Genomic DNA, 72,089 nt, shown 5'->3' with positions numbered 1-72,089 from the left:
ATGACAGAAGGATGCTTTAGTGACTGGAAGCCAATGTCCAGTGGCGTACCACAGGGATCTGTGCTTGGTCCGCTATTATTTGTCATTTATATAAACGATATAATTGATTATGTAGGGGGTAGGATTAGTAAGTTTGCGGATGACACAAAGATTGGCCAGGTCATTAACAGTGAGGTTGAGTGTCTTGGGCTACAGGAAGATATAGACGGGATGCTCAAAAATAAGTGGCAAATGGAATTTAACCCTGAAAAGTGTGAGGTGATACACTTTGGAAGGAGTAATTTGACAAGGAAGTATTCAATGAACGGCATGGCACTAGGAAGTTCTGAGGAACAAAGGGACCTTGGCGTGTGTGTCCATAGATCTCTGAAGGCAGAGGGGCACGTTAGTGGGGTGGTGAAAAAGGCATATGGAATACTTGCCTTTATCAATCGAGGCATAGATTACAAAAGTAGGGAGGTCATGTTGGAGTTGTATAGAACATTGGTGAGGCCACAGCTGGAGTACTGTGTGCAGTTCTGGTCACCACATTATAGGAAGGATGTGACTGCACTGAAGGGAGTGCAGAGGAGATTCACCAGGATGTTGCCTGGGATGAAACATTTAAGAATTAAGAACATTTAACATGAAGAGAGGTTGGATAGACTTAGGTTGTTTTCGTTGGAGCAGAGAAGACTGAGGGGTGAACTGATCGAGGTGTACAAGATTATAAGAGGCATGGACAGGGTGGATAGGGAGCAGCTGTTCCCCTTAGTTGAAGGGTCAGTCACAAGGGGACATAAGTTCAAGGTGAGGGGCAGGAGGTTTAGGGGGGATGTGAGGAAAAATGTTTTTACCCAGAGGGTGGTGACGGCCTGGAATGTACTGCCTGGGAGGGTGGTGGAGGCGGGTTGCCTCACATCCTTTAAAAAGTACCTGGATGAGCACTTAGCATGCCATAACATTCAAGGCTATGGGCCAAGTGCTGGTAAACGGGATTAAGTAGGTAGGTCAGGTGTTTCTCACATGTCAGTGCAGACTCGATGGGCCGAAGGGCACTGTGATTCTGTGATACCCTTGCACATTGTTTCTATTTAAATAATCATCCAATGCCCTCTTGAATGCCTCAATTGAACCTGCCTCCACCAAACTTCCATGCAGTGCATTCCAGACTCGAACCACTCGCTGTGTGAAAAAGTTTTTCTCACATCACACTTGCTTCTTTTGCGAATCACTTTAAATCTGTGCTCTCTTGTTTTCAATCCTTTTACGAGCAGGGACAGTTTCTCTATATCTACTCTATCCAGCCCATGTAAGTGGTGCATTTAGCATAGCAATATATAAGGAGCGTTAAAGGACACAAACTTAACACTAACTCACATAAGCAGATATTAGGACAGGTGACAAAATGCTTGGTCAAAGAGTTAGGTTTCGGGGAGTGTCTTAAAGGAGGAGAGAGGGATGGAGAAGTTTAGGGAGGGAATTCTAGAGTTTAGGACCTAGTCAGCTGAAGGCACAGCCACCATTAACAGAATTATGTAAATCAGAGTTGTGCAAGAGACCAGAAGAGGAGGAGAGAAAAGATCTCAGAGCGTTGTAGTACTGAAGGGGCTACAAAGATAGGGAGGGGTGAGACCATGGAAAGATTTGAAAACAAGGATGGAAACATTAAAATCCAGGAATTGCCAGACTCTGAACCAGTGTAGGTCAGCAAGCACATTGTTAATGGGTGAGTGGGACTTGGTACAAGTAATATTTTCTTATCAACAATGGAGGAAAATTCTTGAAAAGAAAACTCCTGAATTTATGTATTTAATTATTGATTTCAATTATTGATATTTGGTGACACTACTATTGGACAGATATTTGGCAAAGAAGGAAATTCATTTAGATTTTATTTTGATTTTCCTATCTTTTGCTGCAAATATCCGTACTCAAGTCACTGAAAGCTAACATGCAGGTGCAGCAGGCAATTAGGAAGGCGAATGGAATGTTAGCCTTTATCGCAAGAGGATTTGAGTACAGGAGTAGTGAAGACTTGCTTCAATTGTATAGAAGCTTGGTTAGACCGCATCTGGAGTACTGTGTACAGTGTCAGTCCCCTTACCTCAGAAAGGATATTATTGCCATAGAGGGAGTGCAACGAAGGTTCACCAGACTTGTTCCGGGGATGGCAGGTCTGTCCTATGAAGAGAGATTGGGGAAACCGGGCCTGTATTCTCTAGAGTTTTGAAGAATGAGAGGTGATCTCATTGAAACCTAACAAAATACTTAAAGGAATAGACAGGGTAGGTGCAGGTAAGATGTTACCCCTGGTTGGGGAGTCTAGAACCAGGGGACACAATTTCAAAATAAGGAGGAAGCCACTTAGGACCGAGATGAGGAGAAATTTCTTTACTCAGAGGGGTGTGAATCTCTGGAATTCTCTACCCCAGTGGGCCGTGGGAGCTCAGTCATTGAGTACGTTTAAGGTAGAGATTGATAGATTTCTGATTAACAATAACGTAAAGAGTTATAGGGATAGTGTGGGTAAAAGGCTTTGAAGTGTTTGATCAGCCATGATCGTATTGAATGGCGGAGCAGGCTCGATGGGCTTATTGGCTTTCTCCCGTTCCCATGTTCCTATGAGTAGAAACAACCCTATTTTTTTTTTCTAGAAGCCAAACACAAGATTCTTACGGCATGCCTCCAGGGAGATCTTTTACACAACTTCTTTCTAAATTATTACAATGGAGATAATCACCCTCCTTCCCTTACTTCCATATCCTAGCTGCTACCAGCATAACCTCTGGCTAACTATGAGGGGGTCAATTCATAACTATGGGGGCAGTTCGTAACATCTTTAAAAATCACTGTTTTCTGTACTTTTTAAGAAACCAATTGTTCAAATTATTTGCAAATGTTTTAGCTGTATTTTTTAACACATTGACAAGAAATAGAAGGGATGGGAGATATAAAGTTTTTTCAGACCAGAATACTCGGGGTTGCATAACATTTTAGTTTGCAGGGGTACGATTACATTATTTAATTTACATTTTTTTTAGCATTTTGTAGCTCTCCGTGCTATTTGTTGTCTTGATGCTTGGTCAACACTGATAGTATTACTTTATGTCAGCATAGTTGATATGATTTTTAGTTCACGCCTCTATTGATGTTGTAGGGATTTGAACTCTATACCAAGCCACAGAGTAAGGAAATTCTTGTCAAAGAATAACCATATTGGCAAAAAGGACAATCACTATTTTACGTTGCAAGCTAACAAGGTTTATTGAACAATAAAGATTGATACTTAACATTTGAGGCATGGCACAATACACAAGTTCAACATGAGTCGGTCTGTCTTTCCCGTGGATCCTGGGACTTCTGGGGTCTCCACTTCCTGGTTCCTTGAAGGCGATCTCTTGACTCATGTTGTTTTTTGAGATTTTAGCTTAGCCAACTTAACTCATACATACAAATCCTTTTGCAGCTTTAAGACTTCAATGCTAGTGGATCCTTTTCCAACCTACAACTTCCCAGTTTGCCTTAACTGCTGGAGCTTCCTTAAATGCTGAAGCTACGCGCTTCACAGCTGCCTGCTGAGTGTTCTCTCTCTCTCTCCCTCTCTCTCTCTGGTGGAAACAGCTTTCTCACAAAGACTGTGGCTTTCCCAAAATGACTAAGACTATACTATACTATTGATTCTCCCAAGCCAAACTTAAACTGAATGAACAATTCCTCAGCAGCTAAGTGGTTATATATTTTCTATTCACACTCTCTTAAGGCAATTACTTTACCCCTGGCAATCCTATCCGTACTGGATCCACTGATCTCTAGTACTGAATTCTTATGCAATCCTCAACCCTGTGACAGTTACTTTAGCCCTAACTAAGCCTAATAGTGGGTTCTTAAGGAACCTCTCAGCCTATGACAAATGCTTGTCGAATGGCAATGTCCTATGCAAATGCTAACTTCTTAGCAAGTGCCCAACTCCTGGCAAGTGCTCTCCCGGCAAGTGGCCTCCTCCTAACTCTCTGTCCTGACAAATGCTCCCAGCAAGTGTCCTGTGACAAATGAAAACCTTGGCAAGTACAAAGGGAGGCACCTCTATTTTTATTTTCTTTTTGCAGGTAGCTTTGCAACATTTAGCCCAAGTAAGTGCACCTGGATCAACAAAACTAATGACTTCTAATCCAATATTTGCAACTCTTGAGCCCCCACAACAATCTAACCTTAATTTGTATCTGTAATCAGAGGTCCCCGGAACATTCTATACCGAAGACCATTTCTTCTAGCCAATCAGCTTTGCAGCCTTAGAAGGCATCCCTTCTAACTGCTAAACTATAACTTGTATCTTTGACCGGAGGCCCTGGAACATCTAGTCCTCAAGCCACATTCCTAGCCAATCAGCATTGTAGCTTTGGCTTCTCTTTACTGCTAAGGTAGGCTTAGTCACCGGAGCCCAAATATGCAAAAGTATCCTAGCTATAACTTCAGTTCACTCCCAAAGGACCCACGTGTTCTTTCTTAAAGCTACATCACAGTATTTGGCACTTAATGAGATGCCAACTTAAGACTTTCTTAACATACCCCAAAATTCACGAATCATCTCAATACATACAAATTAAGACTTTTCATCACTGAGCTTATGTAGAGTATAATTTGATAATTTAACCCTTATTAATTACACAAATGTGCCAACAAGGTGAAACCTAACAATGTCTTGCCTCAAGGACATTTACAGCAAAATGCATGAGTCTGGTATATTAATAGGGTTGGCCTGCCCTGCTTGGCTCTTGGTGTCTCTCTCTCTCTCCAGGCCTTGGGCTCCTGCCCATGGCAGCTCCACTGAATCTTGAAGCCTAGCCCCTACTATGAACCCAGCAGCGATGCCTCCACTGCTGAGTTGTGGCCTGTCTTAGCTCAACCCTGTCACCCTGACAATATGCAACAACCTGGGCTCTCACATCAGGCACCCCAAGACTCTCAACCTGTGCTTCTTGGCCAAAGTCCATGAGCTAGTGCAGCTCAGATGTAATAACGGACTGGTGAGTACATAAAATAATAACATTTTTACAAAGTATTTTGAAAGCACAGACTTTCATATTTATATGATGTATTACATGTTGATCGATAATACACAAACTTTAGTAATTATACATGTTACTATGCTGCTTTATGCTGTTTTGTTTTTATTGATGTCTGGGGTCCCATTAATTTTCAAGTGTTAAAGTTGGGTCATATTAGAAAATAATTGGGAAGCACTAATCTAGGAAGACTGCCAAGTTTGATTCCCAGTCTAGGATGTTAGTTAATCCTGGCCTGAGGGGTGATGATTGAGGGGCTAGAATTGGTCCCTGGATTGAAAGAGTCAGGAGAAATTGGTCAAGAATCATCCAACATTTGGCCTTCATCCACCCAAAAGGCAGTACCTCTGACAGTTCAGTAGTCCCTCAATACTGCAGTGCATGTGTCAGCCTAGATTTTGTGCTCAAGTTTCTGTGGTGGGACTCGAACCCACAGCCTTCCGACTGAGCTTTGGAGAGTTTTGCTTTCTTTCCCTACATGCTATTTGTGGATCCACCAGTATTGAGAAAACATCATTGTAAATACCCCATCAGTAATATCCTTTTAGAATGGTTTTCAAAGTTAATGATCGAAAGAGTATATATTATGAAATGGGAAAATAAGCTTACTGAAGTTGATATGCGATTTAAAATCCAGTTAATGTTGAAAAAAATCCTTCTACTATAAAAAGGATCTTATATCTGAGGCTGTGAAGAATTTGTGTACATGTTTATGTGACTCTAGAACCATTACTACAATCTGGCAATAATCCACCTTAGCTTTCGGTTTACGTCACTTGAAGGGAAAATTGTGAATTTGTATAACATGTATGTGAGTCTCTACTTATTACAGTGTACATCTGTGTTTCTTTATGCCTGTAATCAAGCTAGTATTTCAGCATGAAGTTCTAATCCCTATGGGAATAACACAATCATCTGTATTTATATAGTCTGGCATTTGGAACTCAATACTGGATTGTGATATTAAGACCTAGAGTGGTTGAGACTTCTCAAACTGTCAGTAAGGCATCATGTGAACAAACTAGTGATTGATAAAACATTCCAATTTTTTTAACTTGAGAAAACAAGTGATGAGATAGGGTCCATAGTGCAGCACACTAGAAAGGTTGAATGGATTAAAATGATGACTTTAAACTGGAAACAGTGAGTGGGCAATGTCAAACTTGGGTTTTAAAAGCCTAGAGAATATTGGCAATCGGAGGTTGGAGGGAAGCGATTTAGAACCATGTGTTTGAGGATCCTCAGAAGGAGTGAACTAGAGTAGTAGACCGCAGAAAATAACAATGAGAAGGGGGTAAAAGCAAAATACTGCAGATGCTGGAAATCCAAAACAAAAACAAAAAATGCTGGAAAAACTCAGCAGATCTGACAGCATCTGTGGAGAGAAAGACAGAGTTAATGTTTCGAGTCCGTATGACTCATCTTCAGAGCTAAAGGGAAGTAGAAATGTGATGAAATATATACTGTTTAAGTGGGGGCCGGGGGTGGGGGGGGGGGGGGGGGTGGAGGGGTGGAATAGGTGAAGCTGGATAGAAGGCCAGCGATAGATGGAGGCAAAGGAGAGATTGCGAAAGATGTCATAAACAAAAGGTCAAAGGGTTGTTAATAGTGGTGGTGCTGGCTAAAGGAGGTGATGATGGTGACGTTAAAAGTGGGAAGCAGAATGCGATGATGGCAGGACCAGGGTAAGCAGTCTGGAAAGCGACAGATGGCCCTCGTGGGGGTGGAGTGGGGGGAGGGGACAGTGGTGGGAAAAAAGATCGAAAAGGTTAAAAGCTGGGGATAAAACAATGAATAAAATGGAAATAAATTTTAAAAGTAATGATAATGAAAATGTAGAGGAGACCACATTGGGAGCAGCGAATGCAATAGACCAAATTGAAGGAGGTGCAAGTGAAGCGCTGCTTCACCTGAAAGGAGTGTTTATGCGGTCTCCTCTACATTGGAGAGACCAAACGCAGACTGGGTGACCGCTTTGCGGAACACCTCGGTCTGTCCGCAAGCATGACCCAGACCTTCCCGTCACTTGCCATTTCAACACACCATCCTGCTCTCACGCCCACATGTCCATCCTTGGCCTGCTGCAATGTTCCAGTGAAGCTCAACGCAAACTGGAGGAACAGCACCTCATCTTCCAATTAAGCACTTTACAGCTTTCCGGACTTAACATTGAGTTCAACAACTTCAGACCATGAACTCTCTCCTCCATCCCCACCCTTTTTTGATCCGCCCCTCTTTCTTATTCATTTTTATTTTTTATTTATTTATTTATTTATTTATTCCCCCCCCTTACTTATTTTCGTTATTATTATTTTTAAAATGTATTTCCATTTTATTCATCATTTTATCCCCAGCTTTTAGCCTTTTCGATCTTTTTTCCCACCACCATCCCCTCTCTCCACCGCACCCCCACTAGGGCCATCTGTCACTTTCCAGACTGCTTACCCTGGTCCTGCCATCATCATACTCTGCTTTCCACTCTTAATGTCACCATCAGCACCTCCTTTAGCCAGCACCACCGCTATTAACAACCCTTTGATCTTTTGTTTATGGCATCTTTCTCAATCTCTCCTTTGCCTCCACCTATCGCTGGCCTTCTTTCCAGCTTCACTTGTTCCACCCCCCTTAAATAGTATATATTTCACCACATTTCTACTTCGCTTTAGCTCTGAAGAAAAGTCATACAGACTTGAAATGAGAAACGGTATATGGGATAGCCTATTGGAGCTTAGGAGAGAAGAGCAGCAAAAACCACAGAGAAACAAACTAAAAAACTGGTTCCTTTTAAGATTAGAAGATTGCACATGTCACTTCGGTATTTGAAAAAATGAGAGGGAAACCAGGGAATTTTAGACCTGTTAGCCTAAAATCTATTGTCAGGAAGATGCTAGAGTATAACAATAAAGACAGGGTGCATAAAAACCTTAAGTTTTCAGCTGACCAAAGAGAGCCAGAATGGATTTGTAAAGGGTAAATCATGCCTGACGAATCTGATTGAATTTTTTTGAAGAGATGACTCAAGTAGTGAACAGGGGAGTGGGCAAAGTTCTGGCAAATGGAATTTAAGGTGGGAAAATATGAAGTTGTTCACTTTGGTAGGAAGAACAAAATAAAAATAGTACTAATTAAATGGAGAACGGCTGCATAATTCTGAGGTGCAGAGAGATCTAGGTGTTCTAGTACATGAGTCACAAAAAGTTAGTATGCAGGTACAGCAAGTAATTAAGAAGGCTAATGAAATGTTAGCCTTTATTACGAGAGGGATTGAACATAAAAGTAAAGATATTATGCTTCAGTTATACAGGGTATTGATGAGACCACACCTCAAACACTGTGTGCAGTTTTGGTCTCCTTATTTAAGGAAGGATGTAAATGCATTGGAGTTGGTTCAAAGGAGGCTTGCTAGATTGATACCTGGAATTAGTGGCCTGTCTTATGAGGAAAGGTTGGACAGACTGGGCTTGTTTCCATTGGAGTTCAGAAGAGTGAGGGGTGATTTGATTGAAGTATACAAGATCCTGAATGCCTTGACAAGGTAGACGTCAAAATGATGTTTCCTCTTGTGGGTGAATCCAGAACAAGGGGGCACTGTTTTAAAGTTAGGGGTCACCCTTTAAGGACAGAGATGAGAAGAAATTTTTTTCTCTCAGAGGGTTGTGCAACTTTGGAACTCTCTGCCTCAGAAGGTGGTGGAGGCAGGGTCATTGAATATTTTTAAGGCAGAGGTAAATGGATTCTTGTTAGACAAGGAAATCAAAGGTTCTCAGGGTTAGATGGGAATGTGGAAATCGAAAACAAGAAGATCAGCCATGATCTTATTGAATGGCGGAGCAGGCTCAAGGGGCTGAATGGCCTGCTCCTGTTCCTATTTCTTTTGTTCTTATGAGTGTCTAAGGCTTCCAGTTTTGTTTTTGCTTCCAGTTCTTCTGTTCTCACTGAACTGTCACTCAAGATCTATAATAGATGATCAGTGCAGCTAATCTTTTAAATTATTAGTTGGATTTCAACCCATCTGGTGCCTTACCTAGTAAGCTGAGCATTTTTTTTTTCTCTGCAGTAACTCTTCATAAAACCCAAATATATGCAAAACTTAAATACAGTTCCCTTATCTGGGTTGGCTCCTCCAACATCTTCCTCACTCTCCTGGACAAAATACAATAACAAAGGCACAATAAAAGCTTGTCTGTCTCTCACCTCTAGCATCCAACCTCTCTCACTGTCAAAACTTTTCCTGTCTTAAGATGAACATAGGAACAGGGAAAGGCCATTTAGCCGCAAGAACTGGTTCTGCCATCCAGTGAGGCTGATCTGTGACCTAACTCCATAAAGCTGCCTTTGCCCCTTTTCCTTTAATATCTTTGGTTAACAGAAACCTATCAATCTGGTATCAATTGCCATTTGAAGAAGACAGTGCCAAACTTCTGCAACCATCTTAAATTCCCAGAAAGCAAAGCAAAATGCAGAATCGCTTGTGGAAAACTTTAACTTCTTAACATTTGTAAAGGAGATACGAGTCAATCATCAGGAATCAGCATCTATTTGCATCACACAGCTTCTCATAGCTTATAAATAGATGTTAAAGTAAGGTTGCCAAATAGAAAAGAACCAAACTCTATTACTTTTTGGAGTATTGCATCCAGTTCTGGGCACACTTTAGAAAGGATCTGAAGGCAAAAAAGAGGGTGCAGAAAAGATTCACAAAAATGGTTCCAAGCATGAGGAACTTTATTTACGAAGATGACTGTTCTCCTTAGAGAAGAAAGGGTTGAGAGGAGATTTAATAGAGATGTTCAAACTCATGAGGGGTCTAGACAGAGTTGATAGAGAGAAACTGTTCCCATCGGCAGAAGGATCAAGAACCAGAGGGAACCAATTTCAGGTGACTGGCAAAAGAAGCAATCACGACATAAGGAAAAAGTTTCTTATGCAGTCAGTGGTTAAGACCTGGAATGCACTGCCTGGGAGCACAGTGGAGGCAGATTCAACCATAGCTTTCAAAACAGAAGTAGATCATAATCTGAAGAGGAAGAATTGGCAGGGCCACAGGGAAAAGGTGGGGAATGGCACTAGCTGCATTGTTCTTGCAGAGAGTCAGCGCAGACATGATTGGATGAATGTCCTCCTTCTGTGCTGTAAGCATTCTAGGATTCTATGAAATCATTAACAACACCACCATTAACTTTTACCATTCTGTGAAACAATTCTGTGACACAATCCAAAGACAAAATGTCTCTAGGTTGTAATCAAGATTGGAGTGATTACTTGCGAGGCATACGAGCCATCCTGTGGGACATGCGTACTGGTAGTAGGACAAGACTCAAGATCATCCCACCCACCTCACCTCCACCCCTCCCCACCCCTCCACCCCTTCTGGAGCCGTGCATGCACACATAGTTCACAGCTGACCAATACTAGCTGGGGGCTGTGACCTAAAACTCATTTCCTCTCTTGCCTGAAGAAGGTTAGGAGCTCGGGGGTTAGATAAAGAAAGTCAGGAGCTTTTGTGGGTCGGGTTGCAGGGCATGGTGGAGGGGAAGAAGGTCAAAAACTTTATCCAGCTCCATCTATCCCACCCCCCTTAAACAGCTTATACTTCACCTCATTTCTATTTCTCTTTAGTTCTGTTGAAGAGTCATTCGGACTCGAAACGTTAACTCTGTCTTCCTCTCCACAGATGCTGTCAGACCTGCTGAGTTTTTCCAGCTATTTTTGTTTTTGTTTCAGATTTCCAGCATCCGTAGTATTTTGCTTTTATTTTATAGAAACTTTAGGGTGGTTGTGGGGAAGAAAGTCAGGAACACTTGAGAAGGGGTGGTTTTGTGAAGGTCAGGAATTCCAGATAGGTGAATGAAGAAGTAAGAAGAATGAGGAGAAGCAATATAAACTAAATGATATAATTTTAAAAAGGGGTGCAGGAACTGAGGGAGCTGTCAGTGTACACCTCTGAAGCAGAGAAGGCTGTCCCAAAGATTGCAGAGTCCTTGGCTTTACTAATTGAAGCATAGAGTACAAAAGCAAGGAAATTAGGCTAAACCTTTACAAACTATAGGCTTCAGCTGGGGTATTCTGGACATAACACATAAGGAAGGATGTCAAGGCCTTAGAGAAAGTGCAGACGACATTTACTGGAATGGTACCAGGGAAGAAAGACTTTAGTTAATGTGGAGAAGGTAGGGCTTTTCTCCTAATAAAATTGAGAGAGTAGTGTGTTTCTACCAACATGCATTACATTACTTTAATGGAACCTGTCAAACAATGACTGAATCAGATTACACAGAGACATTGAATTGCAGCATTCTGCGGCAGGCAGGATCAAATTACACAATGCAGATAAACTATTGAGGTGGGGTGGGGTGGGATGTTTTGTCTTCCAAGGGGGATATCTAGTCAAATCCATGGCATAAATAAACACAATCCATAGAGAAAGCAGTCAATAATTTGTTTCCTCATTTTTCCCTTTCTTGTTTTTTTTAATTTCCTGTTGCTTTGTTCTGACCAATTACAAAATCAGAAGGTGCTGCCAATGTATGAACAGCCATCACATTCTAGTTCGTCTGGAGCACTAGATCAGACAGAAAGGAAAGTACGAATCTTTGCATGCCACTCAACATAACATCAATAATTTCTTCAGTTCAGATATAAGGATAAAGGGGAGGTCATCAGTTGCACAAGAGATTAGGAGGGAGGATTTCCCATTTATCTGATTTAAAAGGCTATATGTTGCTGGGTCTCATGCTTTTCACCAGCCTGTAATTTTCTTGTATTTACTGACTGTGTGTCGACTGTGTTGAGATCATTGTAAGATTTAAGCTTTTTTTTAAAATTCTTTCTTGAGATATGGGTGTTGCTGGCTAGGCCAGCATTTATTGTCCATCCCTAATTGCCCCTTGAGAAGGTTGTGGTGAGCTGCCGCCTTGAACCGCTGCAGTCCATGTGGTGTAGGTACACCCACAGTGCTGTTAGGAAGGGAGTTCCTAGATTTTGACCCAGTGACAATAAGGGAACAACGATATGTTTCCAAGACAGAGTGGTGTGTGTCTTGAAGGGAATTTGCAGGTGGTGGTGTTCCTATGTGACTGCTACCCTGGTCCTTCTAGGTGATAGAAGTTGCGGGTTTGGAAGGTGCTGTTGAAGGAGCCTTGGTGAGTTGCTGCATTGCACCTTGTAGATGGTGCACACTGCTGCCACTGTGCTTTGGTGGTGGAGGGAGCATCAATCAAGTGGGCCGCTTTGTCCTAGAAAGTGTCAAGCTTGATGAGTGTTGTTGGAGCTGCACTCACCCAGCCAAGTGAGGATTATTTCATCACATTCCTGATTGTACCTTGTGTAATTAAATTATTTAAATTGGAGTATATTATGTTGCATTATATTGCATTATGTTGTATTACATTGTGTTACATTATATTATCTTCATGGTTCGTATCCTTGTGGAGATTAAATTATGCTGAATTAAGGATAGCATAGGTGGTATATGGATTTCTGCTGGGAATAGTAAGAGGGGCTGAATGGTCTTTCCAATCCATACTTTTTATGCATGATGTGCGCAATAGAATATGATACATCACTTATTGCGCATGCTGCTAAAAAGAAAATAATAAAAGCAAAATAAAATGATATTATTAACATGAAATTGATGCCTAAACTTTGCCAAATGCCAATGCTAGTGTTTAACTGGAATTTTCACAGTAAGCGGTTTCTCACTCAGAGGCAAGCCTTGCCGGAATAACTCCCAGGTCGTATATATATATTATATATCACTTGGATGTTACAATATGCAAGCATGTTTCTAAACTACATAGTGTCTTCCTTTGTATTATTTGACTTCAATAATCCATGTTCATAGATGTAAACAGTGAAGCATTTTTCATCTAGTGCGTGTCCAGATCATTACTCCAGGAAGTGCGGCCTCAGATGTGTCACACCTCTAAAGCCTTATGTAAGTCATTTCTTTCTAAACAATCTACTCAAATGACCATGAAGCTGTCAGATTTTTTCAATAAGTGCTTAACTGGTTTTCCAGATCGGTATGTTACTGATCCAACAAGGCAGGAGGCATTGCTGGATCTGGTTCTGGGGAGTGAGATGAATCAAGTATCAGCAGGGGAACATTTGGGGGGTAGTAATCATATATCTTAAGGTTTAGATTAGTTATGGAAAAGGATGAGGAGAAATCCAGAGTAAAAATAATTAATTGGGTGAGGGCCAACTTAAGTGTGATGAGAATGGATCTTCCCCTCCAGAGGACACCTGCCAAGGTCATCACAGACAGGGTGTAGCAGTCAGCAGGCTGCCTCCACTTCCACTGTGGATGTCCGGGGAGCACCAAACCGTAGCAGCAGGGTTAGGAAGGTTAAGAAGGTGTAGTTGCACAGCCTCGGCATTGATGTCAATCACTTGACAATAATGTTCACTTTGTTAATAAACTCATAAGAATGTCTCCCTGCCTATGGCTCCTTCTGATGTTCTGATGAGCAGTGTTCATGTCACTCAGATGTGAAACCTTTCTGCACAAGATAAAGGCAGATGTCTCAGTCCAGGGCCCCTTCCCTGTGTTTTGTGCAACCTTCCCAGCACACTGGATACATCAGTCATGCCTGCACCTTTATTGGGGCTTATCAGTGCTGCCGGCGGCATAGAGTTCCATCATTCTCTCTGTGTGCTCCCAGCACCTTTGAACTGTGGCTGCCCCCGCCCCCCCCCCCCCCTCCCCCATCTCATCAGCATCTGTGCCTGGTGACAGTGTGATCCTGAAGGATTCAGCTCATGAAGGATGCTGTAAGATCAGAAGTTAAAGTTTTCCCACTGCATCTTCATGATATGACCCTGTTCAGAGAGCATAAGCAAGGTGCCATCAGCCAGGCATTCACATAAGCTATATGAGGACCTATGGAGTGTCCCCACTGCATGTCATCATCATCCTCCCGGAATGGATAAACTATCAGGGCCTCTGCTGAGTCTCCATGACAGGAGATTTATCACAGAGGGTATGTGCTCTTCCATCAGCCAGACAGGAGTTAAATGTTCACAGATGCAACCGGAGGAACTATGAGGTCACCTCACTGCGTGTCTTCATCATCCTCCACAAATCTAGCAGCTATGAGGGCACCCCAAGCGCGCCTGCCTCGCCTGGCCAATGCGATGGCCTCATTGCCTTCATCGTCGCCTTCGAGGACCTCCTTGCCCGCATCACCATCAATGTCCTCCTTGTCGGAGGAGACTTCTAGCTTCTGCATCTCCTCCTCAACCAGCTCCTCTCCCTGTTGCAGCACCAGGTTGTAAAGGGTGCAGCAGGCGACGATGATGTGTGACACCCTCTGCGGATTATATTGCAGGGCTCCACCAGACTGCTCCAGGCACTGGAGCCTCATTTTCAGCATCCTGATGGTTTACTCCACCAAGGTGCGAGTTGCAGCATGAGTCTCGTTATACCTTCGCTCTGCTGCAGTCTGAGGCCGCTGCACGGGTGTCATCAGCCACGTCCTCTGTGGGTAGCCCTTGTCCCCGAGAAGCCATCCCTGCAGTCTCTCTGGACCCTGGAAGATGTCAGGGATCTGTGACCTTCTGAGAATGTAGGAGTCGTGGACACTCCCTGGGAACTGTGCACAGATCTGTAGGTGGTTTGTGGTGGTTGCACACCAGCTGAACATTCAGCGAGTGAAGCCCTTGCGGTTGATGTAGTTGACCACTTGTTGCCACGGAGATCTGAGTGCCACAGGAGTGCAGTTGATGTCACCCTGCACCTGTGGAAAACCTGAGATCTAGGAAAATCCCAGTGCTCTTGCTTCTTGGCTTTCCTGATCCTGGGCAAAACGCAAAGTTGTATGCCTTCGCGAAGATGGGTCTGTGAACTCATGGATGCTTTTGAGCATGGAGGCTTGCGATATTCCACAGAGGTCATTTGTGGAGCCCGGAAAGGAGCCACAGGCGAAAAAATTGAGAGCCACAGTCACTTTCATGGCCACAGGCAGTGGATGCCCTCCATGTTCCCCGGCGCCAAATCCTGCAGCAGGTGGCAGACGTGACTGACCAGTTCCCTGGACATCCACAGTCTTCAGCGACATTGGTCTCGGTGATCTATTGGAATGACAAGCGCCATCTATAGATCCTGGGTCTAGCTAGGTGCTAACCAGCGACAGCTCGCTGTGGCTCTTCAATGGCGTGCATGGGAGCCCCAGCCACCCCTTCTTCCTGAGGGTGCTGCTCCTCCCTCTGCCCAGCCAGGCACCTCTGTTGCCCTCTTCTCTTTCGTCTCCACTCTCAGTATGCCACGAGCCATACAGCTAGGTCACCAGGCTCCATGATCACGATATACTCCTCTTGCAGGATGAAAGGGAGAGAGATGCATAGGTTAGTATGGGTGTACTAAGAACCTCTCTGGTTAAGTCTGAAAGCACCTTAACGCATTCCAGAGAGTGCTGGCCACCACTTGGATGGCCAGAGTTTAGTGCTCTGCATGGCTGCCCGAAACCCCACCCACCTCCGCCCCACTCCACCTGACTGATTGGCAAATGCTTTCCCCACTGGACTGCATGCTGTGCTCTCAGCTGAGGCACAGGCATTCTCCTAACCCGCACTGCAAGGCTGCACTGTTAGCTTGAACCATTGGGGAGACTGGTCCAAAACGGGATGATGACATTGCAAGGGGCTGTGAGCACCTCCACCAGCGGCTGCCCAATGGCCAGCTTTAACGAGGAAATTGTACAACATGTCCAGTTATCCAACTGTTCTTCAGTCCACTAAAACGCTCATTAGTTTGCAGTCTGTGCCCGAGGGGTGAAAAGCTCTGGAGCATTTCGTGGCACTTTCAGATCTCTGCTTGAGTAGGCAGATAAGCTAGAGACCTGATTCCACACATGTCATTGTGGCTGTGCCTGAACTGTCTCAGCTGTGGAGGAATGGTCACTTTATACAAGGTTTCCCGAATGCATGACTGCTTCCCTCCCCAATCCCCGGCACGTGCTTGTGCAGTACCATTAACCACAGGGCAGCCCTTGCCCCAGCACAGTACTGACAGTCAGCAGGAAAAAGTGACTTGCTTGTGCCCTCACCTGAATGCACGGGGCCTCAACCTTGAAGTCGAATGTGTGACCCTCATGAGCGCTGCACAAGGTAATTGTGCACTCACCTCCAAGTTCTCCTCGAAGTGCAGCCTGCCAAGTGCACGCCTTATGAATGCTGTCATGGGCGCTGACGTGCATGGATAATCCAGCTTTGGAGGATAAATCCGACGAGCTGGGCTGGTAGTTATATGCAGATGTAATAAAATGATGTAAGACGATACATGACCTGCACTTCGGGGTCAGTCTAGTGGTGGATAAAGCCGTGTGTACAAGCAAGCATGGAGACAGCTTCTGTCTTGAAGTCTTTACTGTTTATATGTACATAGCTCTTGTAGTTAATAAATACATACAATTAACATACTTCAGACTTGGCAGACTTCAAAAAGACTACTGAATTGTATCCAACACCCTGCATAATTAAGACTCCAAACTGTCTGCAGGCCTTAGACATGTTAATTGTAGTTCAGGATGTAGCTATTGATAGTGTCTTCATGGTCTACCGAGGTAACTGTGAATGGTGTAGTGATGGTCTAAATATTTAACTGTGAATGGTGTATCGATGGTCTAAGTGATGTAACTGTGATTGGTGTATTGATGGTCTAATTTATGTATCTGTGAATAGTGTATCGATGGTCTAATTGATGCAACTGTGAATGGTGCATTGTTGATCTAATTACTGTAACGGTGAATGAGGTATCGATGATTTATTAGTCTAACTGTGAATGGTGTACTCATGGTCTATTGATGTAACTGTGAATAGTGTATCGATGATCTGATTGGTGTAACTGTGAATGGTGTATTGATGATCCATTGATGTAACTGTGAATGGTGCATTGATGGTCTAATTGATGTATCTATGAATGGTGTATTGATGGTCTAATTGATATAACTGTGAATGGTGTATTGATGGCCTAATTGATATAACTGTGAATGGTGCATTGATGGCCTAACTGATGTAACCCTGACTGGTGTATTGATGGTCTAATTGATATAACTGTGAATGGTGTATTGATGATCCATTGATGTAACTGTGAATGGTGTATCGATGGTCTAATTGATGCAACTGTGAATGGTGCATTGTTGATCTAATTACTGTAACGGTGAATGAGGTATCGATGATTTATTAGTCTAACTGTGAATGGTGTATTCATGGTCTATTGATGTAACTGTGAATAGTGTATCGATGATCTGATTGGTGTAACTGTGAATGGTGTATTGATGATCCATTGATGTAACTGTGAATGGTGCATTGATGGTCTAATTGATGTATCTATGGTCTAATTTATGTATCTGTGAATAGTGTATCGATGGTCTAATTGATGCAACTGTGAATGGTGCATTGTTGATCTAATTACTGTAACGGTGAATGAGGTATCGATGATTTATTAGTCTAACTGTGAATGGTGTATTCATGGTCTATTGATGTAACTGTGAATAGTGTATCGATGATCTGATTGGTGTATCATTGATATAACTGTGAATGGTGCATCAATGGCCTAATTGATGTAACCCTGACTGGTGTATTGATGGTCTATTGATGTAACTGTGAAAGATGTATTGATGGCCTAATTGATGTCACTGCGAGTGGTGCATCGATGGCCTAATTGATGTAACTGTGAATGGTGTATTGGTGGGCTTATTGATGAAACTGGGAATGGTGTATTGGTGGTCTAATTGATGAAACTGGGAATGGTGTCTTGATGGTCTAATCGAAGTCACTGTGAATGGTGTATTGATGGTCTAATTGATATAACTGTGGATGGTGCATTGATGGTCTAATTGCTGTAAAGGTGAATGGTGTATTGATGGCCTAATTGATGTAATTATGAATGGTGCATCGATGGTTTAATTGATGTCACTGTGAATGGTGTATTGATGGTCTAATTGATATAACTGTGGATGGTGCATTGATGATCTAATTGATGTAACTGTGAATGGGGTATCGATGGTATATTGATGGTCTAATTGATGTAACTGTGAATGGCATATTGTTGATCTAATTGATGTCACTGTGAATGGGGTATTGATGGTCTAATTGATGTAACAGTGAATGGTGCATTAATGGTCTAATTGCTGTAACTGTGAATGGTGTATTGATGGCCTAATTGATGTAACTGTGAATGGTTTATTGATGGTCTAATTGATGTAACTGTGAAAGGTGTGGTGATGATCTTATTGATGTAATGCTGAATGATGTATCATGGTCTAAATGATGGAAATGTGAATGGTGCATTGATGGTCTTATTGATATAACTGTGAATTGTGTATTTATGGTCCATTGATGTAACTGTCAATGCTGTATTCATGTTCTAATTGATGTAACTATGAACGGTTTATTGACAGTCTATTGATGTAATTGTGAATGATATATCGATGATCTATTGATGTAACTGTAAATGGTGTAATGATGATCTATTGCTGTAACTGTGAATGATGTATTGATGTAACTGTGAATGATGTATTGATATAATTGTAAATGCCTTATTGATGATCCATTGATGTTAACTGTGAATGCTATATGAATGTTCTAATTGATCTAACTATGAATGGTTTATTGATGGTGTGTTGATGTAACTGTGAATGCTGTATTGATGGTTTAATTGATGTAACTGTGAATGGTCTATTGATGTAACTGTGAATGGTGTATCAATGGTGTAATTGCTGCAACTGTGTATGGTGGATTGATGTTCGAATTGATGTAACTGTGAATGGTGTATTGATGATCTACTTGATGTATCTGGGAATGGTGTATTGATGGTCTATTGATGTCACTATGAATGGTGTATTGATGGTCTAATTGATGTATCTATGAATGGTGTATCGATGGTCTAATTGATGTCACTGTGGATGGTGTATTGATGGTCTAATTGATGTAACTATGAATGGTTTATTGACGATCTAATTGATATAACTGTGAATGGTAATTGATGGTCTAATTGATATAACTGTGAACGCTGTATTGATGGTCTAATTGATATAACTGTGAATGGTGTATTGATGGTCTAATTGCTGTAACTGTGACTGGTGTATTAATGGTCTAAATGATGTAATTGTGAATGGTGCATCGATGGTCTATTAATATAATTATGAATGGTGTATTGATGGTCTAATTGATGTATCTGTGAATGGTATATTGATGGTTTAAGTGATGTAACTGAGAATGGTGTATCCATGGTGTAATTGCAGCAACTGTGAATGGTGTATTGATGATCTAATTGAAGTAACAGTGAAGGCTGTATTGATGAACCATTGATGGAACTATGACTAGTGTATTCATGGTCTAATTGATGTAACTGTGAATGGTGTATTGATGGTCTTTTGATGTAACTGCGAATGGTGTATTGATGGTCTAATTGATGTAACTATGAATGGTGTATTGATTGTCTAATTGATGTATCTGGGAATGGTGTATTTATGGTCTATTGATGGAACTGTGAATGGTGAATTCATGGTCTAATTGATGTAACTGTGAATGGTGTATTGATGATCTAATTGATGTAACTATGAATGGTGTATTGATGGTGTAATTGATGTATCTGGGAATGGTGTATTGATGGTCTAATTGATGTACATGTGAATACTGTATTAATGATCCATTGATTTAACTGTGACTGGTGTATTCATGGTCTAATTGATGTAAGTGTGAATGGTGTATCGATGATCTAATTGATGTAACTGTGAATGGTGGATTGATGTTCAAATTGATGTAACTGTGAATGCTGTATTGATGATTGATTGATGTAACTGTGACTGGTGTATTCATGGTCTAATTGATGTAACTGTGAATGATGTATTGATGGTTTAATTGACGTAACTCCGAATGATGTATCGATGGTGTAATTGCTACAACTGTGACTGGTGGATTGATGATCCATTGATGTAACTGTGACTGGCGTATTCTTGGTCTACTTGAAGTAAATATGAATGGGATATCAATGGTCTATTGATGTAACTGTGAATGGTGTTTCGATGGTTTAATTGACGTAACTGTGAATGGTGTATTGATGGTCTAATTGATGTAACTATGAATCGTGCATTTATGATCTAATTTATGTCACTCCAAATGGTGTATTGATGGTCGAATTGCGGTAACTGTGAATGGTGTTTTGATGGTTTATTGATGCAACTGTGAATGGTGTATTGATGATCTAATTGATGTAGCTGTGGATGGTGTATTGATGGTCTATTGATGTAACTGTGAATGGTGTATCAATGATTTATTGATGCATCTGTGAACGGTGTATTAAAGGTCTATTGATGTAACTATGAATGGTGTATTGATGATCTAATTGATGTATCTGGGAATGGTGTATTGGTGATCTAATTGATGTCATTGTGAGTAGTGTATTGATGGTCTATTGATGTAACTGTGAATGGTGTATCGATGATCTATTTATGCAACTGTGAATGGTGTATCAATGGTCTAATTGTTGAAAATGTGAATTCCGCATTCATAGCCTTATTGATATAACTGAATTGTGTATTCATGATCAATTGATATAGTTGTGAATGCTGTATTCATGTTCTAATTGACGTAACTATGAACTGTTTATTGACGGTCTATTGATGTAATTGTGAACGATATATCGATGATCTATTGATGTAACTGTGAATGGTGTATTGATGATCCATTGATATAACTGTGATTGGTGTATTGATGGTCTAATTGGTGTAACTGTGACTGGTGTATTCATGGTCTAATTGGTGTAACTGTGAATGGTGTATCAATGCTGTAATTGCTGCAACTGTATATGGTGGATTGATGTTCGAATTGATGTAACTGTGAATGGTGTATTGATGGTCTAATTGATGTAACTGAGAATGGTGTATCCATGGTGTAATTGCTGCAACTGTGAATGGTGTATTGATGATCTAATTGATGTAACAGTGAAGGCTGTATTGATGATCCATTGATGTAACTGTGACTGGTGTATTCATGGTCTAATTGATGTAACTGTGAATGCTGTATTGATGATCTATTGATGTAACTGTGACTGGTGTATTCATGGTCTAATTGATGTAACTGTGAATGCTGTAATAATGATCCATTGATATAACTGTGACTGGTGTATTCATGGTCTAATTGATGTAACTGTGAATGGGGTATCAATGATCTAATTGATGTAATTGTGAAAGTGTATTGATGGTCTAATTGATGTACCTGGGAATGGTGTATTGATGGTCTATTGATGTAACTGTGAATGTTGCATTGATGGTCTATTGATGTAACTGTGAATGGTGTATTGATGGTCTAATTGATGTAACTGTGAATGGTGTATTGATGGTCTAATTGATGTATCTGAGAATGGTGTATTGATGGTCTATTGACATAACCGTGAATGGTGTATTTTTGAAGTATTGATCTAACTGAATGGTATATTGATGCCCTATTGATGTAACTGTGAATAGTGAATCGCTGGTCCGATTGATATAACTGTGAATTGTGTATCGATGATCTAATTGATGTAACTCTGAATGGTGTATCAATGGTCAAATGAATGCAACTTTGTATGATGCATTGATGGTCTAATTATGTTAGTGTGTATGGTGCATTGATGACCTTTTGCTGTAACTGTGAATGGTATATTGATGGTCTCTTGATGTAACTGTGAATGGTGTATTGATGTAACTGTGAACGGTGTATTGATGGTCTGTTGATGTAACTGTGAATGGTGTATTGATGGTCTATTAATGTAATGTTAATGGTGTATCAATGGTCTATTGATATCATTGTTTTTTTTTATTTATTCACGGGGCGTGGGTTTCCTTTGCTGGGCCAGCTTTTATTCCCCTTCCCTAGTTGCCCTTGAGAAGGTAGTGGTGAGCTGTAAATGGTGTTTTGATGGTCTATTGATGTCACTGTGAATGGTGTATTGACTATATTGATTGTGTTATGAATGGTGAGAGTCAATTACTGGTACCAAATATGGTAGGAGAAATCCTGGAAAGCAGAGCTTGAAAGTGATAAAAATGGCTTTCCGAAAGGGTCCAGTGCACAGTTGTACATGTTCATTGAAGAAAGGAGATTGTAGACAGAAGGAAATAAACAGAAGAAAGAATTCAGACGAGACCAGAACTAGTTCCAACGAAGACTCAAATTGGTCTCAAAACGTTAACTCTGTTTTTCTCTTTCCACAGGTGCTGCCAGACCTGCTGAATTTTTCCAGCACTTTCTGTTTTTATTCCTGAACTAGCGTTGACTTGTGTGCGAGCAGCTCCACACAGTAAAGGCTGCATGCGACTCATAAACTATCGCCTCGTTGTTAAGTATGGCTTCATTACTTAACAAATCCTCTTGATTTTTTAGACTGAATCTACCATCTGCCAACTTTGGTCCTGACAAGAACCCAAATAAAGGTTTACGTAATTTTAAAGAACCTTAAAAGTGGCATAAAGTTTGTAAAACCCTTCACCATTGACCAGAAACTAAACTGGGTTAGCCATATAAATACTGCAGCTACAAGAGCAGGCTGGGAATTCTGTGGTGAGTAACTCACCTCCTGACTCCCTAAAGCCTGTCCACCATTTACAAGGCACAAGTCAGGAGTGTGATGTAACACTCTGTACTTGTCTGGATGAGTGCAGTTCCAACAACACTCAAGAAGCTCAACACCATCCAAGACAAAGCAACCTGCTTGACTGACACCCTATCCACCACATTAAACATTCATTCCCTCCAGGGCAATTAGGATTGGGCAGTAAATGCTGGCCTTCCCAGTGGTGCCTACACCCCTTAAGTGAATAAATAATAAAAATCATAAATTTATCATGTAATGTAATATAATAATTAATATAATTACAAACATCAGGCAAAATATGTGATTTGTCATCTCTTTATTGCTCATTCCTCAATTAATGCATATTAAAAAGCATGGAATAAGAATAACCATTCAGATTACCCAGTTTGCTAGATATGACACTTCACCTATTATGTTCATTACTAATATAGGAAGATATCCAAGGAAGGACAATGCAAAGACTTCCCACTGTTCCCTAAAACGAATCAAGCAAAAACTTCATGCCAATCAAACACTCCAATCAATATTTCTCTACCCAGCTTCTTTTATGTATTTTGCAGGTCCCTGCAAGGCTGAAGCGCATATTGTATTTGCTCATCCAGACCTGCTGCTGTACAAGCCATTATGATTTTATCGTGCAACTAATTCTGTAGCAGCTGTATAAGTTGGGAAATTGTGAAAGGCGATATGTAAATGCTGGTCTTTTTAAAAAAATAATCATGCCATTAAGTTCCTGATTAATGTTTCTATTATATTACCTCTGACTAATGTGAGACTAGAGACTTTTGAATATGGGTGCCAGATTAGCTCTGACTGACATTGGCACATCTATAACATTAAATGAGGTGGTCCACTGGCCACTGGAGGTGTAGGACATCATTTGACATTTCCTTGATCTGGAAGTTTATCACCACCTACATTATCACTCACTGCCAATGTAGTTGGCCTTCACCACAGTACTGGATGCCAAGCTTTGTTCTGGCTGTGGGTGGCTTGAGCTCTCAATGATCATGACTCTTGATTAAATGCATATGCACCAGTTCTTCTATGCCCTCAACACATTGCAGAACTTCCACCATTTAAATGGTGCCTTAGTTTTGTCTTACACACCTAACAGCACAGAAACAGGTCATTTGGTCTGTGCCTGTGTTGATGCTCCACATTAGCCTCCTTTCACTCCTCTTCATCTAACCCCATTCCTTTCTCTATTGTGGATTTGTCCAGCATCTCCTTAAATGCACCTATTCTATTCACCTCAAATACTCCTTGTGGTAGCAGGTTTCACATTCTCACCACTCTCTGGTAAAGTTTTTTTTAACTGCTCTTTGGATTTGTTCATTAATATCTTAAACTTATGGCTCTTAGTTTTGGAGGACAAGTGGAAACATTTTCTCGATGGCTACCCTACCAAGCCACTTCATAATCTTAAAGACCTCTTTCAAGTCACCCTTTCAGTTTTCTAGAGGGAAAGATCCCCAACCTGTTCAGCCTTTCCTGATAGGTACAGCCTCCCAATTCTGGCATTATTCTTTTAAAGCATAGTATGGTGCTGTTTTTATTTTGATTTCCATCACAAAGCAGACATTGGTGATTTTTGCTTTGCCTTATTGTGGCTGCGTGGGAGACAAATTTGGTCATATAAAGTCATAAAGGGAATGATAATATAATGATTATGTTACTGGTCTAATGATCCAGAGGCATGAGCTCAAATCTCACCACAACAGCTGAGGAATTTAAATTCAGTTAATTAAATACCATAGATTGTGGTATATAAGTTAACCTGTGAAGCTTCAAAATATCCTTCCAAAAACTGGGGTCAACATATACACTGAGTATAAAATGTGAACGGCTGATGTTGGTATAGGTGGTACCCATTTTGAAATGTGAAATAAAAACATAACACCAGTGATTCAAGTCAGGGTGTCATGCAAACATACGAATAGGAGCAGAAGTAGGCCATTCGGCCCCTCGAGCCTGCTCCGCCATTCAATGAGATCATGGCTCATCTGTTTGTGCTTCGAATTCTACATTCCCATCTACCCCTGATAACCTTTGATTCGCTTACCTAACAAGAATCTATCTACCTCCATCTTAAAAATATTCGATGACCCCGCCTCCACTGCCTTCTGAGACAGAGAGTTCCGAAGTTGCACAGACCTCTGAGAGAAAAAAATTTGTGTTTTATTTAATGAAAAGTTCTACAAGGATACTTTGAACCACAATCATAATGCCTTAAAAACTCAAATTCATCACCTATGGCATCTGAATTCATCAAATTCATCCTGAGTTGCTGTGGCACCATCATAAGAAAGCGGCGAAGAGCAGTGGGAAACCAGGGGATTGGGAAGCCTACAAAGACCAACAGAGGACAACTAAAAAAGAAATAAGGAGGGAGAAGATTAAATATGAGGGTAAACTAGCCAGCAATATAAAAGAAGATTGCAAGAGTTTTTTTTAGATATATAAAGGGTGAGAGAGAGGCAAAAGTAGACATTGGGCCACTGGAAAATGACGCTGGAGAAGTAGTTGTGGGGAACAAAGAAATGGTGGAGGAACTGAATAGGTACTTTGCATCAGTCTTCACGGTGAAAGACACGAGTAACATCCCCAAAGTTCAAGAGAGTCGGGGGGCAGAGGTGAGTATGGTGGCCATTACCAAGGAGAAGGTGCTAGGAAAACTGAAAGGTCTGAAGGTGGATAAATCACCTGGACCAGATGGATTACACCCCAGAGTTCTGAAGGAGATAGCTGAAGAGAGAGTGGAGGCGTTAGTGGTGATCTTTCAGGAATCACTGGAGTCAGGGAGGGTCCCAGAGGACTGGAAAATCGCTAATGTAACCCCCCCATTTAAGAAGGGAGTGAGGCAAAAGCCGGGAAATTACAGGCCGATTAGCCTGACCTCAGTCGTTGGTAAGATTTTAGAGTTCATTATTAAGGATGAGATTTCAGAATACTTGGAAGTACATGGTAAAAAAGGGCAAAGTCAACATGGTTTCATCAAGGGGAGGTCATGCCTGACAAATCTGTTAGCATTCTTTGAGGAGGCAACGAGTAGGTTAGACAAAGGAGAGCCAATGGATGTTATCTACTTGGACTTCCAGTAGGCCTTTGACAAGGTGCCGCACAGGAGGCTGCTCAGTAAGATAAGAGACCATGGTGTTAGAGACAAGGTACTAGCATGGATAGAAGATTGGCTGTCTGGCAGGAGGCAGAGAGTGGGGATAAGGGGGTCCTTCTCAGGATGGCGGCCGGTGACTAGTGGAGTTCTGCAGGGGTCAGTTTTGGGACCACAACTTTTCACTTTATACATTAATGATCTAGATGAAGGAACTGAGGGCATTCTGGCTAAGTTTGCAGATGATACAAAGATAGGTGGAGGGACAGGTAGTATTGAGGAGGCAGGGAGGCTGCAGAAGGATTTGGACAGGTTAGGAGAATGGGCAAAGAAATGGCAGATGGAATACAACGTGGGGAAGTGTGAGGTCATGCACTTTGGTAGGAAGAATAGAGGCATAGACTATTTTCTAAATGGGGAGAGAATTCAGAAATCTGGAGTGCAAAGGGACTTGGGAGTCCTAGTCCAGGATTCTCTTAAGGTTAACTTGAGGGTTGAGTCGGTAGTTAGGAAGGCAAATGCAATGTTGGCATTTATTTCGAGAGGACTAGAATATAAAAGCAGGGATGTGCTGCTGAGGCTTTATAAGGCTCTGGTCAGACCACATTTAGAATATTGTGAGCAATTTTGGGCCCCGTATCTCAGGAAGGATGTGCTGGCCCTGGAGAGGTTTCAGAGGAGGTTCACGAGAACGATCCCAGGAATGAAAGGCTTAACATATGAGGAACGTTTGAGGACTCTGGGTCTATACTCGATGGAGTTTAGAACGATGAGGGAGGATCTGATTGAAACTTACAGAATACTGAAAGGCCTGGATAGAGTGGACGTGGGGAAGATGTTTCCATTAGTAGGAGAGACTTGGACCCGAGGGCACAGCCTCAGAGTAAAGGGAAAACCTTTTAGAACAGAGATGAGGAGAAACTTCTTTAGCCAGAGAGTGGTGAATCTATGGAATTCATTGCCACAGAAGGCTGTGGAGGCCAGGTCATTGAGTGTATTTAAGGCGGAGATAGATAGGTTCTTGATTGGTAAGGGGATCAAAGGTTACGGGGAGAAGGCGGGAGAATGGGGCTGAGAAACTTATCAGCCATGATTCAATGGTGGAACAGACTCGATGGGCCGAATGGCCTAATTTTTGCTCCTATGTCATATGGTCTTATAAGGATCCCACTCTGGATCAGAGGTGGCATTTTCAGTTTCATAATCCTCCCTCCACTAAATCATCTTCCTCTCCATCAATTGAATTGAATATTCCATATTTTTGAACATTCTGTATGTTTGCTTGCTGGGCATATCGAAATTCGTGAACGTTTCACCAATGTTGTCAATGTGTATAATGGGTACTCACATCTTTGCCGCTGATGAAGAATTGCTGGAAACTGGTCATTTTGGCATCAATGTCTTTTGGTGGTCTCTGAGCAATCTTGGTCTTCTGCAGCAACATTAGACATTTTCATTTCATTAAGCGGCTACACCAATTAGCTGTTTCTCTGAAATCTTTGCTGGACTCTGTTTGATTTGGATCTCTTAAGTGCGTTTATATGCATTGTGTTTCTGGTGACAATGTAACCCATTCTGATGATTTTCGAGGACCCATTCTGATACATGCTGCTCAAGAACAGGCCAGTGGCTGGTCCCTGTTCTCATGGTGCATTTGGTCTTGGGCACCATCTTCAGGGCGGATTCCTTCTTCTTACATTCTCGTACCAGTTCTCCACTGACACCAAATTCACTCGCTGCAGCACAGTTATTTGACAAGCTAACAAATGTTATGGCTTTTAGCTTGACACCAGCATTACTTATTTATTTTAGCAGGAGGACCTGTTTCTGTTCATTGATCACCATGTGTTGTCTGCTCTATGTGGGTGTGTCTTAAATCCCACGCATCTTCTTGGCAACAAAGCCTGCATTGCCTGCTTGATCCCACGCACCAATTTATAAGGTGAGAATAACCCCATGTATTTCTGAGCTGAAAACTTGAGGAATGCAAGTATAGCCCTAAACATGCAATTATTAGCTGCAAAATTGGGGGGGGGGGTGGGGGGGGGGTGGCGGTGGGGGGGGGTTGACTTATATGTTAAGTATAGACCTAAACCTGCATTTTGGTGCTGAAAACATGGGGTTTTATTATATGCAGGTTCGACTTATATGCCGCGATCTACAGTAAAATTGGAATGAAAAGCTAGTCTCAGTAATGGTGACGATGAAACCATCAAATTGCTGTAAAGACCCCATCTGGTTCACTAATATCCTTTAGGGAAGGAAATCTGCCATCCTTACCTGGTCGTGAGTGTAGTACTACCACCATGCTAAATGGCATAGACAAAGAACAGATTTAACGGTTGAGAACTGGGTACCCATGAGGTGCTGTGGGCCTTCAGCAGAGACAGAATTGTATTTGACCGCAATCTGTAACATCATGACCCAGCGTAGATTCAATTGAAATCTTCAAAACAGAATTGAATAATTATCTGGAGTGAATAAATGTGTAGAACCATGGGGATAAGGTGGGTGAGTGGGATTAGGTGAATTGCCTGGATACAATGGACTAAATGGCCTCCTTCCATGCTGTAACCATTTGAGGATTCTATATCCCTCACTTTACCATTACTATCAAGCCAGGGGATCAACACTGGTTCAATGAGGAGTGTAGGAAAGCATGCCAAGAGCAACATCAGGCACACCTGAAGATGAGATGCTAACCTGGTGAAGCCACAACACAGGACTACACGAATGCTAAACAGTTGAAGCGACGTGTGAGAGCAAAGTGATCCCCGACGAATCAGCTCAAAGCTCTGCAGTCTCTGCAGAGTCCTTGCAATCCAGTTATGAATGGTGGTGGGCAAAAACTAGCGGGAGGAGATTCCATGAACATCTCCATCCTCAATGATGGCAGAGCCCTGCATGTCAATGGAGAAGACAAGGTTGAAGCTTTTAAAATCATCGTCAGGCAGGTGTGCTGAGTAGATGTTCCATCTCAGTCACTCCTGAAGGTTCCCAACATCAAAAAGGTCAGTCTTCAGCCATTCCAATTCACTCCACGTGATATCAAGAATTTACTAAACGCACTGGATACAGCAAAGGCTATGGGTTGCAGTGTAGAAGACTTGCGTTCAAGAGCTAGCTGCGTCTCTAACCAAGATGTTCAAGTACAGCTACAATGCTGACAACTACTGGACAAAGTGGAAATTACCCAGATACGCCTTGTCCATGAAAAGCAGGACCAATCTAATCTGACCAATTACCACCTAGCAATCAAATCCCATTCATCAGCATAGTCGAAAGCGTCATCAACAATGCTATCAAACAGCACTCACTTAGCAACAACCTACTCACCAATGCTGAGTTTTAGTTTCAACAGGACCACTTGGCTCCAGACTTCATTACAAATATGAAGAAATAACCTGAAATCCAGGGGTGTGTTGGGGGTGAGGGTAGCGGTGAGAGTGGCTGCCCTTGACATCAAGGCAGCATTTGACCGAGTGTGGCATCAAGGAGCCCTAGTAAAACTGGAGTCAATGGGAATCGGGGGGAAACTCTCCACTGGCTGTTGTCATACCTAGCACAAAGGAAGATGGTTGTGTTTACTGGAGGTCAGTCATCTCAGCTCCAGGACATTGCTCAATGAGTTTCTCAGGGTAGTGTCCTAGGTCTAACTACCTTCAGCTGCTTCATCAATGACCTTCCCTTCATCATAAGGTCAGGAGTGGGAATGTTCCCAAATGATTGCAGTGCTCGGGTCCATTCACAACTCCTCAGATAATTAACCCCTGCCCGTGTGCAGCAAGACCTGAATGACATGCGGGCTTGGTTATGCCACTCAAGTGCTAGACAATAATCTTTTCCAACAAGGGTGAGTCTAACCATCTCCCCCCTCATATTCAATGGCATTGCCTGGGGGTTACCATTGATCAGAAACCTAACAGAAGCAGCCACATAAATGTTGTGGCTACAAGAGCAGGTCAGAGGCTGGGAACCCTGGAGTAAGTAATCCACCCCCGACTTGCCAAAGCCTTTACTTGTGTATAGGCTCCCTGATAGTAGATGTGAAGTGATAAATTATACGAGTGCTGAGATTAGACAAGCATGTAGCAAAGGGAGAGTGGTTTTAATTGGGGGGGCTTTAATTTTCATACAGATTAGGAGAAGTGGACTAGCAGCCAACAGGAAGGTAGTGAATTTCTTGAACATTTTCATAGTTTTTCTGCAACGATATGTTCTAAGGCCACAAGGCGACATGCCATGTTAGAGTGAGTAATGAGCTAGATTTAGTTAACTGCTTAATGGTGCGTGAACATTTATTTAATACCAATCATAAAATGTGATCCAGCTCAAAGGGAGAAATGCAAAACAGCTACTAAAATTCCAGATTTAGGTAAGGCTGACTTCAACGTGATGAAACTTTTCAGCTGATTAGAAAGAACTAGCATAGATTTGTGATGGGTAGGTTACAACCGACAAGCCTGATTTTGAGTATTTTGAAGACGATTAAAGTAAAAGACAGGGAGTGTCTATGGATCTTATCTATGTGGATCTCCTGAAGGCGTTTGATAAAGACCTTTATCACAGCTTGTAGCATGTAATTTCACACTTCCTCACAACTCGCACACCTCCCTTCCCCTCCCCCCAGCCCCCACCCCCAATACCCTCTGTGTGCTGTATGTGCTGTACCATTAGAAACTAGGGGCAGGATTTTCCAGTCCCACCCGCCGCGCGAATTGTTGCGGGTGGGATAGAAAATTTGATGGACTAGCAAAAGGTCTATTGACTTCAGGCAGGAATTTCTAGTCCTGCAGTGGGCGGGACTGGAAAATTCCACCCTATGGCCCAGTGCCATATTTTTTAAAAAATAGTTGTTCATGTTACAAAAGTACAAGAACTTGCAAATTGAAAGGATGTGAGATGTCCCTGTTCAGTCAGCATGGAGACAATTTCAGCTCAAGAAGTGGAAAAACTGGAGGATAGCAATGAAGTTGTAGCTAAATAAAAAATGATAAAGATAAATTTTAATTTGGTATGTAATTTTATACAGGAAAAATAATTGTGCTGTGTTATGGGGGTCTGTAATTTTTACAACTTGGGAAATGGTGCTCAGAAAAGAAATTATTCAGAATCCCTGGTCTAATGCATTTAAAAAAAATAAATAGATGAATTTTAGTCAATCTAAAATATAAGCATAAATTTACACACTAGATCTCAAGTCATGTGATTTTTTTTGATGGTTATCATTTATTGGCTTTTGTCTTCTCAAGGTGTAACTGTCAAGAAACTATCATATTTTCCCTAATATTATTGTGGGATATTTTAAAACAGGTTTATGAGTGTGTGGGTGTATGGTTGTGTGTGTGGGGCTAATTTAATTAAACGAGAGACGATTAGACTGCAAGGTTTAAATTATCAAGGAAGTGAGTTGTAAAACAGGCGTTTTAAAATGGAGATAGGTAAAGCTAGGATGAAGTCTCAGCAGAGACGGTGTGAATGAAATCTACATTTTTAGATAAGTGGAGAAGTGACATGGAAGACTTTTACAACCGGCAAGATAAATAAGGCAGGGTGCTGGCCATAATGAGAACATGAAAGATTTTTATATTCTGGGAAAAGTAACTTGTAAAGACGAATGGAAACAATGGAGTTTACAAACATATTTAAAGAAGGGTGGAAGGCTGCATTAGGGATGGCTGTGTGAGATCTTGAAAGATGCACCATTTTAAAAAAATTCATTTATAGGCTAGCTTTTATTGCCCATCCCTAATGCCCTTGTTCAGAGGGCATTTAAGAGTCAACCACATTGCTGTGGACCTGGAGTCACATGTAGGCCAGACCAGGTAAGGACAACAGATTTCCTTCCCTAAAGGGCATTAGTGAAATAGACTTTTACAACAATGGTTTCATGGTCATCATCAGACCTTTAATTGAATTCAAATCTTTATTAAATTCAAATTTTACCATCTGCCATGGTGGGATTCAAATCCAAGACTCTAGAATACTAGTCAGTGACAATACCACTATGCCATCGCCTCCCCTGTGAAATTGACTTAGGGGAAAAAGCCTCTAGCCACCCTGCAGAAGTTTGCTGTTCCAGTAACCAAAGTTGTGTTAGAAGCCTTTGGAAGTCCATTGGCCAGTGGGTGCTTGTGGTAATATTGCAGGATGACTTTATAAATTTGGAATCTATTTGGACTGTTGCTTTAAAAGGGGTGTGTAGTTGGAAGTCTGGTTAAGTAGAAATTTTGGGAACTGTTATAACTGTGTAACTGTAATCTTGTGTGTGTGTTTAAGATTTTTCTTTTGTTAATACATGTTTTATTTTAATCTTTAAAATCTTAAAGGTGATAGTGCACTCATTACTTCTGACTTCAGTGCACCAGCCTTCTCATAATAAATACAAATTACAAAATTGTGATAGCGTGGCCAAGTTTCCGTGTGGATTTGGTCAGCCTGGCAAATACCACCTGCCATATTATAACAGTAACATAATACATTACAGGTAAACTATCAGGCAATAAACCTCATTGTTGCCCTATTGTCAAATTGATACCGACCATTATTATTAGGCATCATGGATGGGGAGCCTGCTGAGAGTTTGTGAAACAGGATACAACACAGTGTGAAAGGTGGGCCTAAAATCAAAATGAGAAGTGCCACATGTAAGTGAAATAGCACAAATTCCATGAAATAAAACATTTCACATTTGCAACTTGATCTTTCAGGTTTGTAAAGGTGATTATCAATCACTCAAGTTTCACTCTTGCATCCAAACAAACAGCTAGATTCAGTTACAGCAATGTATAACTCATTGCCAGTCAATGGGATTCTCCAGAACTCATCAACAAATTTGGCAGTCTTTTCAAAAAAAAACAATCCCAGTCATAAGTGGCTGTCAATGTTCTCAACTTCTGTTAACTGCCCTTGTGATTTTATAGTTAAAAGGAATAGACAACTCAAATGTAATTTGTGAAAATTATAATGCAATTTATTATAATAGTTACCCATCAATTACCACTATTCAGCAGTCATTCGAGGAGAACCGTAAGTGGCATTTTCCTTCCTGTATCAGTGATAGCGCACTCACCTGAAGGTTGTGGGTTCAAGTCCCACTCTGAATTTTGCATTGGAAGCTCTCCCTCTTAATTTGACTAATGTACTGGAGTAAGAAATGCTTCTCCAGAAGCTTGGCCTGCAGGACCCATGAGATGAATCATAAACAGTGAGGCAACAGAGATATGTTAGAGTGGTACCAGGGATGAGATTCTTTAGCTATGTGAACACTAGAGAAGCTGGGATTGTTTTCCTGAGAGCAGAGAAGGTTAAGGGGAGGTTCAAAGTTATCAGGGATTTTGTTAGAGTAGATCAAGAAAGACCGTTGCCACTAGCAGGAGGGTTAGTAATCAGGGGACACAGATTTAAGATAATTGGCAAAATATTCAGAGAGTTGAGAATTTTTTATACATAAATGTTGTAATGTGCTATCTGGAATGTACTGCCTGAAAGCTTTCCACAAGGACACACAATTAGGAGCAGGAGTAGGCCACTCGGCCCCTCACACCTGCTCCACCAATTGATAAGGTCATGGCTGATCTAAATGTGACCTTAACTCCACTTTCCTGCCTTCCCCCCATAACTCTTGACTCCTTTGTCAAGCAAAAATCTATCCAACTAATATATTCAATGACCCAGCCTCCACTGCTTTCTGGGGAAGAGAATTTTACAGACAAACAACCTAGAGAAGAGTTCTAATTTTTGTCTCAAATGTGGGATCCCTACAGTGTCTCCTATTTCTAGATTCTCCCACAAGTGGAAATATCTTCTCAGCATCCACCCTGTCAACTCCCATTGCCCTTGCAATAAACACCAACATTTCATTTGTCTTCCTAATCACTTGCTATACCTGTAGACTAGCTTTTTGTGATTCATGTACCAGGACTCCCAGATCCCTCTGTGCCACCGAGTTCTGCAATCTCTCTCTATTTAAATAGTATACTGTTTTTCTATTCTTCCTGCCAAAGTAGACAGGTTCACATTTTCCCACATTATACTCCATCTGCCAAATTTTTACCTACTCACTTAACCTACCTCTATTCCTTTCTAGATCTTTTGTCCTCTTGACAACTTACTTTCCCCCCCTATCTTTGTCATCAGCAAATTTAGCTACAATACATTTGGTCTCTTCAGCCAAATAATCGGTGTAGATTGTAAACAATTAAGGCTCCAACACTAATCCCTGTGGCACTCCACTAAAAAAGCAGTTTGCCAACCCAAAAATGATGCATTTATCCCCACTCTGTTTCCTTTTAGCTTGCCAATCCTCTATCCCAAGTTAATATATCACCACATCCCCACACCATGAACTTCTATTTTGTGCAGTAACCTTTGATGAGGCACCTTATTGAATGCGTTTTTGGAAATCCAAGTACACATCTGCAGGTTCCCCTTTATCCATCTATCTTGCTTGTTTCTTCCTCAAAGAACTCTAATTAGTCAAACAATTTCTTTTTCACAAAACCACATTGACTTTGCCTGATTGTATTTGCATTATGATTTTCTAAATGTCCTATTACTTCCTTAATAACGGATTTAGCATTTTCCCTATGACAGATGTTAGGTTAACGGTCCTATAATTCCCAGCCTTGTCTCCCTCCTTTCTTAAATAGAGGTGTTACATGATCGATTTTCCAATCTGCTGTGACTTCAGAATCTAGGAAGCTTTGGAAGATCACAACCAATGCATCTTTCTTTTAATATCCTAGGGTGCAAGCCGTCAGGTCCAGGGGACTTGTCAATCTCTAGTTCTATTAGTTTTCCCAGTACCTTATCCCAAGTGATTAAGATTATGAATTTGAGGGAGAATTGGGTATTTGAAAAGCAAAAATTTACTGGGCTATGAGAACAAGTCAGGGGAATGTGATTAGTTAAATAACACTTTCAAAGAGCCAGAACTGGTAGGATGCTTGAACAAAATGTTATAGTGCAAAAGGCAGCTATGACCATACAGGGTTGCAGCTTACCACTAAGGGAAAAATGTAGGTAGCAGAGAAATTGACTAATTGTGCACAATGGCATAGCAGAGTCATGCACGCAACACTTCTCTCTTTGATCAAGAGTTAGGCTCCGAGTCATTGCAGACACACTCAGACTAACATGGCTGCAAATAAACCAGGGTATTAGAAATGCGGAAGTCTAAAGAGATTTAGGGGTCCACATGCACAGATTAGTGAAATGTAGTTAGGTGTCTAAAATAACCAGCATTAATGGCATATTAGCCTTTAGGACTAGAAAGTTAGAATATAAAGGGGAGGAAATGTTTTGCTACAGCGATACAAAACTCTGGCTAGACCACATCTGAAAATACTATGTTGAATTCTGGGAATCTGGGCTCCAAGTGTTGGATCCAGAGGAGAGATTACATAAACCAATCTAGTATTCCCTAGAATATAGAGCATTATAATGGTGTTTTGCTTGATTTTTTTGCAATTTTGGAAGTACAGAAACTTTTTTTTTGCTGGTGGGGAGTCTAGGACAAGGGGAGAACCTTAAAATCAGAGCCATCCCATTAAGGAACATTAAGAAACAGTTCTCATGCAAAAGGTGATCGGGGTGTGGGAAACTCCCATGGAATGTAGATGCCAGCTCAATTAACTTAAACTGAGATCACTAGATTTTTGCTAAACAATGGTATAAGGATATGGAGCAAGGCAGGTGGAGCGAGTGAAAACATAGATAAAGCAGTGTCCCCATTTGACATGCAGTATTTTGTGGACAGATTCAAAAGGAACATTATTTTAAACTGCTTGCATGTGAGCAATGGGGTTACTTTGAATCCTTGTACCCACAAGAACCATCTTCAACAACTTGCATTGAGGATCTGGTAAAACTCGAATTCACCCAACTAATGTCTCTTTGCCACAATCCAAGCAGTACCACTTGATGACAGGCCAAGAATTCCTTCTGAATGACTCACCGCACTGTTGTAACTTGTGCTTGAAGTATAGTGGAACCTCATTTCCACTGCACTTCCAAAGCCAGAACAGGAAGGGGTGAGGAATCTATGGCCAAAGTATCTAGCACCTGCTAAAAAAAAATAATAAAATAAGCAAAGGTAAATTATGAAAGAAAACTAGTGCAAAATGTAAAAACTGATTGCAAAAGCTTCTACAAGTATATAAAAGAAAAGAGAGTAGCTAAAGTGAATGTTGGTCCCTTGGCGGACGAGACTGAGGAGTTAATGGTAGGGAACGCAGAAATGGCAGTGACGCTTAATCAATATTTTGCCTCAGTTTTCACAGCGGAGGACACTCGTACCACCCCAATAGTAACAGGTAGTGCAGAGGGTATAGGGAAGGAGGAACTTGAACAATCACCATCACTAGAGAAAAAGTACTGAGCAAACTATTGGGATTAAAGGGTGACAAGTCCTCAGGACCTGATGGCCTACATTCCAGGGTCTTAAAGGAAGTCGCAGCAGAGATAGTGGATGCATTGGCTATAATATTCCAAAATTCCCTGGATTCTGGAAAGGTTCCAGTGGATTGGAAAAATGCTAATATAATAGTGTAGTTTTGGTCCCCTTAAGGATGTAGTTGCATTGGAGGCAGTTCAGAGGAGGTTCACTAGATTGATTCCAGAGATGTGGGGCTTGTCTTATGAGGCGAGATTGAACAGTTTAGGCCTATACTCGCTAGAGTTTAGAAGGATGAGAGGAGATCTAATTGAGGTATAAAAGATGCTAAACGGGATAGACAAAGACGTGGAGCAGATGTTTCCCCTTCTGGGGCATTCTAGAATGAGGCCACAGTTTTAGGCTAAGGAGTGGTAGATTTAAATCAGAGATTAGGAGGAATTGCTTTTCTCAAAGATCATGAATCTGTGGAATTCACTACCTCAGTGCAGTGGATGCTGAATAAATTTGAAGAGATAGACAGATTTTTAATTAGTAATGGGTTGAAAGGTTATGGGGAGAGGGCAGGAAATTGGAGTTGAGGTCGAAATGAGATCAGCCATGATCGTAATGAATGGCGGGGCAGGATCGAGGGGCTGAATTACCTACTCCTAGTTCTTATGCTTGACATGGATGCACAGTGCAAGCTGCCCATTGTGACACATATCCAAGTGGCTTGGAAGAATCAGCAAGATGGAAGCGTCAAGAGATTAAGTCTCGCTTCTACATGAAGCATGGTCCCTGTTCTACATTTTGGCTAGTTATCTTGCAACAGCTGGTACCACTGAGCAATGTCCCCTCTTATGTTGTGTGGGTCTTTAAAAAAATGTTTGCAGTCACTTGTGGCTTCAGCCTGCAGCCACATGGCTTAAAGGGAACATTGTAGCTGAATCTCTTGTCAAACGGACACAAGTCCTTTCAAATATGAGGGTCCTACATCTATACAGGCTCAAAGATAGTGAAGGATTCAGACAATTGTAGATGCCACACATGTGGCACCCTTAAATTAATTATTGGAATGGTATGTCACTTTTGAATTCCCTGCCTCATCTGGGGCAATCAAATAGCAGCTACCAATAACAAAAATAAAAGCAAAAAACTGCAGATGCTGGAAATCAAACAAAAACAGAAAACGCTGGAAAAACTCAGGTCTAGCAGCATCTGTGGAGAGAGAAACAAGGTTAACATTTTGAGTCCGTATGACCCTTTTTCAGAGCTCTGAGGGTCATATGGACTCGAAACATTAACTCCAATAACAAAAACATTGGCAGGACTAAATGTCAGTGGCTAACTACCCACAGAAACTTTTAAAGCACTGAGCAAGATGCAATCACAAACAACTCAAAAAACTTTCCCCTCAAGCAGCCAACTGGCTAGATTCCTGTATGCCCATTTCTCATAGGAAAAGTGTCTATTGCAGTCAGAATGTTGCCTGAAGTTAAACATGGGACCTCACTTGCCTTTATACACACAATTGAATGTAGTTCATGTGTACCTGCAGCACAGCCTCCCAAACCTAGTATACAAATGCAGTCCAGTGAATTGGGTATATGCAAAGCAATGTGTCATGCAGCAGCCACCAGCAAGGCACTATGCCAAACATAAAGCCACATTGTTCCATAAGAGGGTTAACATCAAGCAAAGAACATTGTCAACAGCGAGTGGTAAATTCCAGTGCTGCCATGGGTGTAAACCCATCCTTGTTAAATGACAGATAGTGAAGAATATCTATAGCATCATTGTGTCAATTCCCACATACTAGCCACATTACCAGAAACTCAACAGTTTGCTCTTCATAATTCAAACTATCAAAAACGTTATGAGTATAGCATAATGCAATGATTCTTGCACTCCTTCACACTTAAACCCATTAACTAAAGCTTTTAGCCAAAGTTTTTGCCATTCTCATCATACGGATTAGGAATAGGCCACTCGACCCCTCGAGCCTGCACTGCCATTCAATAAGATCATGGCTGATCTGAACGTACCCTCAACCCCACATTCCTGCCTACCCCTGATAATCTTTCACACCCTTATTAATCAAGAATCTATTTAGCTTTGCCTTAAAAATATTCAAAGACTCTGCTTCCGCTGCCTTTTGAGGAAGAGAGCTCCAAAGAATCTCAACCCCAAAGAAAAAAAAATATTCATCTATCTTAAATGAGCGACCCCTTATTTTTAAGCAGTGACCCTTAGTTCTAGATTCTCCCACAAAAGGAAACATCCTCTCCACATCCACCCTGTCAAGGCCCCTCAAGATCTTAAAGGTTTCAATTACACTTCTAAATTCCAGTGGATACAAGTCTAACCTGTCCAGCCTTTCCTCGTAGGACAACCCGCCCATTCCTGGTATTAGTCTAGTAAACCTTCTCTGAACTGCTAACACATTTGCATCTTTCTTTAAATAAAGAGACTAGAACTGTACACAATACTCCAGATATAGTCTCACCAGTGCCCTGTACAACTGAAACATAACCTTCCTACTTTTGTAATCAATTCCCCTTGCAATAAATTATAACATTCCATTAGCTTTCCTAATTACCTGCTGTACCTGCATACTAACCTTTTGTGATTCATGCACTTGGACACCCAGATCCCTCTGAATCTGAGCTCTGCAATCTCTCACCTTTTAGATAATAAACTTTTGTATTCTTCCTGCCAAAATGAACAATTTTCACATTTGCCCACTCAATAGTACTGCTCTAGACCTCGAAAAATCGCATCAAGTTTAAAACTACAGATTAAGGGCATAGTTGTACTGACCCAGGATAAGCAGCAAAAGGACCAGCAATAAAATACAAAGACTTATGTTTTTCTTCCACTTTTTATTTCAGATGACAAGCTCTCGCACTAGATTTTAAACAAGCTGGTGAATACTGGCAAATTACTTCTCCCACAGAACTATACCACACGTTCCCAAGACAGTATAAATATGGTTTATCTAACATTAATACAACATTGCATCAAATTACATAATTAAATGATCAAGTATCCAAGTATTACCTTATGCAATCAAAAGGCATACAAAATATTACAGACATCAGGGCCTGCATAGTTTAAGCAGAAACTCAAAAATCACGCTTCTGACAAGTTGGTAAACCTCCAATAGTACATCAAAAGAAAGATTACAAGTTTCAGAAAGTTACTGTACAGTATGAATTTAGCTACAACAAAGCATTTCTACTTTAAAAAATTACTTGGTATGTAATGGGCAAACCCCAATATACATTTTCTGCACAAGACAAAAAGGCAACATACTAATATTTAATATCCCCCATTCCCCAATCCTTGTTTCAACCCCTCCCTAAAGATCAATTGTGGAGTGCCAGTGTTCCTTGTAAGGCTTTATTTTGAAAATTAAACCCAAGTGTGCTTCGGTATGCTTTGAGTGTTGCAATGTGCACAGTCAAATGAACTGATATGTCCTTTTGGACACTAAAGACTGCATAGTGGGGGCAGTGAGGTATGAAATTAATGGTATGTCACATGATTTGTAACAAAATTATTAAATGCATTGCAAGCCTTTTCAAAAATGCAATATACATCAGAACAGAGGGCATTCAAAAGTACTATTAAGACTTTAGTCAGTGATAAGTTTAAAAAAGAAACCTAGGCATAGTACTGCTGTGCAGAAATTACTTCTAGTGCGACTGTGGGAGGGCGTGTAAACAGTGTCGAAGTGTACAGTGAGCAGCCAGCCGAGATAAATCTTTGACACTAGCGTGCAGGACACTCATCTGAAGGAGCTGGGCACGACATTCATGTAGCATTGTCCCATCCAGGCAAACTTTCAATGAGATATCGAAAAGCTGATGGTAGTTTTACAATTCACGAAGTGACTCAAGACAGGAAGCTGGGAAAAGGCAGGGGGGGGGGAGGGGGGGGGTCAGTGTGGTGTAGGCGAAAAAAAAGTGTTAATGATTAACTGTTCACAAGATTCCAGCTTCTCTCACATATGGATTCTGGTTTAAAAAAATTCTGGCAGCAGTTTAGCGCTTAATTTAGCCGTTGTATATCTTTACTTTGCATCTGTAAACACCAACAGTGCCCTGTATTGTATACTCATGCTGTATTTCACATCCATGTTAACTGTCTAAGAGCCAAGAGTCTAAACTCAAACCAATTGGGGAGGGACCCTCTTATTCTAGTTTAGAAACATACAGCAGCAACTTTTTAGCTCACAAAAAGAAGTGAATCTGAAGGCAAGAGAATCTCAGGTTTTAAAACAAAACACCATCTCCATCTCCAAACCCCTACGGAAGCACCAGTTTACATTACAAGCACATCTAAAATTTTACGTTCCCCAGCTAAACTGCCTTAGTTGGCTATATCCTCTGCCTTCAGACAAATTGAGTGATCAATCTTCCGACATTACTGGATGCAGCAATTATTCCGATGACCATTGGAATCTTTAAAGCGCAGACGCATTTTGGGACGGTACTTCTCCAGGTACAGGAGCTGCTTGCTATTGAAAGCTCCGCGTCTCTTTCTGTAATACAAAATACAAGGTTTAAAAGTGCTCCCGTGCTAGCTTTTCCCTGTGCAATTAAAAATTGACCCAAATTCTGCCATCTCTAATGCATGATGCCAGAATCCTTCAATTGCTTAAGCTCATTTCCCAGTACAAATAATCCAACTACCCATTGCACTTTATTTACTCAGCAAGTTTGTTCTAATGGCCCCTTCAGTCTTAGAAGAGGCTAGTTCAAATAATGGCAGTATTCTACTCGATACTAATATGAGGTGGGCAAATGATTCATGCTGTAGCATATGTTGTTCAGAGTTTCAACATAGAAGGCTGCCAATTCAAATGCTACATTTGCAAATAAGGAATATAACTTGATGATCTAATGGTCATAATCACTGATGTTATGCTCAGCTCTAGTCAACTACTTAGAAAGGATATGGGAAAAAAATTGCCCAAATGTAAAGATGGAAAGGCTAAATTTAGAAAATAGGTAGTTGAGATAAGTTGCATATTTACTTCAAAATGCACCAATTAAATGGAGGGTGGGGGGAAGCTGGAGATGGTGGCCGGGAGGAAGAAAGGAAGAGTTAAACAAAAGCAAAAAGCAAAGGAATAGAGTACATTGTTCGAGTGAGATGAGATGAAGTAGATAGTGAGAGGAGGCTAGTGTGGAGCATATACACCAGCACAAATGATATTTGTATAACAAATACTACGTAAGCAGCAAAGAACTTAAACTCAGAAGTGATTAAGCATTTGAAGCAAGAATATTAATTGAAGCAAATATCATTGCTCAAATTGCAATTTATTTGACGTATGAACAAAGTTCTAAAGGGACAAGCTTCCTTTCGAAGAAATCTTCAATCCCAGCAAACAATTTGATATAAAGTGATGAATTTAGTTAAAAATAAAAAGGGCTAAGCAGCATATATAATGTAGGTCAGATTTCCAGATAAAGAGACTTGTTAAAAAGTTTAAAGAGATTGTTGGTTGAGGGACATATCGCAACTTCCAAGTATATAAAAAATACTTTAAGGTAGTGGTAAAATGGAGACCAACTGTCTGCTAATGGCATTGTAAATTCTTACCCAGTGTAATCAACAGCTTCACGAGCCATAGCCTAAGTTTAATAATAGACACTTTACTTAATTTGCACATGAAACTAAAATGAGGCTAAAAATCAAGCATTTAGGGATAATTCTTGAGTCGAGCACTTGTAACTCAAGCCCTTGTATTTGCACATGATTTGGCAGAAGTGTACAAGATTACATGACAAACTGCACTTACTGTCGAATGAACTGAACAGCATCTTCGTACTTCATTCCACATTCAATCAGCGCCAAGGCTACCAGAACTGGGGCTCTGTAGAAAGAAAAACTGGTTCAGGCAACATCACTTTCACTTCCTGAAATATCCAGACAAGTTGTGTCCACCATGGTGTCTCACTCAGCTGTACCCTATGGATTTGATTAGTCCATACAAACTATAAACAAATCTGTTTTCAGCCCATTGCTGAGTCCCCAGTAATCATGTGCTAATTTTATACCAACAGCCAACCTGCTCCCTCCCAGGGCTGCAATGTTTAATGTGAATTGACAATGTGGTTTATATCATCCTTCACCACTAATCAGTTGCTTGGTTTTTATTTTAGGCAATTTTCTTCCAAAGAGAGGCCTGTCTCAGCCTCCTACTTTTGCTGCTGTCTCAGATTTACTGTACAACATTTTGAGGTCCTAAAGCCTTACATCAATGTCTCTCTGACAGCAGACACTAGAAAGTAGTGAGAGAAGTTAGCTAGCTGATTGAACTAACAACTGAAAAGAAAGCATTTTATTTTTGATAACCTCAATCTTAGTTGTAAGTTTTGTGCTCCATACTCGTTCCTGAGCTGGGGCCATGCCGCCACTCCCCAGTTTCTTGCCCTGCACACATTGAAGGACATCTCTGATAAGAGTATTGTGTTATAGCCAAGCTTCTAGATGCACTGCAACACTGACAATTCTAGGCTCAGAACTTCTCCACCCCCCACATCATAACCAAGTCAGACTGTTCCTTTGCAGGAGGAACGGGGGGGAAAAAATGTGTGACAGAAGAGGATAACAAAAATACAGAAGGGAGGTGACATAAGCAAAATATATGACTTTAAAAAGGTTAGCTGACTGGGGAGGAAAAATAATAAATGGAAAAAAGAGTTAGAATTTTTGTTTATGAGCAATGCCACTGAGTATCAACTAGCAAATGTGAAACAGGGGTACAGAAGTGTAATAATAGCAATAGCACAAACCAGGTCGTGACAACAGTGTTGGGGGAAAAAAAGACTTGAGCGGATGCAGATTCCTCCATACAAGCCATTCCTATCACATTTGAGATCGTCAGTGTAACCCCCCAGTATGTTTCTTTGATTGAACTTATTCAAGACCCCTCGACAGGTTGTAAAAGGAATGAGTTAGCTCATTAATCTATTCCTATGATACAAAGCAAATTACTAACACATCCAGTCAAAACCAGGCCACGAAGACCTTGGCCTCCTATTCACTCAAAGCTGAGCTGCAAAACCATATCCAAGTTCCTGGTCAACACCACTGTCACAAAAAGCTCCAGATTATATTCACCTTTGGATTTGATTTTAAGATCTTGCTTACTTCATAAAATCAGCGTTGAAAAACTCAGTTGTCAGTATCTCACTCTCCATCCAAAGCACCCTTCAACATGCCACTATTGCTGCAGTGTTCTTACCTCCTGCATCCTTCTATCCTTGGCTTTTGTATACTCTCCTTCTGTCCAATTGAGAATCTTCAGCTACCTCTGCTTTGTTCTGGAACTCCCACACCAAATTACATCTTTAAAACCTTCATGTCCCATCTTTTCAACCAAACTGATGCTCAACTCAGCTCAGCAAGCATTCCTTTATTCTAATACCTTATTTTTCCTTCCTCTTGAGAACACTTTCCACATTAACTACTCTACAGAAATGTAAGTTGTTGGACTACACAGTAGCAAAAGTTAACTATGTAGAAATGCTGTATTCACAGCCACAGCACAAATGCCAAGCAATAAAAATTTGAAGAATAGTACGCACCGCCCAAGTCCAGCCACACAATGGACAGCAATGCAACAGCCAGGCTCTTCTCGGAACTTGGCTCTCAAAAGGGTTAGCCAATCATCCACAATCTGGTTGGAAGGTGGAGCACCATCATCAAACGGCCAGTCCTGTTAGAAAGGAAAAGGTTCCATTGTGTTTTCATTCACCAATTCACCATTTTACATCAACACAACCCCTAGCCAAGCACAGGGCTACCAGTGCCAAACCTTTCCTGGTACCTTTAATGGATCGCCATGGTCAACCAAATGTAGTTAAAATCTTTACACTAACTTTTGTAATACAGCACCTTAAATGACAGGTTCTATACATTATAGATATTATCTGACAAAGGCATACATTCAAAGACCTTGCATACAAGAATTCCCTTTCCAGTGCAACTTCCACAGTCAATTTCTTACTAAAAATCTTAGTTTGGGAAGAACAGTCATGATAGAATCAGTTATCCTATCCCAATTAAAGAATGCATTTAAAAATGGTGAAGTTAATGCTCAAGGTGAGGATTGTTACTAATGCAAAATGTAACACTCTTCCCTTTTTGGGCACCCATCAAGCATCCTTGGGGGAGGCTGTGGTGAAGGGGTATTGTCACTGGGCTAGTGGTGGAAAAGTGACATCCCAAAACCAAAAACGAGTAACAGAATTTGATGTTAAACTTTCATACAAGTTACAATAAATCATTTACCAGAGAAAGCCAACTTTGAATTGGAATTACCTGGTGATTTTTAGAGGGAGGAGTCTCAAACGTTGTTGCAATGTACTAGATTAAAATGGACTATTGTGTACTATTGTCAGAACAGAGATAGGAGGTAGGCTACAATCAATTCATTGCACTTACCAAAAACTGAATGCCTTCTTTTTCAACTGGAGATGTGTCATAGGTTGCTTCACATACTCTAACTACTGTAGTGACACTATACTTCTTCAACTCCTGAAAAAAAAATGTCAGCACGGTAAGCAGTTCTATCTTTGACTTGTAGGTAACAAGTAAACAATCTTTTAGTATTTATAATTCTAAACTCTAAGATTCAGGGCATAAACCAGATTTTGGAACAATGCTAAAGCCTCGACTTTAAACTTCTAAAATTTTGGTTGCCCTTATTTGATTGCCATCAAAATCAGGAGGACAACATGGACTAGGCATTTAATTTCAATTCACATTTTAACCAGATACTTGTATTGCATTAGTGCACAATATATTGTTACTAAGCAAAGGTTTGCTCCAGGGAGACTGAAAACAGGAAGATTGCACCTCTCCTGGCTTTTTAAATTAAGCCAAGGCCTTGTTCTGAAAATAATGTGAAAATTGGCAAGGTGTCAGTTAACATGCAGATATGGTTGGTTAGGGTGGGGAGGAGAGAGAATTTAATGATAGGAAAATACTTATACAAAGACAATCAGGTAGAACTAATTAGGATCCAGGGTGACTTAATTAAACTCTATTTAAAGCTTTTTTAGTACAAATTTGAGGTTTCAAATTTCTGCCCAAGTAATCTTAAAAATACACAACTCAGACACAAGTAATGCAGGCATATAAAAAAAATGTTTTGCAGCCAGCTTCTTTTACCAGTCATCAGCACTTATCAATGGACTAAGGTTTCAGAGAACCCATCATCTGCTCTTCCACCTGGCTTTTGACCGCCACTGCTGCAGAGCCCCAGCTGCTCAATACAGCGAGAAAATGCCATCAGAAGTAGTCAACTGGAAGCAGTATCCTGCAGTTAGCAAGCGCTCAACTGTCAAGCGATCTGTTCCATTTTGTCCTGCAAATACTTGCTTCAACCAGCCATGGTGAAGGACAGGTAGGACTACTGATCTCAGCTGGCGAAAGAAAAAGATGCAGTGTGCGTAACTGTGCAAGGGGGAGGGGAAGGGGTCGAAGGTCTGAGTGCGATGAGCATATTAGGTTACTTATTTTATTGGTTTGATTTGTTAAATAATGAACATGTTTCAGCATAGATTATATCTGCTTTGGTTAGCTGAATCTCAGATTTGGGAGACAGGTTCCCAAGAACTGCATTGATAATAACTCCATCCAATTTTGAAAACTACCAGAAAGCTAAACTCTACTTCTTGTCAAATGTTAAATTTTAAAGTGAGCACTCACCTCTATGAACTTATTTAAGGTTGCATTGGTAGGGTTGTGTGTGATCAGGAATCTCATGTTCTTGTAAGTAATTTCCACAGGCGCTGGACGATTCATTCGAGCCATTTTCTTATAAAAATGCACAAATCCTATAAAGTGAAAAAGAACTGTCCCGCAAAAGCTGAAAATTAAAAGGTCCGGTTTCGTCAAATTCTACCAACAGCAGAGTGTTTACACGTACAAAGGCTTTTGATGAAGCTCTTGACAAGCAGCAAATCTTCAATCCAGTAATACTGTGACCAACAAAAAACAGCCCACTTGGTTACCCCATCCAGATACGGTCTTCGATGAATCAATTCGCCTATTATGCCCAGCTGCTGGTAACCTGCTCTCGAGGGGTTTCTTAAGTGGAATAGCAATAGACTTTTACAGTTCACTTGTCTGCATAGACGTCGTGCTGTGCCTGGCAGTAGTCTCCACTGCCCTTCAGAAACTCCATAAATGTGCGACCTAGAACACCACAGAACTGCTGCAAACAAAGAACAGAAATATTAAATGGAATATCTGCTGGAACTTTGTGCTCTTCACTGTGCGCATTAATTTGTTCAGTTTTAAAAAAAGCAAAGACCAGCGAGTTTCAAGGTGCGTGCCCAACTTGCAATTTAAGACGGCATGAATCTGATTGCTGTACAGCCAAACCTGGCACAGGAAATACTTCACTTTTACCAGCATCTGCTCAAACTAAATCACCTCTACCAGCCTTAAATATAAATCACTCATTATCACCTGTGGCTTTCCTCGTTTTCCTGTACTCCAGGATGCCACAACTAACAATTTATAAAGATTTCAAAATGCAAACCCGTGAACTGTCAATCCCCATAAAATACAAAAACAGGCCTGGTTTTCAATGCTCAGGAGTGCAGCTTTTCAATTTAATATGGCACATTTGAATTCCATGCAAATGACCAGTCAGAACCCACACAATGTTTGTTCCTTTGGCAACAAGATGCAGGAATGTGGATTAGAAGTCACTAGGCAGGCAGGAATCAATGGAATGTAACTCTGCACATATAAATCTGCTATGTAGTTTAGACATTACATTACAAACTTAACTTTCTTCTAAACTGCACTGTGCAGTGGCAAGGAAAAAGAAGACATTCAGACAAAAATCAGTTCAGGAGACAGCATCTTATGGGTCTTTTGAATTACATGCCACAGTGGAGCAACTACGTTTCCAGGTGAGCTATATAACTACATCTCATCTAACATTAAAAACAGCCCAAGTACAGATTCCAGCCTCTCAGTACGTGCACCTTGTTTGTTAATGCAAGCGTGATTACAAAGGTCAGGACTGCACAAGGAATTTAATTCTCATGATACAAATCAGGTTGCATCACATCCAGACTAAAGCATTTGAAAAAAAATCAGCAAAGAAAATATTCACACGTAATTAAGTACTTACTTACAATAAAAGAAATAGATTAATTTATATAGGCAAATACTGCAAATTATCAGCCCAGAGGCATTGGCTGGGGGTATGGGGGCGCAGATATGTTGACCAGGGGTCCCAAGTGAACTCCCTGTTCTTTGAATAGTGCTTGGGGACACTTAATTTCTACTTAAACCACCAGATGGCACCTAGAATAGATGGGGGTAGTCATGGTTCAGCTATACAAAGCCATGTTAGATCATACCTGGAGTACTGTGAGCAGTTCAGGGCATCATGCCATAGGTGATTATATTGGCCTTCAAATGAGTACAATGTAGGTTTATTAGAATGATACCTGGATTCCAAGGGTTACGTTACAAGAGAGATTAAACAAATTAGAGTCTGCATTCCTTGGAATTTAGAAAGTTAGGGAATGATTTGGTCAAAAGCTCTCCAGATATTAAGGGAGCGACAGCAAATAGCAATTGGTGCTTCATCAATTAATTTTAAAACAGATTGATAGATTTTGTTAACCAAAGATATATTAAGGGATACGGAGCAACTGTGGGTATATGGAGTTAAGTCACAGATCAGCCATGATCGTACTGAATGGCAGAAAAGGCTTGAGGGGCTAAATAAATAGCCTACTCATGTTCCTATGTTCTTACATGTTTAGTACCTCATCTGATAGATGGATGGCAGCTCAAGGAAACCTCAAGCAGACAGTCCAATACAGAAATAGCACAACTATAATAGGCTAACCGGCTGCTTTCTGGGCTATAAACTGAGAAACTTGCAAGACTGTCACAAAACATGTAATGAATAGGTCACTAACAAAACGGTGATTGAAGCACTGGATACATATGCTTTGGATAGACGACATTGGAGGCAATATAGTCACAAAGGTCAGTGACAATTATTTCTTCAGGAGATTGAAAGCTACACAATTAACTGCAGCCTTAACTCAGTGGAGCACACTCACCTCAGCCAGAAATTGCAGGTTGCAGTCCAATTCCAAAGTGTTGGGTGCAAAATCTAGGCTGACACTCTCAATGCAGTAGAGTGGGAGTGTCATGGGTGCAATTTTTTGGATGATGCATTAAACTGAGGGCCCATGTGCACTCTCAAATGGATGTAAAATGTTCCATGGCACTATTCAAAGAGATGCCGTGCAAACATTTAGCCCTCAATCAACATCACTAAAAGATGATCTAGTTATTAAGCACATTGTTGTTCCCTGGACCTTGCAATGCACAGTGGCTGCTTTATTCCCCTACATTTACAACAGTGATTACACTTCAAAAGAAATCGACTGTTTAAAGTTTTTTGAGACACCAGAGGTCATGAAAGGCACAGTACAAATACAAGTTTCTTTCTCTCATGGCTAATACACAAGCTATGTTAGAGACCAAAGATCATGAGGAAGAAAGTTTTCTCCAAAAAAAGGGTGGATGACAATGAGACCAGGAAAGTCATTTAATGATTGATTATAAATTGGGGAACCCAAATGTATTTGCTTCATGGCTCAGTGTTCCAGAAGCTATGAGGTAGTCTTCATATCAAATTTTTATTTATAAATTACCAAGACTATGCACAGAAGCTCTAGTACCCCGGTCAACAGTGAACACAACGATCAAATATAACATGATTGAGATTCAAATAGCAAGTACTAGGAGCCAATTTTTCTTTTTAACTTGCAACAGAGCCAATTTCTTAGCAATGATAAAAAGTACCAATCGAATGAGGCAGGCTGCTCAACACAAGCAGAGAACATGTGAGTCACCTTCAAAAGCATAATGGCAAGCATAAAGCATAAATACATATCTAAAGCAAAGAAATTCAAATAGCTGAGACTCAAAAGTATCAATAAGGAAATGGTCCCTATAAATGCGACAGAACTGCTAAGAAAGTGGATCAGGCCCAACAATGAAAATATGCAAAAAGGCAGCAAGAGGCAAGAATAAAGGATGCAAAAACAGGGAAAATGCACACTAACCATCCGAAACAAGCACTACCTCAAAGCATTCAGAAAGGACCTGAATAACATGGTCTTCCCAGGCAAAGTAATGGCTAACACAAGAGAGATAAAGGTCTGATAGGACTACATACAGAGCACAAATACAGCAAGCCTCCAGGGATTGATGGTTTTTACCCCAAGTTCAGAAAGTCACACTGGAGTGATATTGACTGGAAACAGAGCAACATGGAGACCGCACTGAAAACCGATCGACAAGTCAGATCAAACAACTGAATTCAATCCTGTAAGATTGCAAAATCAGGCTTAATTTGGATTATCTAAATTTAGAAATCAGGTAGATTGGCCTGAACCCACGTTAGCTGCTATTTACTCAAAGTAGCACCCCTATACGATAAATGTGATGTCAAGATATTTCTCAACTTTACATATAGATTAAACTCTAGCCTGTAGGATTTCAGGCACATCTTGGGCATAGATAAGTTACTGGCTGAACGGTAGGAAATAAACTCAAAATCATGTGTATTCAACTACAGAGATTTAGGAAAGCATTACTTTTACTTCACATCAGATTCAACACAATTAACAGCATGTAACATGTGGGGATCCTGAACACTTTCCAAGATTCCCAAGATCAAAATCTTATTAAAATATTCTCAATATCACAAGATTCTGGGTTTACCATTCTGTAACCCCAACAGAATACAGGCTTTGTATTTCTGTTGCACAGTGCAATTTGTCCATAGAAATAAAAGGGAAAAGAAGGAATCACCTACTTATACAACAGGTAAACAAATCTAACAACTCTCAGGATAATGCGCTTGTGGCTTTATCAATAATTAAATGTTTAAGCTGCAGCAGCTAAATAGTAGAAGGTACTCCTAACCACTGTTGTGTATCTCATTTTGAGTTGAGGACCAGGGCATTGATCAGTGATGCAACCCACCCAATAAAATGCCATTTACAACTACAAGGAATGGCTGACACTTCATCTTGCACAATTAATTATTAAATTCACCAAGGTCAACTGAATATATTTTTTGAACATTCAGGACATTTGGATCATCCCAAGGTGTGGGTCAGAGTAATAAAACTATAAATATATGGTAGTAGTGGATAGACATGGAGTACAGATAAATAAGATCAGAACAGCAGCCAGACGGGCCAGAGACAAAGGGCATTGCAATATATGCAAAGTTACACTGCAATTGAATGAGATGGCAGGGCAGCATAGCAAGACAACAGTGCATGATCAATCTATGGGACAGTCTCCCTAACGAATGTGGAAGCACCTAATATTGATTCACTAGACGGATTTCTTTGAGAAAATAACATTTTGGGATAGAGTAGTTTGAGGCACAGCATGCTCGGGAGGGAAACTGTGACCTTGGGCCTCTGGTGCCCCAGCTCTCCATTGTGTCATACAACTGTCAGAATTGTAGCTTTTCATCCAGCAATCCTTATGGACATGGTAGGGGTAGGAAGAAAAGCAGTGAACAGGTTTTGGGCTAGAGAGGATCCTAGAACATACAGGATGGGCCAAAAGGCCTTCGGCCAACAAAGCAGCAGGAGTGGCAGACCAGGAGTATGCAGTAAAAACTGGAGAGGAGTGGGAAAAAAAAACCAAAACACCGCAGCTGTTGGCCTCTGATTTTAATGGCTGCATTATAGGCTGCTGTGCCTTCAGCTATCTAAGTCCCAAATTCTGGATTGTTCTGCAATGCCTCTCTGCATCCACCTTGCTCTCCTTTTAAAAACACTTAAAACCTACTTCTAACTGAATTATTGGTCACCTGCCCTAATATCTTCCTTCTGTAGTTGTGTCTAAAGTTTTGTTTCAACATTTCTATAGTGTGGAACATTTTAAAAGCACTATATAAATGCAAGCTGTCAACATTTCAGGCCTTCATCAGAATTCATCACAGACAAACAGATTAAAAGGAGGAACAGCCAAGGATCCCTCTATACCATAGCATAAAGGGCTCTCGACTGAGTCTGTTCTATTTCCTGCACTTCAGTCCTTGCCTGTTTCCAGACACTGCTGTAGAAAAGTGGAAGTCATGTAGGCAACTCTTCAACTAATGACATGTTAAGTAAATCTTGCAACAGCACTGCCAACTAACTAGTTATGCTTGGACACATGCAACTAGATTCAAACACAGTTCAATTTAAAGATAAGCATGAATCAGAACTACGGTGTAATCAGTAGGTTACGGGTCAGTGGGTGTCTGCACAGTTTTTTTTTGAAAATACAGACTTCTTCTGCAAGACAGGTTTTTACATGGACACTCCACCCAAAGCTGAATCATAAAATTGAATGAACAGTGGAGATTATTGCAAAATTTGGTATGCAAATCCATCTTCCTATGGTCATGCCTGTATCAAGTCACTTTGTAATAATTTCCACTTTGAAAGCACTGGAGCTCAAACATAACCTTCATGAATAAATATTTCCTGACGTTGAGTCACAGGGGAATTTAAAAGGTACACCTCGACCATAATCTGAAGGTACAGTCTCTACTAGCCTGACAGGGAAGTACAAAAGATTCCAGTAACCAGCTGTCATTAAAGGGAACTAAATTGTTTTTTCAAAGTTAAAGAGATTCACATACGAATACACCAAGAACAATTTGGATCAGAGTTCCATTTCCACCAGCTCGTGACTGCCTTTAAGGTTTGTCACCTGCCCTCCACAGATACTGGGGGCAAAATTAGAACAGAACAGCTGGTAAAGCAGGTCTCCATTTTAAGTTGCCTCATTCAACGTCGTTTCACTCTAACTTTGCAGATAAATTGGGCTGCATAGTAATGAACATGTGAGTATGTGCGCTTAGTGTTAGGATTTCTGTTTTCTCATTGCTTTGCACCAGGGGCTATATAGTGTCGCATGACCCAATCAACACCATTTTGGAGTGAGTGCGAGGAGAGGTGCTCAATCACACTTGAAGCAACAGCAGCTTTTTCTTAAAACTCTGCAGTACAGTTGGGTGCGAAGAATATCTATACCTATAGTATTATTCTTCAGGGGTGAAGTTGAAGCCTGGACTGCTCATTTTGTACAAAATAGATGCAGATACTGACTCTGCAATCCTATTTTAATTTTGTAGCCCAAAGTGTACCTGTTGTGGGACTTTACACCTGGTAAGGCAGGGGTGCCATTTTAAGTCAGAGAGAGGAGCATTTGCTTTCAGCTGCAGTGCTGTCCTTGGCTCAGGGCCTTCTTTTTGCAAAAATTATAACGCTTTTCAGGAGGAAAGGGGAAGCCAGCAGGTCCTAACTCTGCAATCTTCTGATTAACTTTGGAGCCATGAGTGTGACCTTTATTCAAGTCTGCATCAGGTGGAAGCAGAGGCCATTTTTTAAATTAAGGCTTGTGATTTAGTGCTTCAATCCCTTGGAATCACTCAAACATCAGTCAAAAAGCATGCAGCAAGTGACAACACTGAGTCTGCTGCAGCAAAGAAAACAAGAAAAACTAACTTTAGCAATAAAATTAGAATTTTAAAATGTTTTGAGTCTGGAGAATGAACAGTTGATAGTGGCAGAGTGCTTGGGCTTCCCCCTACAACAGTGAGAACAATCTGTGGTAAGGCTGACAAAATCAAAACATGCAAAGTAAGTACTAGCAGGCTAAGTCAGAGTAGAAGTAGCATCATAGAGAACATGGAAAGACTCTTGGCAGTCTGGATCTAAGGCCAAAACCAGCACACCGCACATCTTAGTTTGATCATCCAAGCAGAAGCTAAAACCCTATATGACGACTTATAGAACGAGTAGGTTGAGAGTTCAGTCAAAAAGTATCAGTGCTAGTCATGGATAGTTTAAGCATTTCAAAGAACGTTCCTATCTGCATAACATTAAAGTGACCAGCAAAGAGGCTAGTGCAGATACTATAGCAGCTGATGAATTCCTTCCCCACTTGACAAGAATCACTGAAGGTGCCTATTCACCCAAACATTGATGAGATGGGGCTTTATTGGAAGCGTTTTCCAAAGAAAACATTTATACCAAAGAGAAGACTACATTAGGATTTAATGCTGCCAATGATCTCCTGACTGTTCTACTTGGTGGGAGTGCTGCAACAGATTAAGTTTAAGCCCCTAATGGTGTACCAGTCTGAGACACCAAGGGCTTTGAGGTGTTATTCCAAGGAACATCTACACATCATTTGACTTTCAAATAAGAAAGCCTGGATGACAGGGGCACTCTTTAAAGAATGGTTCTTGCTGTATGCCACCACTGCTTGGAGGAAATCTTGCACCAGAGAAAATATCACCTTCAAGATATTGCTCCTCTTGGATAATTGTCCAAATCATCCTAACAACATTGATGACTTGTTTGAAACTGTGAAGGTGGTTTTCCTAAACAAAAACACCTGGAAAAACTCAGCAGGTCTGACAGCATCTGCCGAGAGAAACACAGTTAAGGTTTCAAGTTCGTATGACTCTTCAACAGTTCACAGAACTGTTGAAGAGTCATACAGACTCAAAACGTTAACTGTGTTCCTCTCCGCAGATGCTGTCAGACCTGCTGAGTTTTTCCAGGTGTTTTCGTTTTGGATTTCCAGCATCTGCAGTTTTTTGCTTTTATCAAGGCGGTTTTCCTGCCACCCAACATTACTTCATTGATACAGCCCATGGATCAGGGAGCAATAGCAGCATTCAAGGCTTACTACCTATGCTGTACCTACTCCCAGCTCATCAAGGCAACAGATGGCAAGGATGGAGTTACATCATTGTGTATGAGGTGTCAGCTGTGGCTCAGTTCATAGCACCCTCACCTTTGAGTCAGAAGGTTGTGGGTTCATGTCCCACTCCAGGACTTTGAACAAAAAAAAAGTCAAGAACTGTGAATGTACTCGAAAGAGTTACATCATTGTGTATGGATGGTGTGGTGGAAAGTGTGGCCCGAGTGTGTCAGCGACCAAGGAGGGCTTCAGGACACTGTCCCCAAAATTCAGTGTGAAACTATCTCCCTGGCAAGGGAAGTTGGTTGTAATGAAGTGAGGAGGCATACATGGTGAAATTGCTCAAGTCCCATGGAGAGGAATTGTTCAATGAAGATTCAATGCAACCAGAGAGCCAATGAGCTGAAGAGGAAGATTATACTGAACCACCACCCCCTAGGGTTTCATCAACGAAACAACTGTCCAACTCATCAAAGAGGCAATGGAAATCTTCACCAAGGATGATCCAAACAGTGCCAAAGAGCACACAGTGATCAATGCTGCAAGATCTACCAACAAAAGAAAACCATCCAACTGCCCTAGGACAAAATTTTCAAAGTCTTCATGAAAATCCTGGCCCTTCGCCCCATTAACACCACCAGGACTTAGCTGTTCAATCTCTACTGCCTTCAATTCAAAATCAAAGTTACTCCAACTTCAGTCATTGAGCTTTTGTATGCAGAAGGCACTTGTGTCTCAGCTCACTCAAAGCATGAGAAAATGGGCCTTTCACTAAACACCTGCAAACCAGCCTTCTTCCAACCAGCACTCATAGGATAATGCCAACCACCACCCCAAATAAATGAAGAACAATGGTGAGATCTTGGAAAATGCGGACCATTTTCCAAATCTTACAAACCTCCTCAAGGAAGGTAGACATAAACAATAAAGTTCATCATTGTCTCCAACATGCCAACTCAACCTTTGGCCAACTGAGAATAAGAGAATTTGAGGGCCAGGATCTCAAACTCGAGACTAAGGTCATGGTTCACCAGGCAGTAGTGATTCCCACGCTCTTACCTAGGTTTGATTCTTGGACAACCTGCAACAGGCATCTCAAAACACTACCAGCAGTGCCTTAGCAAGATCCTCCAAATCCAGTGGCGAGAAAGGGGGTCCAACATCAGGGCCCTCTTCCAAGACAACATGCTTACACTCAAAGTCACCTGCACTGAAACACTTTCCTTCTCAGCATCCCTGAAGTGATCAAACATCCCCACTGATTCATTGTGACTGACCAAAATGGGGAAGCTTCATTCGGGAAGGCACCAAACACATTGAGCGACTTTGTCAGAAACATGCAGAGGCAAAGACAAGGCGTCGGAGAGAGTTCAAAAATCTCCAAACAACTCATCTACCTGACCCTCCAAGCGACACCTGCCCCACATGTAGCAGAGTCTGCAGATCGCTCATTGGACTTATCAGTCATCTCAGAACCCATCCAACTGAAGGGGAAGCAAGTCATCCTCGATCCCAAGGGACTGCCTAAGAAGAAACAGAGGCTGCTGAGTGTATCTAATTTGAACTTATTCAGTATTTTTTATATTTAGTCATTTATTTTACATGTTATTTCAGCTAGGAATGCACAGTATTGTACATTGTGTTTTTTTTCCCCGGGCAAGAAATATCCAAAAGAACCCAGGCAAGAAATGTCCAAAAGAACCTAACTCTGGTTTTAACACTGATTCCTATGGGAACCCGTGATACATTTGAAGTTGTTTCACTTAAAGTCACGATTTTAAGGAACTCAACCACAACTTTAAGGGAAAATGACTGAAGTCAATTGACATCACGCGATTTTTTTTTTTGTTCCATTAATGTCAAAGCAGTCAAGTTATTTAAGTTATGGACTCAATAACACCCATTTTGCATTGCCACCCAACACATTTCCACCCTCAATGAATTGTTACTGCAATCCATTTCCACACTGATTCACTTCAACAGTGTGCATCAGCAGCATGTTGTCTGAGGTGCAGCACAGCCCAACCCTGATATTATTCAAGCAGTGACAGATGCCCCTATCCTACAGCAGCTGTTGCATATTCAGCAAGCCTTCCTTCCCTCACTAACCTGGGCTTTGGAAGCCAATTGCAGCATCAGCTGAAAATTCAGCCAACATGCTCAGGACAGAGCTGGAGGCCTTTCTGGTTTGGTTTGGGTAGGTAGTACAGCCACACAGCCAACAGGGAAACAAGCCTCACTTCTACAAATCTCTCTTCCCACCCCCACTGCCCAAATTAGGTACAATGCTTGTACCTTGAACAATTTGTATCTTACAATAGCAGCCACTCAATAGACATTAGTCTGCACAGTTCAATACCAGCACGGCATTCATCAGCTAAACCTTTGGAGCAGCAACCCCAAAAGATGAAACAGAACATTGTACTATTATGTCTCTGCTGTTTGTCAAATGTCCAAAACAGTAACTGGTAAATAGGAGGTTGTATGCATATATCTGTTTGAAAATCTTATAGAGTGCTGCAGGGCAACAGAAACAACAGCAAAAAGTTCTAGAATTGGAGGATAATGCTGCTTCAGTTGCATGTTAGCAGTACAGTGGTTTTAAATAACTCTTAGAACATTCATGTCCCAAATGCAGATTTGCAGCACCCAAATTTTGTAACTGGTTCAAAAAATAATGTTCCACTGATGCAGGGCCAGCTGAAGAATATATCCTTTAAAATTCAAACAGATGGAAAGATACAGATCAGTGGGTAGTTATGATTTGCCATCTGTGGTGGCCATTAACCCCCACACCACCACCAATAAATGTACACATCTTGCACACAACTGCAGGCTCCAAGTTTGTAGCTGTCAGCACTGCAGAATTTGTGCACCCATTACATGCAAAGCTGTTCCGACGAACTGTTAGAACTGCAAAAAACTAACCATTTCCTGAAAGTGACCCAAGCAATTAATTAGAAATCAGTCCAATAATATTGGTTGATGTAATCCAAAGGAGAACTTTTTAGATTTAGCAGAAAGGAACTGCCTTCCTTGATCCTCCTGCAAGGCAGCTACAGCTCACAGGCAGTTTGAAAAGAGCTTCAGTTGGTATAAGCCACAATAGAAGGGCAGTATAATACCAAGACTTAAGCAGAGTGCAACAGGTGTTTGGCCCAGGCAGGTTTAATTTTCTTACAGCAGCTAAATTCAAAGAGTTTTTAAAACTGTCAAATGCACTCACTTATCATACACACAAACTAGAATAAAATCAAGGATTTGCACTGTTGCAATGTTGATCAGAACCACCCATTCTGAACGAAGCTAGTGAGCGGTCAACATTAAAATCTCCACTCAAGAAGCTTAGCTACATACTTGCATTAACTGCACATTTAATCTCAATGCCGCCATGTGATTTTACATGCTGTGTTCTGAAGCTTGCTGTTGGTTAATCCCTCAAACACTGAGCCTGCTGCTTTTCACAATGTGCAAACCTCGCCTGAAAAACTTTCAGGGTGGCACGGACAAGTAGCGGTGTTCGCCCAAAGGACCCATGTGGACTCCTATAGTGCCTATCACCATCTCAGGATACCCCAAAAGTTCATTGCAACTGGTAAGGCATATTCTGAAGTGCAGTGAATCCATGCACGCAAGATACCACAGGCTGCAAGCTGATAAGCACCTAAAGGATGGCAGACGAATCTCTGACCCAGAATTCAGATTTAGTAAAAAGATGGCAAGGAGGTCAGGAATTAAAAAATATTCCCATTGTTGCTATGTTAAAAGGGGGCGGGGTGTGGGGAGAGGCAGACTGGCAACTAATTTGCACACAGGAAGATCCCAGACTGCAAGGAGCTAAATACCTAAAGGATGGCAGGCGCATCTCTGATCTGCAAATTGGGTTTAGTAAAAGGGATGGCAAGAGAGGATCAGTAGTTGCAAGATTAAGGACAGTTGGAGGGGAGGGGAGGGGTAAGGGTTGGGTGGAAGAAAACCTGACAACTAATCTGCGCACAGCAGGATCCCACAGACAGCTAAGGCCACCAGGGGTTAAAATGTCTCTGGCTAATGTGACAGAGGAGGGGAGAGGAGAGATGGATCACTGGGATCCTCCCCTGCCTCTGGCGTGTCCTCTTCAGCTGCAGCGGGACATCCAAACCCACCCGACACAATGGGCGCATTTCCCTCCCCCACCCCACCCCAGGCTGCAGGAGCCTCAAATGATGAGTCGGGGGTAAGGCTGAGAAGGGTGGGCGGGGGTGCAGGGGGGACGGAAGAGGAGAGAAGGGGAGCCCCTCAGTCAAAAAGAGAGAGAGGGGGCGAGGTCGGAATCGGACCAAGGCTTCCAGGCGCCACGTTTATTGAAGCAAGAGGAGCCATTTTGGTGGCGGCGGCGGCGAGGGAAGGAGACAGGAAGCCGGGCTTGTCTTCTTCCTTCCAACCTCCCACCGGCTCCTGTGTAAAGCTGGGAGAGGAGGTAACCATATTACCCCCCACCCCAAACACACCGAATGAACAGGGGGAGGGGAGGGGTGGGGGGGGGGGGGGGGGTTCCCGCAGCCGCCTCCCATCCCCCCCACCCCCCCCCCCCCCCCGCCGCCGCCGAAGATTAAGGCGACGACGGCTCCTATTGAAGGGGAAGGGGGGGGGGGGGGGTTAGTTAGAAGAGGAGAGAGAGGGGCGGGAATGACCGTTAATCCCCTCGAGCCCCGAGCGCGCGCGCGCCGCTCCCCCTACCCAGCACCCCAACCCGGGCGGGGTGACAGTGCGCGTGTGCGGCGGCGCGTGGCGAGGGGGAGGAGAGGGGGTCGCGGACTTACAGGGATGTGCTTACTCATTGAAGAATGAGTCTCGCTCAGGCGCTCCGCTCTGCTCCACGCTGCCCAGACGGTCCGGTGCTCCTGAAGCTCTCGCTCTTTCTCTCTTGTCCCACCCCCCTGTCTATATATAGATAGATATATATATTAACGTGTGTGCGTGCGTCAGTCTCCAGCTCTCCCTTTTCTTTTTCCCCCCCCACGTCCGTCCCAGGCTCCGGCGTCGATGCCCGCCCCCGGCTGCCAGCCCGCCTCTTTTATAACCTCTCCTCGGGCTGCTGACGTCAGCGACGCGTCACCCAGCTGACCGCTCGGCCAATCGGAAAGGGGAGAGGCAGCCGGCGCGAGCCGGTTCGCGCAGGACAGGCACGCCCCTCTGCCCCTCCCCTCCCCTCCCCCCCCCAACCTGGGGGCTGCTGTGCAGAGTTAGGCTTCACACTGGCGAAATGCTAATTACTATTAAACAAAGAGAAATAAGAGACACCGTGTCTGTCACAACCTCAGGGCTCCCCTAAAGTGTTTTACTTTTGAAGTGTGGCCACTATTTGTCACGTAGGAAATGCAGCAGCCAATTGGTGCACGGTAAGATCCCATATTAAGCAATGAGGAAAGGAACACAATCTGGCATAGAAGCAAAATACTACAGATCCAAATGCATTGCAAGCAGTCCAGAGTACTAGACTAATACCTGGAATGGGCAGGTTGTCTTCTGAGGAAGGATTGGACAGACTAGGCTTGTATCCGCTGGAGCTTAGAAGAGTAAGAGGCGACTTAATTGAAACATATACGATCCTGAGGGGACTTGACAGGATGGATGTGGAAAGGATGTTTCCTGTTGTGGGAGAATCTAAAACTAGGGGGCCCCTGTTTAAAAATAAGGGGTCGCTCATTTAAGACAGATGAGGGGAAATTCTTTCTCTCAGAGGGTTGTGAATCTTTGGAACTCTCTTCCTCAAAAGGTGGTGGAAGCAGAGTCTTTGAATATTTTTAAGGCAGAGCTAGATAGATTCTTGATTAATAAGGGGGTAAAAAGTTATCAGGGTAGGTAGGAATGTGGTGTTGAGATTACAATCAGATCAGCCATGATCTTATCGAATGGCGGAGCAGGCTCCAGGGGCCGAGTGGCCTACTCCTGCTCCTTGTTCGTATGTTTGTATGCTGAAGATCTCGAATTGAGAACAGAAAATGCTGGAAAACCCAGCAGATAAGGCAGCCATCTGTGGAGAGAGAAAGAGAGTTAACTTTTCAAGTCCAATAAGACTCTTCAGAACTGAGTTCCATGTCTGGGTTGGGTGAGGTTTCCTGTGTTGAATCAAATTAATCTGCAGGCTCGACTCCTGGGAACTCTTCGAAACATTAACACTCTTTCTCTCTCCGCACTTGGTGCCAGATAACCTGATGTAGTGATGTTGGCTGATTGAAGAATATAGGCTAGGAAGCTGGGGAGAATTTGTTTGCTCTTATTCAAAATGGAGTCATGGGATTTGTTATGCCCAGCTGAGAAAGCAGGTGAGGCTTCCTGTTAACATCGCATACAAAATGATGTAGAATTTCCTCAGTGCCACATTGAACTGTCGGGTTGGATTATGTGGTCAAGTGGCTGGAGTGGGACTTGAACCCACAACCTTCTCACTTAATAAGAGTGCTACCCACTGAGCCACAGCTAACATATAGCAATATAACTTGCAGAGGAAAAATAATTTTAATTGAAACTGTGTTTTAGTAAAGGTGTTTTTTTTCAGACTTTCTGTTAAATTGTTCACATCAATATATGAATAGAAGGCTAAAAAACATTTTTCAGGCACAATGAGCTTTCTCCATTTAACTAATAATGCAATCCCGCATTCTGTTCATCCATTTTTAGTAACCGGGGGAGGCAGAAAATAGGGAGAAATGCGGCAAATTTGCAAAAAATTCCAGTGTTTCTTCTTTGACTTCCTAAGACAATCAAGCAAAGATCCAAGGGACTGCAGTAGCCTATAATCTGTCATAATCTCAACTAACTAGCAATTTACCCATTATAACTGGAAACACCCTTTCTTTAAAGGACTGTAGTAATCCCATTTTCAACATGCCTTGGCAAGGTGTTCCATTGGGAAAATAAATAATTCCTGACATCTAAGCTAACTGTGGCTATGGATTTTATAGGAATAGCTCCCTGTCCCCCCATTCTTACCCATTTGAAATAATCTATCTGCCCATATTGATGTCAGTGAGCAGGTTATTGCTAAGCAAGTGCTGCTTGATCGCGCTGTTGATGACCCCTTCCATTACTTTACTGATGATGGAGAGTAGACTTGATGGGGGTGGTAATTGGTCAGGTTGGATTTGTCCTGCTTTTTGTGTTTCTACATAGCTGGGTAGACGCCAGTGTTGTCTCAAGAACTAGAGGACACAGATTTAAGGTAATTGACACAAGAAACAGTGGAGACATGAGGAGAAACTTTTTCAGGCTGCGAGTGGTTAAGATCTGGAATGCGTGACAGAGAGTGTGATGGAGGCAGGTTCAATTGAGGCATTCAGGATGGAAATGAATTGTCTGAAAAGGGAGAATGTGCAGGGTTATGGTGGAAAGTGGGGCAATGGCACTAAGTAAATTGCTTATTCAGAGAGCCAGTGCAGACACATCGGGTCAAATGATTAAAGAGCGCAGAGAGAGAAGCGAGGGTCCATTAAAGAGTGCGAAGAGAGAGGCGAGAGTTCAGACAAGAGCACAGAGAGAGAGGAGAGACCATGAAAGAATGCGGAGAGAGAGATGAGAGACCATTAAAGAGCACGAGAGGGAAAAGAGCGCAAAGAGTAGCTGATTGGTGAGTAGGATTGGTGAGTATTTTTAGTCTTTAAAGTAAAAATGAGGTCTTTAGTTTGTGTTTGGGTCTCTTTTTTTTTCTTTTTCTTAAAAATTGCTTGTTAAGTATAGGATTGATACTGGTGTGTAAAAAGATAATTACAATAAAGTGTAAAGAGCAGGGGATTCCTCAAGTGTAAAGAGCAGAGATACTAGAGTAATTAATTAATTAATTAAATAAATAAAATATGATAGCGATGACAGGGTAGGTGATGTGTTGCGGCTGCAGCATGTGGGAGCTGCTGGACATCAAGGTGATCCAGAGCAAACACATCTGTAATAAGTGTTTGCAACTCGAGGAACTTCGAATCCAAGTTAAGGAGCTGGAATCTGAGCTGCAGATATTGCACCACATTAGGAAGGGGGAAAATTACCTGGACACTTAGCTCCAGGAGGCGGTCACATCCCTCAGATTAGGTAATTCAAATTTGGTTTGTGATCACAGACAGGAGGGTGTGACTGCAGGTGAAGCAGGTACGGGGACCCAGGGAGTAGCATTCGAGGAGCCTTGGCCCCTGCAACTGTCCAACAGTTATGAGGATCTTACAAGCTATGTGGACGAGAGTGGGGACTGCAGAGAGGATGAGCAAACTGACCACGGCACCATGGTATAGGGAGACATTCAAGTGGATGGAGGAAATACGAATGTAGTCGTGGTGGGGGACAGTGTAATTAAGGGGGTAGATTCTGTTCTCTGCAGCCATGAGCATCAGTCCCGGAGGCTGTGTTGCCTGCCAATTGCCAGGGTTAAGGACATCTCCTCAGAGCTAGAGAGGAACTTGGAGTATGAGGGGGGGGGATCCAACTGTTGTCATCCCTATTGATACCAACAACATTGGTAGAACTAGAAAGGAGGTTCTGCTGAAAGAATTTGAACAGTTAGGAGCTAAATTAAAAAGTAAAGCCTCTAAGGTAATAATCTCGGGAATACTACCTGAGCCACGAGCAAACTGGCATAGGGTAAATAAAGTCAAGGAGTTAAATGCGTGGCTCAAAGATTGGTGTGGGAGGAATGGGTTTCAGTTCATAGGGCAATGGCACCAGTACTAGGGTAGAAGGGAGCTGTTTCGGTGGGAGGGGCTTCACTTGAAACGTGCTGGGACCAGTGTCCTAGCGAATCAAATAACTAGGGCTGTAGAGAGGGCTTTAAACTAAATAGAGGGCGGGGTGGGGGGGCATTCTGGAGAGGGGATATGTAGGCTTACAAAGCAAGAGGATATGGCAGCATTGCAGGGCTGCTATTTAGGTAATGATATTTAGAGTATGACAGGAAGGGACAGAGTGTACAAACATTAAAAAGCAGCAGAAAATACAGTCAAAGGAGGAAAAAATTGTAAAAAGGTAAAATTTATGGCTCTTTACTTGAATGCACGTAGCATTTGGAACAAAATAAATGAATTAACGGTACAAATAAAGGTTAATGGGTATGATCTTATAGCCATTACGGAGACAGGGTTACAAGGAGATCAAACCTGGGAACTAAATATTCAGAGGTATGTGACTTTTCGAAAAGACAGGCAGGAAGGAAAGGGTGGTGGGGTAGCTTTGTTAGTACGAGATGGAATAAGTACGATAGCAAGAAATGATCTTGGATCGGAAAATGTAGAATCCATATGCGTGGAGGTAAGAAATAACAAGGGGAAGAAGACACTGGTGGGAGTAGTTTATTGGTCCCCTAACAGTAGCTATACTGTAGGACAGAGAATAAATCAGGAGTTAATGAGGGCATGTAAAAAAGGCAGAACATTAATCATGGGTGACTTTAATCTTCGTATATATTGGGAAAATCAGATTAGCAGAGATAGCCATGAGCAAGAATTCATAGAGTATATTCGGTATAGTTTCCTAGAACAATATGTTGTGGATCCAACCAGGGGTCAGGCTATTTTGGATCTGGTAATGTGTAATGAGGCAAGTTTAATGAATGATCTCAGAGAAAAAGATCCCCTTGAAACAGTGACCATAACATGGTAGAGTTTAGCATTCAGTTTGAGAGTGGGAAATTTGGGTCAGAAACAGCTGTGCTAAGTTTCAATATGGGTAATTACAAAGGAATGAGGTCAGCATTGGCTGGAATGGACTGGAAACGGAGTTCAGCAGTAAAGACGGTTGATAACAATGGCAGATGTTTAAGAAAATAGTTCAAGACTCACAAAATGATACATCCTAGAGAGAGAGAAGGATTCTAAGAAGGGGATAAATCAAAACATGGTTAACCAAGGAAGTTAAGGATAATATCAAATTGAAAGAAAAAACATACAATGTAGCAAAGATTAGCGGCAAGCCAGAGGATTGGGAAAGTTTTAAAAACCAACAAAAGATGACCAAAAAAATAATAGAAGGAGAAAATAAACTTTGAGAGTAAAGTAGCAAGTAATATAAAAATGGACCGTAAGAGCTTCTTTATTTATATAGAAAGGAAGAGAGAGGCCAAAGTAAACATAGGCCCCTTAGAGAATGAGGCTGGGAAAATAATAATGGGGAACCAGGAAATGGCAGAAGAATTGAATAAATACTTTGCATCAATCTTCATGGTAGAAGACACTAATAGCATACCAAAAGTACTAAATAATCAAGGGGCAAAAGGGGTTGGGGGGAGGAAATAAATACAATAACTATCACTAGAGAAAAAGTACTAGGGAAACTAATGGGGTTAAAGGCTGATAAGTCCCCTGGACCTGATGGGTTGCATCCTAGTATATTGAAGGAAATAGCTACAGAGATAGTGGATGCACTGGTAGTAATCTTCCAAAAATCCTTAGATTCTGGAAAAGTCCCAGAAGATTCAAAAACTGCCAATGTAACTCCCTTATTCAAAAGGGAGGGAGACAAAAAATCAGGAGAATATAGGCCAGTTAGCTTAACATCCATCATGGGGAAAATATTAGAGTCTATTATAAAGGATGTAATAGCAGAGCATTTAGAAATGCATAATATAATCAAGCAGAGACAGCATGGATTCATGAAGGGGAAATCATGCCTGACAAATTTATTAGAATTCTTTGAGGAGGTAACAAGCAGGATAGATAAAGGGGAACCAGTAGATGTAATATATTTGGATTTCCAGAAGGTGTTCGATAAGGTACTGCACATAAGGCTACTTAGTAAGATAAGAGCCCATGGTGTTAGGGGTAGTATATTAGCATGAATAGAGGATTGGCTAACTAACAGAAGACAGAGAGTTCGAATATGGGGAACATTTTCAGGATGGCAACCTGTAACTAGTGGAGTGCCACAGGGATCAGTGCTGGAGCCACAATTATTTACAATATATATTAATGACTTAGATGAGGAAAGTGAATGTACTATCGCCAAGTTTGTGGATGACACAAAAATAACTGGGAAGACAAGCGGTGAGATAGACAGGTTAAGTTAGTGAGCAAAAACTTGGCAGATGGAATATAATATGGGAAAATGTGAGGTTATGCATTTTGGCAGGAAGAATAGAGGAACTGAATATTATTTAAACTACAGAAAGCTGCAGCATAGAGGGATTTGGGAGTCATTGTGCATGAATCCCAAAAAAGCTAACATACAAGTTCAGCAGGTAATAGGGAAGGCAAATGGAATGTAGGCCTTTACTTCAAAGGGAATGGAGTTTAATAACAGGGAATAAAAGCAAAAAACTGTGGATGCTGGAAATCCAAAACAAAAACAAAAATACCTGGAAAAACTTAGCAGGTCTGGCAGCATCTGTGGAGAGGAGCACAGTTAACGTTTCGAGTCCGCATGACTCTTCTGTTGAAGAGTCATGCGGACTCGAAACGTTAACTGTGCTCCTCTCCACAGATGCTGCCAGACCTGCTGAGTTTTTCCAGGTAGTTTTGTTTTGATAACAGAGAAGTCTTGCAATAACTATACAAGGCCACACCTAGAATACTGTGAACAGTTTTGGTCCCCTTATCTCACGAAAGATATACTGGCATTGGAAGCAGTCCAGAGAAGGTTCACTGGGTTGATCCCGGGTATGGAGGGATTTTCTTATGCGGAGAGGTTGAGTAGGTTGGCCTGTACTCATTGGAGTTTAGAAGAATGAGAAGCGACCTTATTGAAATATATAAGATTCTTAGGGGACTTGACAGGGTAGATGCTGAGAGGTTGTTTCCCCTTGTGGGAGAGTCTAAGATCAGAGGGCATAATCTCAGAGTAAAGGGTCGCTCATTTAAAACAGAGATGAGGAAGAATTTCTTCTCTCAGAGGGTAGTGAATCTGTGGAATTCTTTACTGCAGAGGGCTATAGAGGCTGGGTCGTTAAGTATATTCAAGGCTGAGATAGACGGATTTTTAATTACTAAGGGAATCAAGGGGTATGGGGAAAAGGCAGGAAGGTGGAGTTGAGGATTATCAGATCATTGAATGGCATGGCAGACTTGATTGCCCGAATGGCCTTGTTCTGCTCCAACTCCTTATGTTCTTATGGCATCCTTCTGTGCTGTATAATTCTGTGATTCTGTGATTTGTGTTTTTTAAAGGAAAAGTGCATGAGTCCCAAAATTAGATACACAAAACATTGGCAAAAATCCTTGAATCCTAATTTGATATTCTGCAAAGACAGATTTGCATTTATCCAATGCTTTTCACCAACTCAGGAGCTCACAAGAATGGTTTACAACCAATGAAGTACTTTTGTGGGGCAGTCACTAATGTAATGCTGGAAACTTGGCAGCCAATTTGTACACAGCCAGCTCCCGCAAACAGCAATCTAATAATGACCTAACTGTTTTAATGATGTTGAATGAGGATAAAATATTGGCCAGGACACCAGTTAGAACTCCCCTTCTCTTTTAAGTAATATCATAGGATATTTTATATCCACATCAGAGGGCAGACAGCGTCTCGGTCTAATGTCTCATTCAGAGATGACAATTCTGCCAATGCAGCATTCCCTCAGTTGCACTGAAGTGTCAGTCTGAATAACGCGCTCAAGCAATTGTAGGCTTGTCCGATTGATTTTACAAATAAGTTTTCACAATTAACTATACCTGACCAAATTAAACAAGGAGAGAGAAATACAGACATTAACATTATCAATGTAATTGGTCTAAAAATAATTACCATATCTGCAAAATGGCCCTGTCTAGGACTGGATTGTTCACATTAGTACATTCCAATTTTAATAGGCATGAAGTTAGAAACAATGTTCAACTGCAGGTCATTGAATAGGCCGTTGGGAAGCCTAGAAATTTTCTCAACATTATTTTTTTACGCTGTAATTAGATCCAAGCTGATTGGTGAAGCTGAAACTAAGTCACAGAGCTTTTCTTTATCGAGAGCTTATTGACTTGTTCAGTCTCACAGCTCTCTTCCCACTCAATCCAGTGTCCCAGCTATCCCGTAGTTATATGTGCTCAAAGACAATTTATACCCATCAACTGTTTCTCTTAACCGTAACAATGTAATTAACATTGTGAAACCTCCTCAACAATGTAATTGACAAGAAATTAACAGTAATTCCTGCCACCTCAGGAAAAGGAAATCAAGAAATCGGCTCTCACTCTGACTGCCGGTGCATGCATGGTTTCTCCAGCTGCTTATATCACTATTGTGCGTCTACTGCCCGCCATCTGTTTCCTGAAACCTCCTGCTCTTGACTCTTCGCCACTCCCTTCCACTCCCTGCTACCCACCCCCAACCACTGCCCACCGCATCCTCCCTCTCACTCCTTGTCGCATACTCTTTCCCACCACTTGCTCCGTCTTCTGCTCCCCACTGGCTGGTTCCTCTTACTGCCCACTGCATGCTGCCTCACGGTCCCCACCGCACGCTTTCTCCTGCTGCTCGTTCCCTGCTGTCCATTCCCTGCCCACTGCTGGCTGTTCCCTCCCAGTCCCCGCTGCCCATTCAGTTGCTTCCAATTTTCTATGCCACATTACTGGCTGCCATTCCTTTAGCTATCTGAATTATAGAATGTTTGCAGCACAGAAGGAGGCCATTTGGTGTGCTGTGTCTGTGTCAGTTCTTTGCAAGAGCCACTCAGCTAACCCCACTTCCTTAAAGCCCTTCAAATGTTTTTGCTTCAGGTGCTTATCCAATTCCCTTTTGAAAACCATGATTCAGGGGAAGCAATGGCATAGTGGTATTGTTGCTAGACTAGTAATCCAGAGACCCAGGGTAATGCTCTGGGGACCTGGGTTCAAATCCCACCATGGTAGATGGTGGAATTTGAATTCAATAAAAACCTGGAATTAAAAAGTCTAATGATGACCATGAAATCATTGTTGATTGTTGTAAAAACCCATCTGGCTCACTAATGTCCTTTACGGAGAGGAAATCTGATGTATTTACCTGGTCTGGCCTACATTTGACTCCAGTCCCACAGCAATGTGGTTGACTCTTAAATGCCATGAACAAGGACAATTAGGGATGCGTAATAAATGCTGTCCTGGCCAGTGACACCCACATTCAATGAATAAAAAAAAAAATTGAATCTGCCTCCACTACACTTTCCATTCCAGATCCTAACAACTCGAAAGGTTTTTTCTCATGATCACAGTTGGTTCTTTTACCAATCACCTTAATTTGGTGTCCTCTGGTTCTCGATCTTCCCTATGTAAAGAAAATGCTAGAAAAACTCAGCAGGTCTAACAGCATCTGTGGAGAGAAAAAGAGAGTTAACGTTTCGAGTCAGTATGATTCTTCTTCAGAGCTAAAAGAAGAGTCATACGGACTCGAAACGTTAACTCTCTTTCTGTTTTTGTTTCAGATTTCCAGCATCTGCAGTATTTTGTTTTTACCTCCCTACTTACTCTGTTCGGAGCCCTCATGATTTTGAATACTCTATCAAATCTCCTCACAACTTTCTCTTCCATAAAGAGAACAACCCCAGCTTCTCCAACTTATCCGTGTAATTGTAGTCTTTCATCCCTGGAACCATTCTCTTAAATCCTTTCTGTACCCTCTCTAAAACCTTTGAATGCTTCTTAAAGTGCAATGCCCAGAATTGGACACTACTGCAGTTAAGGGCAAACTAGTGTTTTTACAGGTTGATCATAACTTCTTTTCTTTTACTCAATGCCTCTATTTATAAAGTCTAGGATTCCACATGCCTTTTTAACTTCTTTCTGCCACCTTCAACAATTTATGCACATATACCCCCACATCCCTCTATTCCTGCACCCCTTTTAGAATTGTATGCTATATTTTACATTGTCTCTGCCACTACCAAAATGTATCTCTTCACAATTCTCTGCAATAAATTCCATCTAACAAATGCCTGTCCATTCTACCAGCCCGTCTATGTCCCCTTGAGGCCTATCACTAACTGCCTCACAATACTTACAAGCTTTGTGTCATCTGCAAATTTTGAAATTTTGCCCTGCACACCCAAATCTAGGTTATTAATATACTGTATGTCACAAAAAGCAGTGCCTGAGTACTGACCCCTGGGAATCCCAATTTCTAAAATTTTTAAGACTGGACAATGACATTTTAAAATGGCTGAAATGATGGCTGGCTGTGACCTTCGAACAATAAGAGCTATTTGGCAGTGTTCCAGAAACCCGCACCTCATTATCTCTGAAGAGACACTAATGACCCCTGTGGGAATTCAAAGGGAGTTATACCAAGGCCATCTGCATTTAAGAACCCAGACTTGCTAACTGGCTACTACGTGTCTGCTAGGACAAAGAGGCCTGCAACCTACCTTTCAAATTCTTATTGGCTGGAACATTAACAACCTCAGAAACCTGGACAAAGGGACATGCACCCTTTGACCAAGCCGAAGTGGAGAAGTGGGAGTCATGTGACATGACCTGCCTAGCTGGTGGAACCTGTAATATTGCCTTGTGAAGCAGCAAAGCTCAGTCTGCCCATATTTCCCTCTTTCAAGCAGCAGCACAGAAAAAGGGCTCTGTCCAGCTTTGAATGCCTGGCCCTATATACACTGTTTCTACTGGAACTTCAGAACTTCTATACCATCGCTTACCAGACTAATTCATCTCTATGTACCTATCTCAACATGGAAGTCATCCCTACTGGAAAAGTGAATTATCCAGAATCAGCTGAGCTTGCTGACCTCTGTGAAGGAATGCACTATTGGAATTTGATTCTGGACTCTGGACTCACATGAACCAATAATTCTTTACTCTGTGGTCTTTGCTGTCTAAATCTTTCTTTCTCTATCCCCCTCCCTTATTGTGTGAGTGAAAAGGAGGCCATGTTGCTATGCCCTCCTGTATTTGAGTGTGTGCAAATAAACTAACCCTCTGAGTTTACCCTATCTTGAATGAGCTGTGGGTTTATTAATAAAAATTGGATCACATGAAAACCGAAAGGTTGGGGAAAACGCCGCCACTTATAACAAGGAAATCAAAATAAAAACCCCTTCCTGTTTACAGACAGGTGGTGAGAAGAGAAATCAGGGCTGTTTAAGTTAAACACCTTCCTGTCTGTAACACACTTTTTGAAAGTCCATATACACCATATCAACCGCATTACCCTCATCAACCATCTCTGTTACCTCATAAAAAAAACTCAATCAAGTTGGTTGAACACATTTTGCCCTTAGCAAATCTAAACTAGTTTTCTTAATTAATTGATATTTGTCCAAGTGACTGTTAATTTTGGCCCGGATTATTGTTTCTAAAAGCATTCCCACCACTGAGGTTAAACTGACTGGCCTATAGTTGTTGGGTTTATTTTCACATCCTTTTATGAACAAGGGTGCAATACTTGCAATTCTCCAGTCCTCTGACACTGCCCATCTATATAAGGAAATTGAAGATCAAAACCAGAACCTCCACAATTCCCACCCTTACTTCAATCAGTTTCCTACCAGATGCATCCCATCCTATCCAGGTGACTTATCAACTTTTAAGTACAGACAGCCTTTCCAGTACCTCAACTTATTCAATTTTTAGCCCATCCAGTATCTCAACTAACTCCTCTTGCACTATGACATTGGCAGCATCTTCTTCCTTGCTAAAGACCTAAACCCTAAGTTCATAAATTATGCCCCTAAACCTCTCTCCTTTAAGTTGCTTCTAGATTATCTTTGACCTTTTTTTACCTATCCTAATATCTCTATTGAGCATGGTACCAAATTTTGTTTGGTGGTCGGGCCTATGAAGCGCATTGGGTCTTACAATATTTTAAAGGTGCTAGATAAATGCAAGTTTTTGTTGAATTTATATAGCATCTTTCACAACCACAGAATGTTTGCAACTGAGGAAACGCTGTCCTGTTGGAATCATACACCAGTGATATACCAGTTACCAAAGCTTACCTTCATTCAGTCATCTAATGATGTTAGCTGTGGTTCAGCACTCTCACCTGAGTCAGAAGATTGTGGACGGAATTTTAACCATGGTGCACTGTTCCTTATAGCAGAACAGGATTTGGGTGCCACTTCCGCTCTCTTGCTGGTTCCCACGCGATTACAATTAAAATTTGAAGTGCCTGTGGCATCCATGGGAGTGATCACGCAGTGGGAGGTATGGGTAGGGTTTACAGTGGTGAAACTCACCTTCAGCTGCCAATGCAGCTGATACAAATGGACTGTAAACCAGATCCCAGGACAAACAGGGAGGCTCTGTATCGCGGCCAAAACTCTCCTACCCAACTCCGTTGCCACCAACATAAGATTTGTGGAGATCACAAAGGTGGCATGAATTTTTTTCAAATGTAAATTTCACTTGTAAATATTTCACATTATATTCTTTTCACTTTATTCGTTTGTGCATCATCGTTATTTGTTGAGACTAGCTTAGTCAGAGAGCTAAATGTAACTGGCACACCTCATGATTGGCACACATTGATGGTTACAGGGGAGTTAGGGACACTTCCTTTATTGTGGAAGAAACAATGTTGTGTTTTCTTTGTTCACCATTTATTAAATATTCATGTTAGTGTCCAGTGTTGTACTCATCCTTCCTTCTATGCATTACAAAGGACATTGTCCGAGATCACTCTCAGCGGGGATAATTGAAACATTGTAGAAGTCAAAGCCAGGTAAGGACTTTCCAGACAACCCCCTGAGATGGATCCACATTTGGACAGTACTGATAGTGCCCTTTAGGTTCCTCATTTTCTTACCTTGACTGATTTTTACCAGCACCACGCAACTACCAGGCCCTTTCTGCTTTACTCCTCCATGCCCCCAACCCCACCCTCTGTCCTAACCTGGATCCCTCTCTCACTCCTCCATGCCTCCAACCCCACTCCACACCCCCCTCCCCCCCCAACACCCCACCTCACCACTGACTCCCCTTGTTGGTCCTGAGCCTCCAATGCAAGCCTTGTTCCGTAGAGTTCAACAATAAAAACCGCTGACTTCACTCACAACTACAGAAAGCTGACTGGTGCACGGCCACCTTTAAATAAACATGAACCAGGGGCCACAAGATTCCTTGACACCGCTGACTTTATGTTGAAGGTAGGACGTAATTTTTAAATGTTTTAAGATAACGAGTATTCATGGCATGCAAATGTGTTACAACTCACCACAAGATGGTATGAGGCCCGACCAACCACAAACACGCCTCTAAATTAATCTCTAAATTTGAACCCGTGGTTGGGAAAATGAAA

At 41.6% G+C, this 72,089-nt stretch overlaps 1 protein-coding gene and 1 long non-coding RNA gene across 3 annotated transcripts; both read right to left on the bottom strand.

Moving 5' to 3' along the window:
* Window positions 1-38,978: 38,978 nt before the first annotated feature.
* ptp4a1 (protein tyrosine phosphatase 4A1) lies at window positions 38,979-45,981 on the bottom strand. The gene is made up of 5 exons (XM_078541838.1): window positions 45,849-45,981; window positions 44,580-44,672; window positions 43,721-43,851; window positions 41,929-42,003; window positions 38,979-40,662 (listed from the first exon to the last, which is right to left on the bottom strand). The coding sequence occupies exons 1-5, from the start codon at window positions 45,951-45,953 to the stop codon at window positions 40,545-40,547; spliced, it is 522 nt and encodes a 173-aa protein (XP_078397964.1). The 5' UTR covers window positions 45,954-45,981; the 3' UTR covers window positions 38,979-40,544.
* A 231-nt stretch (window positions 45,982-46,212) lies between these two features.
* LOC144680631 (uncharacterized) lies at window positions 46,213-58,854 on the bottom strand. Of its 2 annotated transcripts, none has more exons than XR_013576590.1 (2): window positions 58,721-58,853; window positions 46,213-46,353 (listed from the first exon to the last, which is right to left on the bottom strand). It is a non-coding gene; the product is annotated as an uncharacterized LOC144680631 (long non-coding RNA). The 2 variants fall into 2 exon arrangements; XR_013576589.1 differs by having other exon boundaries at window positions 46,218-46,356; window positions 58,721-58,854.
* Between the last annotated feature and the right edge of the window lie 13,235 nt (window positions 58,855-72,089).

This window comes from Cetorhinus maximus, chromosome 5, assembly GCF_964194155.1.
Source record: "Cetorhinus maximus chromosome 5, sCetMax3.hap1.1, whole genome shotgun sequence".
Classification (NCBI taxonomy): domain Eukaryota; kingdom Metazoa; phylum Chordata; class Chondrichthyes; order Lamniformes; family Cetorhinidae; genus Cetorhinus; species Cetorhinus maximus.
Note: the sequence above shows the minus strand (reverse complement) of the source record. Positions and strands in the feature narration are given on the sequence as shown.

Excerpts from the sequence above, each read along its gene's own strand:
- ptp4a1 (XM_078541838.1), bottom strand. The coding sequence starts at position 45,953 with ATGGCTCGAATGAATCGTCCAGCGCCTGTGGAAATTACTTACAAGAAC. Across the intron at positions 44,673-45,848 it reads CCTTAAATAAGTTCATAGAG|GAGTTGAAGAAGTATAGTGT; the intron begins GTGAGTGCTCAC and ends TTTTTTTTTCAG. Across the intron at positions 40,663-41,928 it reads GCTGTTCAGTTCATTCGACA|AAAGAGACGCGGAGCTTTCA; the intron begins GTAAGTGCAGTT and ends TTTGTATTACAG.